Source organism: Silene latifolia, chromosome 2, assembly GCF_048544455.1.
Source record: "Silene latifolia isolate original U9 population chromosome 2, ASM4854445v1, whole genome shotgun sequence".
NCBI classification, from domain to species: domain Eukaryota; kingdom Viridiplantae; phylum Streptophyta; class Magnoliopsida; order Caryophyllales; family Caryophyllaceae; genus Silene; species Silene latifolia.
This window is the reverse complement of record NC_133527.1, coordinates 195,193,774-195,265,862: the sequence shown is the minus strand read 5'-3', so window position 1 is coordinate 195,265,862 and position 72,089 is coordinate 195,193,774. Positions and strand designations below refer to the sequence as shown.

Below are 72,089 nucleotides of genomic sequence, written 5' to 3'. Positions count from 1 at the left end.
ATGAACAATGGAGGAATACAGGTATATAATATACTGTGAGGATGGGTTATCAGTGGCTAGAACAGCCAGGAGTTGATGTGCCCTGGTATCCTTGGGTTAGTAATAGGATCATGGCTCCTAAGCATGAATTTTTCATTTGGCTAGCTGTACAGCAGCGTCTTCTTACTCAGGACAGGATGGTGAAGATGGGTTTCCTTCAAAGCAACGTATCTTTGGTTATGTGGGCAAGAGGAGGAATGTCATAAACACTTGTTCTTCTCCTGTACTTATAGCAGGAAATGTCTAACAGAGGTTGAAAACTGGTTGCAGATACATATTCCAGTTCAAGATGTGATGGAGTGGTGGCTTAAATATAGAACTAGATCTCTGTTGGTTAGGCAAGTGATTGCTTTGCGAGTATAGCTTACCTAATGTATGAGATCGGCATGCCGAAATAGAAGTCGAGTAGAGAGTTGTTTGGTTCGCCTTTGTGCTAGTCGGTGCACAGAGGGGGGGATAGTTTTGAGATTAAAAGTGCGGAATGTAATAGGAAGAAATAGGAGAGTTCAATTATGGTTAGAACGAATTTGTAATGGTGTAAATTAACTAAGGGCTATCTCCCTAGTTAATCAATTGTTCGGGTTATGCTTAATATAATACTTACACTTTCCCAAAAAAAAAAAAAAAAAAGTAAAAGCTGACACAGCAAAATTGAAATCCTTCCAAATCCAATGCATCCCCAGGTCTGAGAACAACCGAGCCGACGCTCTCTCAAAACTTGTCAGTTCAAGCATCAAGAACGTCAGCCGAACCGTGCTGGTGGATATCAGGAATGCAAAGAGCATCACTGAGACCGTCGACATGGTAGGCGACGTGGAGGCCGAGACGACGTGGATGACTCCGATAACGAAATACAAGCTGACAAATGAGTTACCGGAGGACCGCAGTCTCTCGCAGAAGATGAAGAGGATCGCAGCAAGGTACGTGATATTTGAAGGAGAATTATACAGGAGGTCTGTGATAAGACCACTCTTGAAGTGTGTCGGTCCAGCCGACGCGGAGCTAATACTGACAGAGATTCACGAAGGCATCTGTGGACACCACATGGGGGCAAGAACACTAGCCCACAAAGCTCTCCGAGCCGGCTACTTCTGGCCCACCATGCTTGAAGATTCCAGAGCAAAGACCAAGAAGTGCACAAACTGTCAGATGCATGCTCCGGTGATACATGCTCCTTCCCGAGACCTGCAACCGGTGCTTAGTCCCCTTCCTTTTGCACAGTGGGGGATGGACCTACTAGGGCCATTTCCAACGGCCTCCGGAGGAAGAAAGTTCTTAATTGTCGTCGTTGACTATTTCACCAAATGGGTTGAAGCTGTAGCGGTACCTGCGAAGACGACGGCGACCGTAAGAAAGGTAATCTGGGAAAATGCCATAACTCGTTTTGGGCTACCCCAAGTCATGGTGTTTGACCACGGCCGAGAATTTTGGAGTGACACAATAATGAACTGGTTGGACGAGTTTGGTATCAAATTTGCATACTCCTCCGTCTGCCACCCTCAGAGCAACGGACAGGCGGAGGCAGCCAATAAAACAATACTCAACGGTTTGAAAAAGAAAGTGGAAGACCTAAAGGGAAGGTGGGCCGATGAACTACCCGGCGTCCTGTGGTCCCTTCGGACCACGGAGAAAGAAGCAACGGGGTACAGTCCGTTTCACTTAGTCTATGGGTCTGAAGCAATCCTACCAATTGAAGCAGCGGTGCCAACATTCAGAACGGCTACCTTTAACCCGGACGAAAACGAGGAAGGCCTGAGAGCCTCCCTGGACCTGGTCGAATAAAGCCGAGATACGGCACGCCTCAACTTGGCAGTATACCAAAACCGAATGAGAAGGGCCTACAACCGAAGAGTCCACAAAAGGTATTTAAAAGTAGGGGATCTAGTCCTAAGAAAGTCGGCCGCCACCAACAAGGGAAATATCCATGGGAAGATGACGGCCAACTGGGAGGGTCCCTACAAAGTGGTTGAGGAGATGAGGCCGGGTACATACCGGCTGACTGACATGGAGGGTATGCCTTTGATGAGCCATTGAAACACTGACAACCTAAGGAAATACTTTGTATAGCGGCGGAGGTGTCCAAAACTATTGTGGGCACCCCAACGCGTGATTATATCCAATGAAGAATCATTTCAAGCTTTCCATCAAAGTGTTTGTCTTCTCCATAGTCATAATCGAGGTAGACGCCACGGCCCAAGCCGGGCAGTCACCCCAAGAAGTAGACGCCACGGCAGTCACTACCAGTGCAGTTGAGACGCACTTTTAGCCGCCTCGGCCAACCGAAGGCCTGGCAGAGGAAGCGACCAACATGCTTAGGAACGTATAAGTACGGTTGAGAAACGCAAATCGGACGCCTCGGCCAGACCGAGCGTGAAAGAGGAAGCGATCAACACGTCTACAGATACGAACGCTGTCGAGCCGTAACCTCGATTGCCTCGGCCAAACCGAGAGTGACGGGGACACAACGGCCGATACGCTAACATGTTCACAATGGCGGTTGGGAAGCGCAAATCGGACGCCTCGGCACGACCGAGAGTGAAGAGGAAGCGACCAACATGCCAACATGTTTAAAAAAAACGTTAAGTACAGTTGAGATACGCATTCTAACCGCCTCAGCCAAGCCGAAGGTAAAAACAAAAAAAGAAGCGCTCAATTAACAACGTAAGAAGACAAGTGGAGGATCAAAGCCTCGGCCAAGCCGGGGACAAATTAGATAAAACTTCATTGGAACTTTTACAAGTAAGGAAGTTACAGACGACGGCCGTCCCCATAGGGATGAGCCAAAACACTACCTACCAAAGTTTTACAAAAAACAAGGAAAAGGAGAACAAAAGGTTACAGACATATCATTTGAAGCGCCAAAAGATGGCAGGGAGGAAAGGCTTAGTAATTGGCCCCCGAACAGCTGAAGCTATCCGAGATGACCGGTGAACTTGGTGACGACCGCCCGTCTCCCTATGCCTGTTGCTGCTCGCCACCGGCGACATCAGCAGCATCATCTTTGATGGGCGACTCAGAAGCCGACTTGGCAGCTTCAGCCTCATATGCCTTTAACTTCTCAGCTTCCTCCTTGGCCGCCCTCACCTCTTCAGCATGGGCCGCCTTCTCCGCGGCCTCCTCTTTCTCCTTCTTCACCCTTGCCTCCTCCGCAGCCTTCTCCTCCGCGGCTTGCGCCTTAGCATCAAGCTTGTCATCAAACAGCTCGTCAAATTTTTGCCACGGAAAGGAGCCATCTGCATAGAGCTCCCCAATCACTTCCCTGGCGGCTTCTTCGGCCAGGTCCCGGTATTGGGCGCACATGTTAGGAAGAATGACACTTTGAAGCTTCTCAATGTCCAACTCCCTCTGGGCGATGATAGCCTGCATATTCCGAACTATCTTCCCCTGGGCCTTAAACATAGACTTCCATTCGTCCCTCTTCTTACCAACGAAGTCGGCGACGGCCTGAAGCTTGTCACGCTCCTCCAGCACCTTAGCGGCTTCAGCCCCCGCCGCCTCAGCCTTGGCTCTCTCAGCAAGGGCTGCCTTTTCAGCATCCTCCCTAAGTTTTTGCTCGGCAAGGACCGCCTTTTCAGCCTCAGCCTTGGCCCCCTCAGCTTCCTTCTTCGCAGCAGCGAGCTCAAGCTGTGGGGCAACTTCAGCCATGACCTTTTCCTGCTCCATGATATGAGCACCGGCCACGTCAACCCACTTCGCCAATATCCTGGACAAACTTATGCCCTCCGACCTAATCTGGGCGGGCGTAGGCTTCGGGAAGGAGGAAACAACGGTGGCATCTTTGCCACCCGTCTGCGCAGGTCGCTTCTCAGCACGCCGGTCAGTAGGACCGGTAGACGGCGGCGGTTGATCTACAAAAAATGCGGACAAAGCATCCACGTCAATGTTGTCAACATTCATTGACATGCCGGAGAGCCTGTCATCAGGAACGCCTAATGAACCAGCTAAATCTGAACCACAAGTTAGATCCGTACCAGTCCTGGGCTTCTTAGGCAGAGGGCCGGATGGCCCCATTTCTTCGCCGGCCTCAGTAGCAGTAGCAGCGGCAACATCGGCGGAAGCAGTCTCTTTCCTCTTACGAAAAAGAGGAGATTCCTCTGCATCGGTGGTCTCATCACCGGTGATATCGACGACCACCACCGTCTCCTTTTGGATTGAAGGGATTGGAGGCTGAATTGAAGTTGACGCCGTCGCCTTCGAAGACTTTGCTTTTCGCGTTCGGCCCGGAATTTTACTGGCAACCTTCGCCTGGGCTGCCGTCTCATCCAATGCCTTCAGCTGCAGATCCATGAGATCATTCGGCGCCGGTCTACGATCACGCGTCTCAGCCTTAGGATGCAAGTTGACAACGTTCTTGTCCTTATCAAGTCCCATTTTCTCGAGGAGATCCTCAGACAGATTCGGGCCAAAATGGTCCGTAAGAGAAACAAAGCAAGGAATTAGCCAAAAGAAGATAAACCAAGGCCAAGATACAGAAACATAAAAAGCAAAAACGGGCCTCACACCGGCCCCACTCACCTTGGCTAAGGGCCGGTATGAGGCCGACGTGGCAGAGCGGCTCGTCCTGAAGAATGATCTGCGTCGGGGGCAACCATCCCTTCGGCGTACCGTCCTTTTCAGCAACAAACAGCCCCATTGCCCGCCTCTCGTCCTCTTTGAGATAGACCTTCACGGCGTCCATCTTAAGCTTACTCCGGGAGACATATTTTTCATACTCTCCCCGGCTCTCGCATCGCAAGTGAACCTCGCTCTGGAACGACCGAGGCAAGGGGTAGTCCTTCGGCACCTTGACATACACCCACCGCCTCTTCCAGTCCTTACAAGAAGTAATCTTGGACACAGAAACGTAGCCCGACTCCGTCTGCACGCTGTACCACCCCACTTTACCGGGGGTTGACGGCCGAAGATGGTGAAGCCGGCGGAACAAGTTAACTGTCGGAGCCTCCCCCTTAAACTTGCATAGCCACACAAAGCCAACAATCGTCCTAATGGCCAACGGATGCAGCTGCGCCACAACGACGTTCATTGCTTTAATTATGGCACAAACGTATGCATTCAGAGGAAACTGGAGCCCATACTCCAGGTGTCTGAGGTATACGCCGATGCAACCCGGGGGAGGGCAACAGATGGCCTGACCCTCCTCAGGGATTACAATTTTATATCCCCTGCCGAAGAAGAAATGGCCCTCGAAAAGTGTTTAGCCGGAACAACTGGCGAACTTATTTATCCAAGCACGATCAGGACCAGTCATACAGGCCTCGCCGTGATGCAGGAGATGCGGCCTCCCCTCACCAGGGTGAGTCCTTTCCTCATCACCAAAATCATCCCCAAGATCATCATCACCAACATCGACATCATCAAAATCCTCCAAAACACGCTCGTCAAATTGTGGAGAGAGCGGCCTGGGACCTCCAACGTTCAACGGAGTGACAACCAATACCTCCTCCTCATCAGGACGCGACGAGGAACCCCCCGGCGCAGAAGTACTAGGCCCGGCGTCAGCAGCAGACATGGTAGCAACAGTTACTTAACAAAATAAGAGATTGAGAAAAATTTGTTTGTTTACCTTGAAGAAAAGCACTAGCCGAAGTAACGATTCTGAGGATCAGAAGAGAAAGAAGCCCTTGAAAAATTTAGAGAGAAGAAAATTTTAGAGAAAATGAAATTGGTGGCCAAAATCAGGGGCTAACTGCCCTATTTATAGAGGAAAGCCCACGAAGAAGGACCAATCAGGGCACAGCCCATGAAACGTCAGCCAATCAGCGAATAGACACGTGTCAGACATGCAGCCACGGAATGTCAATCGTCGCAACAGTTGAACGTCAATCAACGCAACAGTGACCAAACGTCTTCAACACGCCCCTTCATATCTCTTTGCCTATCCATCTTCCTCAACGAACTCCTAAGTATCCGTTCTCCGCCGGCCACATGATCAACCAAGATAGGTAGCACCGGCCGGGGGCAATCAAAAACAACCGGCACTCTCAACCTTGGTCTCGGCCAGCGCCATTTTCTTTTCCACACCGGATGTCCGTTACACAACCGTGTGGAGGGGGGGATATGGTACGGCCTTAACAAGATCAAGCCGAGGAATCAGTTCGCCGACGAAGAAATTCAACATGCGCAGAATACGTTCAACGCTCATCGAAGGTCCATACCACGGCATAGACTACGCTGGGGGCAAATTCTGCACCCGCTGACCGGTCAACGTCTTGACCAAGGTCAAAGACAAAGGACAGCAAGTCAACACCTTGGACGGCCTAGCCGACGGAGCCTATCGGCCTGTCCCTTGGGTCTCGGTCTCGGTAACTAGCCAGTCGGGACACATATCTGCGTACTCATATCCAAGACCCCTCGGCCGGCCTGCTATAGGTCCATCGGCCGAGGGTAGAACGGTCTTTCCACCTGCTAGCCACTTGGCCACTTGGCTACTACGTGACAAAAGGTGAAAGTCTATAAATACTCCTCAACCCTCATTGAGGAAATGATCCAAAATATAAACAAAACACCTCATAATCTGGTAATATCTTCCTTATCTCTCTACAATATATACTTCGCCAAGTAACACACAACTTACCCTTTAAGTTTACTGACTTGAGCGTCGGAGTGAGTACGCTCGGCCCAAGCCGAGCCCTCAGTTTGTTCATTGTTTCAGGAGAGGCCGAAAGGAGGATTCAATCAAAAGACATCATTCTACAAGCCACGAGTGGTAACAATAACTGCTCCGTAATCACACCCGGAACAATTTGTTTACATGATTAATTGATAGAAATAAAGTTTATTTTAGCTTTTTTTTACGTATGGGTCTTTCCTATATAAAGCGATCTTATAAATGGGTTATTTTATACTTGTAGTTACTAATGTTGATTTGGACTTCCATTAGTCGGGTTTTATTGTTTGTTAAAACGGGTTGAATAAGACCGGTAAAGCTCACTACAGTTATGTGATCCATTGGGCCTAGGTCTTGTCTCAATCAATATTATTAAATACAGATGTGATGTTACTGTTGAGTGTATGGCCTATCTATTATATAGTGGGCAACCTGATGGGACCCAAGAATAGTCTTATTATGGCTAGGTCTCTCCTCCCGTCTAGAATAATTCTAACCTATATAATTAGGTTATTAGGATGATATACCCATCGATTGTCATCATAAAAGAAACCTAGAAGAGGAGGAGAAGATCCTAGCATACTAATCACACTAATGGAAAAAACCCCTATTGCGTCAGTTGTAAAGGGCCTTTTGCGTCGATTTTCGACTGACGTATATCAAGGGGTCGTATTTGATATGCGTCAGTTGTAAAACTGACGCAACAAGTTCAACATTTGCGTCAGTTTTGTCTTAAAAACCGACGCAAAAAAGCACCATTTGCGTCAGTTTTATGGATAGAACTGACGCAATAAATATGTACAACCGATGCAAATAGTTATTATTTGCGTCAGTTCTTTATAGAACCGATGCATTTTCTTTTTTTGTTTTGCATCATTTGTTATAAGAACTGATGCCTTTGATAATTTATTTTAGCGAAAATTCATTTTCCCCATTTGTTTCACTTCATTCAAGTTCCGACCAATTTAATAATGCATTTTTTTATATCGAAAAATTTGCTACTAAAATTTTGGCACCACCTCTCCACAATCCGAATACCAAAACTTAAAAACATGCAACAAAAAATCAACCAACCACTAATAACATCACATGTAAAACATTACATTTCATTGAACCAAACCACGAGGTTCCGAATACAATCCAATGTATAAATAATCTACAAACGTTTTTGTTACTAAGCTAATCTATACTAAATGTTCTATAAACACTTAGTTAACTTACATAAAATTATATATCAATCCAAACTCGATGCCACAAATCTAACTCAACTCAACGTCTCAACCGAACATACTCAATTAGTCAATAGTGCTCGATCAGAATAGTAGAAGAATATATAGATCACCTGCAATCTCCCGGAGAAAAGTCAATTAGATATCAATATAACTATATGTTTAAGCACCTACCTTTAATCACACTAAGACATCATAACAAAAAATTAAGACTAACAAATTACATTATCAAATAAGGTATTCTCAAAGAAAAAACCTCGCGGGTAAAAAATACCATCCTGAAGTAAAAGCATACGAATGGTCAATTGTGGTTGAAAAAAGTGAAAAATCAAATTAATGGGAACCTTGTAATAGTGAAATGTGACAAATGAAAAGTATTATTCAGCCATGAAATATAAAGAAAGAAGATGAAGAGCAAGCACGAGACTTACAAGTGACAAAGACTTCCGTAAAAGACTCTCTTATTCAATTTGACAGCCACTTTTGCAGCCCGGTTTATATAAGCTTTACCAGCTGCTCCAAATTCCTTAACCTTCTACCCATATTCATTGTCAATGTAGCAAAACATGTCATCCAAGTGAGAACTAATTCCCAAAATTCCGTAAAAAATACATAAGTGACGAACCAGTACATCGACATTATATTTATACAATAATTGGATCAAGTTCAACAAGATTTGTTAGGAGTATAGTGGAGAGATGAGCCTTATTTAGTCCAAAGCAAATTACAACCACTGAAAATGAAGAGTGAAAGATGAGAACGGAAGATTGATGCGATGAAAGCCATTGATGAAGAAATTGGGCATCAATAGCGAGCAATGATAAAAGTTAAATTCAACAGAAGCTGTGCAATACAAATCAACAATTTGATAGAATACTTGACCAAGAATGAATCAGTAAATGCGTTGTTTATTCTAAATCTAAAAGGCCTTACAAGCACTTAAATTTATTTTTAAATAACAAATTTACTTAGTATCATTCTTCTGCTAAAAGAATACTACTAAGGTCAGAACTCGCTTTACATTAATGAGCTTTTATATAGATCATAGAACACAAACCTTTACTGTATAAAAAAAGGTGTTCTTTTCTGTATTCATGCACAATCACTGGGACGCTTGTAAGTGGCACCTACATGCAGCATTAGTCAAAATATTAGAGCAGGCAGCTATCCATAAACTGGTAAAAGCCGGATATAATAGACTCACAAACTGGCAATGGCAAGAAATGCAATAGTTGTGCTAGAAATTCCCCAGCACAACTTTGATGCCACATTAGAACCATAAATTAGTTCAGATATCTAAAAGTGTATGTGTATGAGACTATAAGAGAATGACAATAAAAAAATCCACAGCCCAGAAGGAAGTTCGGAGATGGTGCTTGATCAGAACTTTAGAAGGCAGTTACTAGTTTAGACTTTACAGGTTTCTTTAGGGCAGACTAAATATTCTAGACAACAACTTTATGAAGGAAACTCAGTGGTTACTTTGTAACGTACATTCAGAATATCCACATGCCTGAAACTTTGAAACTTAAAACTGTAAGTTTCAAGTAAAAATGATACTTCCTCTTTCCATGAATAACTTTCTCATTTCTTTTTTGGGGCATCCACAGAAAACTCACTTCAAATTTTTTTTCCTTTTTGTGTGTTAGTTGTGATTATTACGATTCACATCTTAGGCCTTTACTCAGCCTAAATATTCATCCACATTTTAATGTGCTCCTTAGTTCTCGTGCAAAATGAACTGAGAAGTTGATTCATGGATGATGTATCTAGTTCAACAGCTTAGAGGAATCCAGGGTAGAATTTTACAAACACAAAGAATCGGCAACCACAAATGATACTTACCATTCCATAGTCGGTGATAATCATTGATATGTAATCTGAGGGAGTAACATCATATCTGCAAATGGCAAGACGTTCTAGAATTATTTTCTGGAGAAAATTTTGTGTCCTCATTTTATCCCGTCATAAGGTTAATGAGAGTGTACGTACAACTAAGCCCTTAGCTGACCAGCCTACGCAGCAATCCTTGACAAAGAAATTGGAAATTCATCAAAGTTAGGGCTTGCTTTTCCACAAATATTCAACAATTTCATCAAATCAAAATCAATTAAGCACAAGGTAACATTAGTTTAACAATAAATTACATTTGGAATGAAATGGATAAAGAAATTGGAAAAAACAAAAAGTAAAGAAGACAAAAACCCTTTGAAAATAACGAGGACCGACGCCTTGAGGTAGAAAGAGTGAACATGGGAGATTAGTGTTGACGCTGGTGGCGTTGGTGAGTTTGCGACTAGGATCTTTGACGAGTACACTGGTGGCGTTGATCGAGAAGTAGGAATAATCTCAACTACCCATCATCAAAAATCACAAACCCAGAAAAAATTAACAACAATAACAAACATATACACCATTATACAGAAATTTGAAACCCCTAATGAATGCATTTCTCAATTCTCAACTCTACATTTAAATTATAATTAGAAAAGTACTAGTATTAGAAGTTATACCTACTACATACTGCTGGTCACCGATGGTGGTGAAGAAGGCAAAACTAGTGCGACGGCGAGGACGAATCATTCACCAATGTGGCGATCATTGCTTCCTGCTGGATGCTTGCTTATGACGGACAACTGATACAATCAATTTGGTGAAGCTTTTGAAAGAAATTGATAATATTGTGAAACTAGAGCAGAACGAAGCAAAATAAGAGCAGAAATGATAACAATTCAACAGAATTGAATGAAAAGTAGGGCAATTTACAGAAGAAATTGATATCTCATCGCCATTCTAGAATAAATAAGCATGATTATGAAGCGGAATAACATGATAAAATCAATCAAAGTAAGAAAATAGGGTTTATAATTTTGGGGAAATCCGAAACCTTTATTGTGAAACTATAGAGTTAACACCGGTGAATGACATGTATTTTCACACAAAAACACCCAAATTCATCAAAATTCAGGTGAGCTCTCATATTTTCATAGTCCCAAAATCAAATCAAGCAAGGCAAATAATCGAAAAAGGTAAATAGAAGGTTCACCCAAATTCATCAAAATTAGGGTTTCACTTTCCCCCAAAATACAGTAATTTCCTCAAATCACAATCAAATAATAAAGCACAAGATAACATTAATGCTCTAACAAACAAAATCAGAACTAAAATCAACAAAGAAATTGAAAAAATGAGATGGAGAAGAAACGAACCTAGTGAAAATCGAGAGTGACAAGTTTGGGACTAACGGCGATGGTGACGACTTTGCGACAATCAGCATTACAGTGTAAGCATTTGGCGGCGTTGGATCGGTGGAGTAAGGCGTCGCAAGCGAGGAGTTATGGAGTGATGGTCGAGAGTAACCAAGGTTAGAGGAGGATAAACTGAATATGTGAATAGTGTGATAGGGTGTGAAACTGTGAATATGTGAGTAGTGATACGAGTGTTTAATCATTTTTTTTTTAATTAAACATCAGTTTCAGGTATAACTGATGCAAAAACATAATATCAAATAAGTCGGTTTAGTAATATAACTGATGTATTTGATCAAATACATCAGTTTTTCTGAGAACTGACGCATTATATACGTCAGTTTCTTCCAAGAACCGACGCAAAAAGCTTGACTATAGGGCGAAATTTCATTCCCGCCAAAATTAAGTACTTTTTGCGTCGGTTTTTGTAGAACCGACGTAAATCGATTGACGCAATAGGTGTTTTTTCTACTAGTGTCACTATCTTTATAGTATTCATCTATCACTTCCGCTAACGATCTCATGGAAAAGTAACCGCCCAGTAAAGATCCCTCCCAAGTCCCAACAAAATTTTAGGTTTTGTAAAGTTATACTAATATACGTCTACTACCAATAGAGGAAGCAGCCGTGGTTTCAGTATTCCACATTGTTTTGTTCTAGTTGTTGAAGTTGGATATCCCGCTTTACATAAAAGTGAAACATTGTTTTGTTCTGACTTTTGATGGCTTTGAGATGTACAACTGTACAAGGCACTGCTCTACGGGTGGTGCTTATGGTTGGGCTGATCTACCTTGTGACATTATATTATCCATCTTCGAGCATCTAGACGAATACCTTGTTGATATACAAAGTGTTTTTCATAACAAAGTATGTTGCCTTTTCGGTTACTGCCAAAGAACTAGGATGGAGTCAAGGTAGTTTCATATACTATATGTGTAAGGATTTTTATAATGGCCCGGATTTTGGTAAGGCTCTTATCGTCTATAAAGTCGAAGGGAACATGTGTCGGAAACAAGAGAATTTGCATTCCGATATAACGGTGGATCTTGGTCCTCCTCCAAGCTGGGTTTGCCCTATGCCACATTCGAGAAAGCAATAGAAATAAAGGCCAGAAAGGTAAGTCGTTAAGCGTACAACCAACTACATTTAAGTTTTTTTTTATAGAAACAATATGTAATTATTCCCTCCGTCCCAATAATTTGTTTGAGACGGACACGACACGGACACATGACACGGCATCCCATGAAATTTAGGACACGGGACATGACATTTAAATTTAATAATATATATATTTTATAGTTATATATGTGTGATTTTATTTTTGAAAAAGTATTGAATATTAAATTTAAATAAGTGAAAGTAAAGCTTACGTTGATTATAACTCATTCTCATTTCCAAAGCCAAAACCAACTCATAATCAATCTATTTCGACATCTCATTACTAGTCTAAATAATATCCTTTGTCTCCAATTCAACTTATTTCCCCATCAAATTTAACCATATAACAATTCTCGCCATTTAATTTAAATTCAACTTGATTCCGTTTGGAGGCCAGGTGTGTCCAAATACCATGGACACGACTCAAAATACCATGGACACGTGTCGGACACGTGCCGAAATAAAAGATGAAAGTTAGACACGGCTTTACAAGTGTCCGACACGTTTTGACGTGTGTCCGACGAGTGTCGTGTTCAACACAGGTGTCCGACACGGGAACGCCGATTAAGAGGAGTGTCCGTGCAACCTAGCTTACACGTAAACTATTAGAATTACTCAAAAATTTATATAGTATTTATATACGGTGTAATTAAAAACACAATGATGCTAATTAAGAAGGAACGCCGACCAATTTACGAGCACAACGAAGCTAATGAACAAATAGGGTTGACGAGTATCTATGGCTTCTTCTAATCTGCTTCTTCTCAACTTGTTCAAAAGATGACTCCTGCTAAACGATCATACCCATTACCGGTCCGGTTTGAGTTTGCTGCTTCCAGAGATATTTCACTTACCACAGAGCCACAGAGGGACCTATTGTGGATCGTTACTACGCTACAGGTTGCAAAGGTCATGCTCTTGCCACTTCTTTTTGCAGGTACACCCCCCACTACTGTCACCGTAATGAGGATGAAGCGGAAAAATGGATGAAGCAGAAAGATGTCCACTTTATTGAGTTTGACGCCCATTACCATCCACCATTCAAGAAAAGTCGTCGTGTTGTTTCTTCGTTTGGAACTACATGTACCATTTCTTCTGTTATTTGGGTATCTAGTAGTTTTGGGGTTGCTAATGCCCCTGTGTTTGCAACCTATGCACTCCGTACTAGTTTTTATTTATAAAAGTTCATCGTTGTCAAAAAAAATGGCATCCTTAAAGTACAAAGGTAAGGTTGCGTGTTATTTCCTTCGTTTCAATAAGTTGTTTACATTGATTAATTGATTGAAACGGAGTACATTTTATCTTTTTACTTGTGGATCTTACGGCGTATTGTATTTGTATATAAGACGATTTTATATATAATCATACTTGTTTGAACTGTCTTATCCCCTAAAAGAATAAGTCTATCTTAATTTTCAATTAGTATTGCTGAAGACAGGTCGGAGCAAGTGACGGATAATGTCACTCACAAAACGGATAGGGGAGACAAGGTGGGGGCACCCTCATGTGCTTCCCTCTCTCCTCTATTTGGGTCATTTGTGAGGAAAAATGGTATCCGACACTCCAAAGTGACGGATACGTACCGTCACAAATGAGATTTTGTGCTTAATTTTTACCTGTCAATTTGCTTCAGCAAGGTAATGGGCCTACATTAAATATGTTTCTATTGAAATGTTCAATATAAAGTGGGCCTATCATGTGCTAATGCAATCTTCACGACAATACTAAATAATTAACGTAGTTAACAGAAACTAGTGTATATCCCGCGCAAATGCGCGGTAAATATATGCCTTTTAATTTTTAGTGTATTTGTTTCTTTTATATTTATATCTTGTGAATTTTTATAAAAAATAACTAATATTAAAATTAATCAAAAGAATTAAATAATTATATTAATTCTGTTTTTTATGAAAATATTTTAACTACATCAATTTTTTTTAAAAAGTCCTTTTTTCATCACGAAGTTAATAATAGGAGAATACAGGTTTTATGTATAGATTATTTTAAATGGAAAATTAGTTTAATAAATGAAAATCTAATTTGTTTCCATATATAAGTTTGAGCACTTTGGAGGGAAATCTTTAGAGAAGTTGTATTCTCTTAGTATATAGGAGGATTTACACTTTTAAAATTTGCACCTCATTAATATTTATCAGTTCACTCCATTGTATTTTGATATGAAACAAAAAAACTGAAATGAAAAACTAATAAAAAATTTTATTTAAGTTGTGAATTTTTTTATTGAATGTTTTTTTGTCACGAATCTAATAGTAAGCATGTATCAAGTTACTCTCTACAGTAATAATTATTGCATTACTGAAAAATTTAGCAACTTATACTTTATAATTTAATATCAATTTTATTTTATTTTAATGAAAAAAAAACATAATTATGAATTTATTTAAAAAATTAGAGTTTATTTATAAGAATATATTTATTGAAAAGATAATAATGTAATGAAAGAAAATTTTATTTATTACCTTATTTAGCTAGATGCTTTTTGGAGGGAAAACTAAGAGAATTTTTATTCTCTTAGTAGTAGGGGGATATTATTCTTCCAAAAAAAAGGGCATGTACGGATTTTACTAATTTATGGACGTTAATGACCGTAATATCCTTTTATTTTAATGATTTCATTTTAATACCCTTCTTTCATCAATCTCCCTCTTTTTCAATTACACTTTTCTCACTCTAACTAACGCCGCTCGTCAACCACCATTCACCACCCTCACCGTCGCCTCCCTTACACCAGTGGTTGGTCTTGACTCTTGACGATCTCAAGATTCCAAGTTCTAAAATATTAAAAAAAAATAAAAAGGATAAAATTAAAAAAAATAAAAAGGAAAATAAAAAAATAAAAAACGAAAAAGTGAAACCTGCATAGAAGCAGTAACTTATTCATGTTCATGTACTACGGCCACCACTACCATTAACTCCCCGACACCATTTCTGGTGGGTCACACACCACCCTACAATCCAACGCCGGCTGTCGCCTCTCTTCACCCCAACGCTGATGACGGTTTAAATAAACCTTGATTTAATTAGTGTAAATCAATCCTTAATTTGATACAATATAGTTAATTTAATTAAAAATTACAATTATTACTTGATCGATACGAGAATTGGTATCCATAATTGTGTGGTTTGACGGATTTGATTAATTTTGTTGATTCGATTAATTATTATTAGGATATTAGGCCCATTAAAATTTGCATAATTAGGGTTAGGTTTAATTAAGATGTGAGCTATTATAAATAGCTCACACCATATCCCAATTTAAAAAAAAAAAAATGTTTTACTGCAGTGAGCCAGTGATAGCTTTTCTTGTTTTGCTATTGCCTATCATCGTTGATCCCACCAATTGTTACACAAATAACATTATACCTCCAGTCGTACAATAGCATCATACAACCAAGTTATATTTTATCTAGTTTATGTGTAATTTTTATGAGCTTTCTTAAAGTTAACTTTTTTATGTTTAAGTGAGTGAGTTCAAAAATTTTATGGTATAGCTCGACTTCTTTGAAACAAAACTCAAAAACTTGATTATATATCTCGGGTTCTAGAGAATATAACTAGGTATAACTAGTTGTAGGATCTATTAACTGCAATTGTTATAACAGATCCAAAAACAAAGAAATATTTTCTTTCTTTTTCTTTGAAATTTGATTAATCATCTTCATTTTCGTTTAAGGTGGCACAAAACTTGACTGGCGAGTTACGCAACCATAATCACCATCATGGTGGTCCAAATTTGTTTATTTGGAGTTCGAAAAACTTAGCGTTCTCCAAATCTTGAAATTAACGGATAATTTTCCATTCTAATGATATTTGTCAGGTTCGATTAGGGTTCCTGCCAATTAACTCATACTTTCGACAAGTCCGAAAAAATTAACGTTCTTGTTCGAAATAATTTTACCAACCTTGCGAAGACGGAGATGGATAATGAAGACGAAGGAGTCGATGGAGATTGATTTTTCTTATTTTGATTTTTATTGTAATTCTCCAATCGTAAAGTTCGTACTACGTACTGCCTTTACGATTGCGGGAGGGTATTAGGATATTAGACTTATTAGGGTTTGCATAATTAGGGTTAGGTTTAATTAAGATGTGAGCTATTATAAATAGGTCTCACCATATCTTTATGTAAGACAACCTGTTGGGGATAAAATTTACAATTTTATCGAGTAACACGTGGCACGACCCAACTGGATAAAACCAAGACGTAAGGATCGATGACGTGGCAGGAGGTCCACAAGATTAAAATAAAGAAACACATGTGAAGATGAACGCATAAGATAATATGAGGAGAAAGTCAAAGTAACTGCCTCCTACTTTTTAGGTAATGGCTCCTGGATGTCAGGGGGCTGACTCGGAGGAGCCTGCTGAAATCAAAATCCTAGAAGAATAATTATAAAAGGGGAGAGAGGATCAGTCGGTGGGGGGAAGAAAAATTACGCGGCAATACTGACACTCTTCCTTCATCTGTGAGATAAATTTCGTCAATTATTTACAAAGTACCATTGTATTTCCTTACTTGCTACAAGAACGTTCCGATCATAGTAAAATTCTTGGCGGGATTCCGACGCCCCCCGCAGTTGTTCCCACAACGGGTTTTCCGCGTCACCAAAACTTCCTTGTGTCACCCTTTCTTTCGTTATCTTTCGTTTATTTCTTCGTATGTTGACTTCTTAATTCACCTGTGACAAAAGTCGATCACTTTGACCCGTCAAACTAACATTAACTAGGTAAATTTTTACCAAAACACAACCTACAATCAATAATAGTTATTTGTTTAAGAAACTTTTTGTGTACGACTCTTTACAACAAAAAAGACTGTCATGATTGGTGTCGTATTTTAGTTTTGAGCTGAAAAATCAGTTTATTCCTCACTAAAAGATGATTCCATACAATTTCAAAAGTAACAATGTATAAGAGTTTGTTTGGTTGACATAAGGGAACTAAAGTTCCTGGGAACTTTAAGTTCACATGAATATCCAATTCATGTGAATTTCCAAAAAGTGTTTGTTTTGCATGTGGGAAGTTAATTCATGTGGGAAGTTCCAATGACCAAGGGGGGGCTTGGTGAGTGACTTCCCACATAATGGAGGAAGTAGATTAATGTGGGAAGTTCTACTTCCCATGATTATGGCAACCAAACAACATCATGGTTTTACACTTCTTAGGAAGTTTAAGATCCCATGATTTTAATGGGCAACCAAACAAGCCCTAATTTGTATTATAAAATTGCGTCATATAAATTGTTGTTAAATGGGTAATCAACAACACTATATATAGCGGACTCTGAATAATAGTATAATCCTCTTAATACGAAAATTTTAAAATAGTAGATTTATTAAATTAAAAAACGAGTTAAATCTAGCGATTTAATCACAAAGTTTTCTAACACACCCTTCTAAAAATACCGTGCAATAACACATGATCTGTACTAGTTTAAATTATGGACAAATCTCATGGAAAAGTAAAGCCCATTAAAGATCTCGTTCAAACAAATTTATTCTAGGTTTTGTAAAGTTATACAACTACTATATAGGAAGCCGTGGTTTCTTTCTCAGTATTCTACATTGTTGTGTTCCAGTTTTCGACGCTGGATACCCGGATTTACACACCATAAAAAAAAACATTGTTGTGTTTGGATGGCTTTGAGAGATAAGAAGAATTTCTCTAAGGGCAGTGCTTATAATTGGGCTTATCTGCCTTGTGACATTATAGTTTCTATCTTTGAGCATCTAGACGAATACCTTGTTGATATACGTCGAGCTTCTTCGGTTTGCGTAGCCTGGCGTCGTACCCGGTTTGTGTCGAGACCGCAACAATAACGAGACTACTTCTTGCGGTGGAGTGTCCTCCTAAAATTGACGAGCCAAAGAATGTCGGAGTTTTGATGTTATGTTCGACAGACAAACCCGTGCGTGGGTAAGAGTTGAAAACTTAGGTAACAAAGTGTTTTTCATAACTAAGTATGGTAGCTTTTGTGTTACTGCCAAACAACTAGGATTGAGTCGAGGGAGTTTCATTTGCTTTATGTGTAACGATTTTGGTTATGTCCCGGATTTTGGTAAGGTTCCTATTATCTACAAAGTCAAAGGTAACGTCTGTCGGAAACAAGAGGACTTTCATTCTTATATAACGGTTGATTTTGGTCGTACTCCGAAATGGATTCGCCTTATGGTACATTCGAGTAAAAGGAGAAAATCGCGAAAAAGCTAAAGAAAGAAGGGCCGGAAAGGTAAGTAGATAACCGTACAACTTCATTCGAGTTTTTTGTCTATACGAACAATATGTAATTACTCCTTCGTCCCAGTCCTTTACTCCTTCGTCCCAGTCCTTTAATCCGGGACAAAGATGGCATTGCTCAAATCGGTTGCATAGGGACTGATATAAACACGATCACGGGGACGTTCCCCCACCACTCGGAGAACCAGTGACTCTATAACATTTCTTAAAGTTATGACCAGGGCGCTTACAAGCAATACAAAAAGGTCGGTTCGGTAAAACAGGGGCAGTCTGAGTATCATGTTTAGAATTAAAATCGCGCCCCCCCCTCCCCCTGAATGGTTAGACCCATGGTTAACTCGGGCTGCAAATGCCACGGCATCAGGAACTGTATCAGGTTTTGGGTAGGATAATTTCTGTACTCTTTCGTCTTGCAATAAGCGGTTATAAACAATATCTAAATTCGGAAGAGGAGTAATAGCAATAATTTGAGAACAAGAATTAGAGAAACGGTCATCAAGACCCATCAAAAAATCGCGTACCCGTTTCTTGTCGCGCCTGGAATTAATGATATTCATCCAGTCACAGGAACAAGTCTTGCAAGAACATGACGGTAAAGTGTCGTGCTCCAAAATTTCGTCCCAAATCGCCATCATCCTGCCATAGTAATCCATCAGACTCTCGGTATACCCTTGGCGACAGGCCATTAATTCGGCTTGCAATTGATATATCCTGGCTTCATTGCTCTGAGCAAATCGGTTTTTTATATCAATCCACATCTGTTTCGCTTCAGGGCGGAGCGATATTTGCTTTCGGAGGCCTGGTGCGGTGGTGTTATAAATCCACATCGTCACCAAGGCATTGGTGGATGTCCATGATTCTAATTTATCGGATGTAGAAGACCGCTTGACTATTGTGCCATCAATATATCCGACTTTACCTTTGGCAATCAAGGCCATATGAAATGAGCGAGACCATTCATCGTAGTTTTTTCCGTTGAATACAACCGGAGTAATACTGTGACACCCTCATTCATTGCGGAAAACTAAACACATAACTCTAGATAAAAACTGCATGGATATGTTTGTAATAGGTTCATTAGGGTAAAAACCTGTAATTTTTGAAACCGAAAACGAAATCTGAACCTGTTATAAAAATATCCAAATGGGAAGGTGTCAAACATGCAAGGTCCAAAATAAATCTCATAAATAAAATATCGCTAAAGTGGCGAAACAAAGTTATACAACCCAAATATGAAAAAGGAGACACTACAAAAAAAAACGTCTCGATGCGACGGACACGCCGCGACGGAATAATAATCCGTAGCAAATTTAAACCTGCGACGGACACTGCGACGGGCCTCATAATCTGCGACGGACTTGCGACGGACTTTCCGTTGCAGCCTATTTTCCCATACCGCCAAATTTTCTGACATGGCGGAAAGGCCTGCGACGGAAATTCCGTCGCAAAATTAAAATAATATTAAAGTCTGCGACGGAAATTCCGTCGCTGCATTAAAATAATATTTTTGCTGCGACGGAATTTCCGTCGCAGACGTTCTAAAGTGTCCAGCTGTACACCTCTAAACACGCTGGAAAAATAATATTTTTTTATTCCTGCGACGGAATGTTCGTCGCAGAAATTATTATTATTTTAATCTTGCGACGGAAAATCCGTCGCAGAAATTCTTTATACGGGCTTCAGCGTAATCCTTCTTCTTACTCTTCAATTATTTCGACTCCCTCAAAAACTCCGTCTCCCAAACTCCGTCTCCCTCAAAAACTCCCACCACCACCACCACTCCTACCACCACCCTACTTCCCAAATCACTCATATTTCTCCTTTCCCTTTTCCCCTTTCTTCTTCTTTCCCCTTTCTTCTCCTTTCCCCTTTCTCTTTTTTTTCTGCCGCCGCCGCTGTTCCGCCGCCGCCGCCGCCGCCGCCGCTCCCTTCCTTTGTCTCCTTCTCTTAATTAATATAAGGTTTGTTTAATTAATTTTACTTTTGATTAATTAGGGTTTATGGTTATTGTTTTGATTAATTATGATTAGTTTAGGATGCTTAGTATTATTAGGATTGTTTAGTTTAGATGAAAGCCAATTTAGGATATTTAGTATTGTTTAGTTTAGTTGAAAGCCAATTTAGAATGTTTAGGATTGTTAAGTTTAGTGAAATTTAGTTAAAAGCCAATTTAGGATGTTTAAATCAATTTTATAATGCTTAATTATGTTTTAGGGAATTATATTTTTGGTTTGCATGAAGTGAGCTAAGTATTTCAAAGCTCTTTTAAATCGATTATAGTTGATGGTAGTGAAATTTTGATGTAAATAATTAAATAAAATGAGGCTACTCGACATTGAAGCAATTTTGAATTCATCTATTGCTCATAATAATAATAGAGAAAAAATTTCATAAAAATGTTAGAGTAGTTAATTTAGTTTAGTTAAAAGCCAATTTATGATATTTAAACCAATTTTAGGATGCTTACTCTACTTTTGCTTAGTTTTATAAGGTTTATTAGTAATTATTAAGTTTGTTTTGATAAGTTGTGTTTTTTTGTGTCATGTTTATTTTTTTTACAAATATTAATTCATCTTATGCTTGTGTTGTGATTGTTAATATATTTATGACCTAGTACCCGTTCAGGGATTACACATTAGGTGTAATTCTTGAATAGTCCCCGTTTTGGGACTGTCTTTGAATCTTTTATGCCATTTAGGTGGTAAATACTCAATTTTTTTCTTGATTGTTATGAGACAAAATTTGGTTGACATTTCCTTTAATGTTCTCCGAATACATATGTAGAGTGAGAATTCATTCTAAATAATGTATTTGGAGAACTGTAAGGAAGTGCTGCCGAATTTTTGTCTCATTACACTCAAGAAAAAAAATTGGGTATTTCCTAATGGTATGAAAGATTCAAAGATGGGTTTAGGTTGGAGAGATAAGGACCCCAATACTGAAAGTATTTTTTTGCAGGGAAACGAGAATGAAGAAATACCAGCAGTTGACAAAATTCATCTCGATTCTCTTGAGCAAGATGGCGGCGTTTGGTTAGTATGTTATTTTTTCGTAATTAATTATTTTTATAACGATTTATATATATATATTTATTATCTTCTCATTCTTTTTTTTCAGGTTCAGTAATGATAAAGTTGTGAACTTGATATCGGATAATATTGGATGCAACTACAAAGAACATGCTCCTAATTGGAAATCGGCATCATCTACTCTAAAGAAGGATTGGTGGAATTGGTTTGAGGTATTAGCAATTGTCATTTAATTTAATACTAGGTATTTTATTCATTTATTTTATATTCATTTACAATAAAGTTTATTTTCTAACTTTATTTTTTATTGAACAGTGGCGTGTTAGTTACGATCCCCGTGACAAGGCAAGGGTTAAGAAGATGCCATGAAGACCCGTTTACGGCAAATGATTTATCGAGCTTATCATAAGGAAGAGCATGAAAAGCCGGATTGGATTAGTGCTGAGTTGCACCGTCAATTGAAGAATAGACCACTTGAAGATCCTAGTTTCACGGGAAGATCGGAGTAGAATTCGGTCAACCGTAGGTCGGGAAGTGACGAGAAAGGGAAGGTGTTGGCTACTCACGTAATGGGTCGAAAAAGCACTTTGCAATATATGGACTCAATGGTAATTTCTTCACTTCCTTTTTTAATTTATTACCTTTTTTTTCTTTAACTTTATTTAAAGTTAGTAATTATATTTAACAAGTATCAAAATTGTAGATTGATAAAGATGGGAAAGGAGATATTCCGTCCGGTTTGCAAATGTTGGAGAAGACAAGGAAGCATAGCACAAAAGGATGGTTATCCAAAAAAACTGGTCAACTCTTCATAAGTTACTATAATTATTTAATTTTTAACTCATTTTTTCAATCATAATTATTTAGTAGATGGTATCTAATCTTTCGTTTTTTATTGATATAGGGTAAAATCATCTCAAAGAAAACTGAGCTTCAGAGACAAAGGGTCGAGAACATTGATGATAATGAAATTTATATTGAAGAACATGGAGGGTTTGATAAGAAAGGTAGAGTACTTGGCGCGGGAAATGCAGCACCACAAATTTGGGAGCACCACCGCCGCTCGACTGGTAACCTCTTTTCTACTCCTCATACTCCGGGTTTTGTTGGTAGAGTCGCAAAAGAGAATGCGCGACTAAAGCAAGTCGAGGCCGAACAATCTCAAAGGCTTGCGGCAATAGAGGAGTTCTTGAGACAACAAGGTTTTACCACTCAAACTTGTAACCCCGGAGGTCCATCTCAAACTAGAAATGACTTTGATGATGATGGTGGCGACAATGCTAGGCCTACTCCTACTCCCACTCCCGTGTATTGATGTAGTTGTTTGTTGATTAGTAGTTATCATTCCTACCCCGTAGTTTATGGACTTATTTGGCTTTCTTTGTTGAACAATTATCGTACTAAACGGTTGTAAACCTTTTATTTTAAGTTAATGCGAAGACGTTGTTTGGGAATCTCGTCTTGAACGAGTTGTGAATTTGTCAATTGCTGTATTTTCTGTATGTTTGTAGGACACCGGGAGTAATATAATTGCTTTTAAAGCAATTTGGGCGCTGGAAAAGCGCTGTAAACCCACTGGGCATTTAATCCCTGCGACGGAATTAGCGACGGAAAATCCGTCGCAAGGTTTGACTTTCATGTTGACTTTTGGGGACACGTGTCCCATATGAACAGTAATATGCGACGGATTTTCCGTCGCAGATTTTGACTTCCTATTTGACTTTAGTGACCACGTGGCCTTCAATGAACAGGGATATGCGACGGATATTCCGTCGCAAGTCACTATTTTGCGACGGGTATTTGCGACGCACTGATCCGTCGCAGGTATTTAGCAGCGACGGATATACCGTCGCAAAACCAAAATTTGCGACGAAATAGAGCGACGGATTAAATCCGTCGCAATTCCGTCGCAAGATCTATTTTTGCGACGGGATTGACATATTTGCGACGGAGTTTTCCGTCGCTATGGAACCTTTTTTTTGTAGTGAGACATATGTCCCTAAAAGTATATGACATACAAAGTGTTTAAGGGTCATAATAAAATAAAGCCAATTTAGGTCCCAAGGTTACTTTGCTCGCTAGCTCGTCCATGTACCCCATATATGCATCACCTACCCGTCAATCACATTTTATACAAATACGAAAGCGACAGTCAGTGGAGAGTAACTCCGAGTTCTCCCAGCCACGAAATGTCATAGTTAATATAAAATGTAAACATAAGAATATGAATATGAACAACACATAGCCTTAACATACAAATGCAAGACAATCATGCTTATGATGTGAACAAGAATATAAACAACACATAGTCCTAGCATGTGAATACTAGACTGATTCATACTACACTATCATGTGAATCACATAACATCCAGGAATCCAAACTCTATCCACCATAGCCCGCTTGCATCTCACCTTCTATGATTCTTAGAATCATCAAACAAGAAAGGACAATATATCTAGAGACAGACATAAGTTCTTAGGACAGTCAATAGTCACTCTGTAACTCGAGTCTATACCACGAGGTAAGGTAATCACCCTAGTTCTAAACCTGCGCAGACCTAGCGACATGCGGAAAGCTACCGCATCCAAGACCCATGATAACAAGACATGAGTACCCCTAAGGAGTCCACCAAAGGGTTGACTAGTACTTAAGCTAATTACATACTTCTAAGAGTACGTCAGGAAGTCATACCCTAACTTGGATATAGGTCCACCAAGCTAAGACACAAAGGCTATTAAGCGGTGAACATACACTCGTCAAAGACTATAAGGGCCTATCTATGACAAAGGCCGAAATACTCACTTAGGACCTAGTCCCAGCTTGAATACTTTAGCCCACGCCACACAAGACAAGTAGGACACCCAATTAACCATAAGAGGGGCAAAGAGTCCAAACTTACACACACAAATGATCATACACACCCTAGCATATGAAAGGCTACGCAAGAGTATATTCAGCTGACAATCCAACAATATCTCCAATATCAATAATAATCCAAATTCCAGCTAACCAACAGTACCATAATCCATGAGAACAAGCTAAAATGGCAAAGAGGCAATAAGACTCAAGTATAAGGCAACCAATTCATCCAACAACCAACATATGAAAAGACAATCATACTCAAAGACAAATCCTCGACCCTAGTCCCACGACGGGTCATCGGTCAAATCGAGGCTGACCGGTTTAAACCTAGTTTGACCAAACTCATTTGGTCAAATTGGCCCAGCTCAGGGTCTTGGCCCATTTTGGCCCAAATCACAACATTCATTATAATATCATTCTCATGCAATATTCCAATTTCTATCATGTGAACACTATCAACATAAAGAAAACATTCCAACTTACAAAATAACTAATTCCACAAAATTCTCGCATAATAAAATAACATAAATAACCGTCTCACACAAGGGTAAACTTTTCTATAAATTTTAATCGATAAAACGACGCCATTTACTCATACGGACTCCGAATTGAGTGATTCAAGTGGCTAAATCACCTAATTTTTCGATGCCGTTCAATCTGTCATAATTTTGGAAACATTGGAAACCGTCTCGGTCCGGTACTGATGCGTTCCAGCCAAAACACGGACTTGTCACAACACATAATTCCTCGTCCAAATTTGTTCCAAAAAATAATATACAAATGGATAACATAAATTAAACATAAGCATACTCATCTTACTCCATTCATTCATTTATCAACAAGATCGTCTCAAACAACAACAAACAACGACAAACGACAACAAACAACAACAAACAACAAATACAACTACTAATGTGACATTAATTCGTCGAGTGACTCGGAATAGTTACCCCAAGCTAGAAAAAGAGAACAATAACACTTGAGAAAGAGCCCTAGAAACCGAAATCACTCATCATCTTCTACAATATATGAGTCACCTAACTCATCTTCAAATTCTTCACCTATAAGAACAACAAAAACACAATTATTAAGCTTAAATTCGAAAATCCTAAAAGATGAGCCTTAAAACAAAATTGGGGAAAATGAAAATAAAGCTTACTAGTAGATGAGGATTGAAGAGAGGATTCCAAATATATAATTTTTATGAGATTTGTTGGAGAAATGAAGAAGTTATGGTGAATTTAGGGTTTGGTAAGGATGATTTTTTAGATGAATTTGGTGTTTGGAAGAAGGAAGTGATAGAATGAGAGTTGAGGAAATGAAAGATGAAGAGGAGACCTATGGAGGATGTGCATGGTTTAGGGTAGGGTGTTTGGGTGAGTTTCAATTGTTTACGTTTTGGTTCGTTTCGACGGAAATTAGAAATATTCGTCGAACGCGATTTCCGAGAATATTAAAGTTCTTAAACACGATTTTACTAAAAGATTAATTACTGATATGCCCAATATCCAAACTCGTTTACCCAACGACCGTAAGAAATGGGAAAATCCCAATTTTACGACTTTTATCCGAAATCTATTTTATCAAAGGAAAAGGTTTAAATATAGTTTAAATCACTTTTAAACATTTCTAAACTATCAAAAATAATTACATTTTTTCAAAATAAAATAAGATTATATTTTATCAAATAAATTTTATTCCAAATAAATTATTATAAAATTAAAATAGATTAAAATATTACTTTTTAAATATAATAAAGGTCTTCAAATTTACGGGGTGTTACAAATACTGTGACCAGTGTGCTCCATATGAACAACCGAATAATTTGGTTGTGGTGGTGGAGTTTCGAGATGAGAATGATCAGATTTTGTCATTTGTTTTGTTAAGTATTTGAAGAAGGGAAGAGATTGAAGAAAAAAAAAAATTGATCGGAATTGATCAGGATCAATTAGGCTTCGGATACCATGTTGAAAGATAGGAGGGTTGACTTCATTGAATTAATATAAAGTAGTTGAATACAATTGCGTGTTTGCTTCTGTATCTTGATCTCCTATTTATACAAAGAATAAACATATCTTTATGTACAGCAAAGAATAATTATAACGGCTAAATATAAACTATTTGCGGAAGCTTTGTGTAGATTGCTCAAATTAGGAGATATGCAAATAAGGTGCAACGGCTTGATCACTTAGATGTGATTTTGCTATGATTCCAGCGTGATCTTTGCTAACAACGACTGACGTGCTTGAATACCAGGAACTTTATCGGAGTAACCCTCGATAATGTCATGTTTTTCGGCTTTCTGCATTTCGAATATTTTTTGGGCTGAACAATTCAGCTCAATTTTCTCCTCAATTTTGTGCATTTTAGCCATTTTGCCTAAATTTTCACTTGTAATAATAATTTACTTGTTTATTTAATTGAATTTGGTAAAGGTTCAGTTTTCAGCCCAGTAATTTATAGGAGAAGATAATGGGCCAGACCACCACTTCAGGACCCACTTGTTTTGGGAATATATGCCCTAAATTATTGGGCTTATTTTCTACGCTTGGTGTACTGACCATTTATAGGAAGGTGATAGTTGTCGATCGAATGACTTAAAATAGTTTTGAGTCGTGTGAAGAGTCGGGTCATATCGGGGCATGGGATATACAGTGTAATGTATTGGGTCCATATACTTCTTTTGTCAATTCAAGTTTAATTCGGTTCATTACTTCATTATTAGATTTATTCAATACCTTTGGCAGGTCATGACTTTCGAGTTCGATCAATAATATAACCAAATGGCTTATTGTGAGTCATGTTAGTTATTGACATAAATCTTCTCATTTTTAGGTTCAAAGTGATAAATTTGGCCTTTTTTAACTTTCAATACAAATATTTGAATAAGACGATGTTACACTATAGGCTACAATTAGCTCGGTTTATTCTCATAAAAAAACGTGGTCTAAAAATGGATAATGTTTAGGGGTGATGCTTCCTTGACAATATGATGGATGGATGTAAAAGTCAACCTTTTGTTATAGTCATTTCCTTGTAATCTTAGGGAATGTGCATTGTATAATATGAAACTTGTACTTGTGAAAAAAGGGTAGTTGAGTTTTGATCCTTATTTTGTTCCATGACTTTCAAGGAGGACTTAAGTTTATATTACTTTAATTAATGGGTATGAGACATAAAAGTCTACTAATTTTTTTTGGTAGACGAATAATGATTTAATTACAACAACTTGTATTCAAAGTCCTGCATAAAAAGCTTGAATGATTCAGAATTAAGCAAAATGGGACAAGCATTCGGGTGTTTGGTTGTTACACAGTCGAATGTAGGAATTACAGAGAAGTTTGGCAAATTTGAGGAGATTTTGGAGCCAGGATGTCACTTTGTTCCTTGGTTTTTAGGCAAGACAGCAGTCGGAACTCTTTCTTTGCGCGTTCAGCAACTTGATGTTCGCTGTCAGACCAAAACTAAGGTTCTTACTATCTATACTCGATGAATACTTGTACTTTTGTTAAATATCTTGTTCTCATACATTGAAATTTTACGTCTGTCTGGTCTTGTATTCAGGATAATGTTTTTGCGACTGTCGTGGTATCAATTCAGTATCAGGCACTGAGAGAGCGAGCAAAGAATGCATTTTATTCCATTGGCGGCTGTAAATATCTGATTAAGAACCATGTTTCCGATGGTACAAATAATTTTCATTATCGCATCCAGTACTGTTACGTGTTTGTCGTCCCTTTATATCTTTGTTATGGTTGTTTGGGCAGTCGTTCGATCAACTCTCCCTAGGTACGAGCTTGATGCTGCATTCGAGCACAAGGATAAAATCGCCAAAGCTATAGAACTCAAGGCCGGAAAGGTAGGTGTTGCTTAACTAACTACTTCATTTGAGTTTTTGCCAATTTGAAATCGATTCAATGCTTCAACTGTAAAATATATAGGCTACATCAGCTTACGGATATCATATTGTCAAAGCGCTTATAGTCGACGTTGAACCTGATGCCAGTGTCAAGAAAGCCATGAATGAAATAAATTCACGTAAATCAGAAATTATGTTTTAAGTTTTATTTACTCTAATGCAGGGGTGTAGCCAAAAACGAAATTTACAATATTAGAACTTTCGTGAAACCGATGCTATAACTGATTCTGAAATTCAGCCACAAGAATGAGGGCAGCAGCAAACGACAAGGCAGAAGCAGAGAAGATAGTACAAATAAAGAAAGCAGAGGGAGAGGCAGAGGCCAAGTACCTACATGGGCTCGGAATAGCTAGGCAACGCCAAGCGATAGTGGACGGGCTGAGGGACAGTGTGCTCAACTTCTCGGATCATGTCCCGGGGATGACTTCTAAGGATATCATGGACATGGTCTTGATAACTCAGTACTTTGATACCATGAAAGACATTGGTGCATCAACCAAGTCAACCTCTATTTTCATCACTTAATTCGTCTAAGTTTATTTTTTTTTTTCAAAAACTACCTTGTATTTATGGGTATTTGTAAAAAGAATATTTTATATTATTTTTCTTGTTTTTAACTACCTTTGTTTTCTTTAATCTTGCTTAGGCCTGATTTTGGAAAGTCATAATGTACTTATGCTAACTTTAGTACATGTTCATAGCTATTATTGAAATGTGAAAACATAAATTTTGCTTACATGAAATTAAATTGTGGTTTGGACGCAGTTGATTATTGTTGGTAGACGTAGACAGAGTTATGTGGGATAGGTTAATGTCGCTAATTCAACCAAATCTCGCCATTGTTTCAGTATAGCTAGTTTTTGACCAAAAAAAGGAGAAACAAAGGTAGTGTAAAACAAGAAAAATAATATAAGACAGTTTTTTTAAAAATAACCCTAAACTAAATTAGACGATGTTACATTTTTAGCTTTTTTTTCTAATGGATTTTAAGTATTATAGAGTACAAAGCCCATTAACGAGTCCAAAATAAAAGATCTCCGTCAGAGAAATTTATTCTAGGTTTTGTAAAGTTATACAACTAACTATAGAAAAAGTCGTCGATGGTGAATATTCCGGTCTACACAAAAAGGAAACATTGTTATCTTTCAATGGCTTTGAGAACTACAGAGTACGGCTGTAGGGGTGGTGCTTATGATTGGGCTGAACTGCCTTGTGACATTATAGTATCTATCTTCGAGCATCTAGACGAATACCTTGTTGATATACGTCGGGCTGCTTCGGTTTGCGTAGCCTGGCATCGTGCCGGGTCTTTTCTTAATTCCAAGGAGCCTTCCATCATCAATATTCCTAACTGTGTGTGTCGAGACCTCAAGTGTAATGATTGAATTGAGGCCAAATTTGCTTTATTTTTTCATCTCCCCGGCAGCCTCAAATCGGCCCAAAACTCGGGCTTGGCTGATTCGTGTGGAGGAGAATGGAACGAATAAATGGTTACTTCATCCACGCTCGTATTTGGATTATAATTTTAATCTTCTCGACGAATATAAGATATTGGGTGTGGCTACACTCCATATCCTCGACATCGGAAACAAATCTTATATCCGTATTAGTAAAGTTATTTCAGTTTCAGATTTGGGAATGTTCTTAATATTGTTTGGTAATAGAAAACTAGGTTTTTGGTCAAAAGATAGTCAATGGAGTTATATAAAGAGCCGTAATTACAGGTTTGAAGATATTATATATCTTCAGAATGAATTGTACGCAATCGACACAAATGGTAAGCTTGTGATAATTAATCCGACTACACTCGATGTTGTTGAAGTCGCTTCTCCTCCCAAGGGAATCGAATATGATGTTAAAACCATGTTTTTGTATCTAGTGTGCTCGGTCGGGTTCTTGTATTTAGTACATACAAATTTCTATAGAAGTCACCTAAGTACGGAGCCAAACGATGTCGGAGTTTTGATGTTCGACAAGCAAAGCCGTGCGTGGGTAAGAGTCGAAAACTTAGGGAACAAACTGTTTTTCATAACCGAGTATGCTACCTTTTCTGTTACTGCCAAACAACTAGGATGGAGTCGAGGGAGTTTGATTTGCTTTATGTGTGATGATTTTGTTAAAGCTCATATCTTCAAAGTCGAAGGTAACGTCTGTCGGGAAGAAAAGGACTTGCAGTCGGAAATCAAGGTTGATTTTGGTCGTCCACCAAAATGGATTCGCCGTATGCTGTTACCTTCGAGCGAAAAGAGAAAATCTCGAAAAAGCAAACGAAATTCCGCATCTTTTATCTAAGAAAGACTCGAGTCAATGAAATAGAAGCAAAATGGTTCATTAAATACCTACGAGTATTATTCTTCACTAAAAACTCTACGAGTATTATTCTTCACTAAAAACTTTGGAGAGACGATATCTCATTGCTTATTGAGACTATTTGAGAGACACTTGTTTTCGTATTGCTTTTTGTACTTTTTCGTACCATTTTATTATTAGTCGTGATTAAAATATTTCTTTTATTTAGTACAGATTTTCATAACAATTGTACCTATTTTATTTGTAGCCATTTTTATTAGTACCTTATTTTATGATATACGCATCTATTTTATTACTTTTTGTCCCATTTTTCAATTAGTTTTTTTTCTTTTTTTTGGGGGGGGGGGGAGGGTAAGCTTTTATTGATGCACGAAACAAGCTATTACAAGCTAAAAAACAGTTTTGAAACATAAGAAAAAATACAAGCAAATTGAGAGCTAGACTATTGCTTGAATCCAATCTTTATCAACTTGGGACATACAGACAAGAGGGAGAGATTTGATCTTTATCATCACTTGTCCTTTAATATCTTGCACAACCTTTTCAGGTCTAAGAATCAGGTTATAGATTCTAGACCTATTCTTTTGCATCCAAATGCTATAATGAGCATTCATGAATGCACACAAAGCAACATTTTTTTTGCCCATTTCAGGATGTTACGAGAAGGAACCTGCAGCTAGGGGTGAGCAAAACCGGGTACCTGATACGGTTTCGATACGGTTTTCGGGTATACGGTTTTTTGAACACCAATTTTTCGCTTCCGGATACGAAACGGTTTTTAGCGTGTATACGGTTTTCGGGTACCCGATTAAACCGTGTACGAAATCCGGGTACCCGAATACGGTTTTCTGAATTCCAAAAAAAAAAAAAGGAACACAAACTGAGGTACACTACTGCAAGCCTTCAAGGCCAAACAAAGACGATAATTGCACACGTTGACCATGGCAAGTCTACCCTTGCTGACCGTCTTTTGGAGCTTACTGGTACTATCAAGAAAGGCCTTGGACAACCCCAGTTCCTTGATATACTCCAGGCCCATCACGATTTATTTACAAAAGTAAGGAGTACTTGACATGCTGAATTTATTGTTCTATCGATAATTTACATAACAGACCAAGTAAAGTGTTCATAAACATAACCAATTTACTCCAATTCCTCCCTGATTCACCAAAAATGACGTGCAATTGTTCTGAAGATGACCGGATATAGCTATTGTGTACAACTTTAATCAAAAGTTAATAGTACCAGAAAAGCACAAGCACCTACCTTAGAATTTCGCTACTGTAAGTTTGTAGCAGCCAAAATAGTACCAGAAAAGTAAGGAGTACTTGACCATGACGACATAATGAAAAAAACAAAAAATCAAATTAATCGAAAACATGAACATGAACAACCAAAACACAAAAATTGATAGTGACTATTTGTGATTTTGTGCAACAGATCCGTTGTTTGAGAGGAGGAATTCGATATTGTGGATCGAATTTAGGGATCGAAAGGTCTTTGTGAGACTGAGGAGGCGTGAGGCGTGAGGCGACTAGTAAGGAGGCAGAGGTTTGGGGATAGAAAATTAGAAATTAGGGTTATGAATTATGAGGGTGAGGGTGAACTGGTGAGGTCATTTATATATATATATATATATATAATTGTTTTTTTTTTTTTTTAATATTACTCAAAACCGTGTCAAAACCGGGTATCCGGTTTTCATTTTTCCTGACCCGGATACGGAACGGTTTATAGAAAACCGTATCGGGTATACGAAAAAAAAAATCGTATATATGGAAAACCGTATAATGAGAACCGTATACCGTATCGTATCCGTATTAAAAAACCGTTTCGGAAATTTTTGCTCACCCCTACCTGCAGCTGAAGGAACTGAGCAACACCTGCAACAATCCTCTTACTGTATTGGCATTTCTGAATAAGATGAGAGTGAGTCTCGGAATGTAATCCACACAGCATGCACAAATCATCTGAACTAATGCCAAGCTCAAATAATCGTTGTTTAACCATTAAGGCATTCCTGACCACCATCCAGGCAATGAACCTATGTTTAGGAATACAGAACTGATTCCATACATAATTATGCTATGGCACAATTGAATATTTCTTCCTCAACCAATTATAGCCATCCTTAACCTTGTAACCCTTACCAATCCAATCCTCATCTCTAAAACCAACCTGCATTTTGTCCCTAACAGTGCAGAGTTTTTTCCAATACCAGCTAACTGTGGTAGGAGGTGTGTAAACAGACCAGGGAAAAAGCTGTAAGTATACCTGACTCCTAACTTCACAATGGCCTCAGCATTCCAGGCATTGCTATCTCTTATACCCAACCCCCCTTCACTCTTAGGACAACAAACCTTCTCCTAAGCAACAGGTGGGGCTCTCAGGCATTTAGGATTGCCATTCCATAAGAAATTCCTGCAAATACTGTCCACAATTTTGAGTACTCTTTGGGAATTAAGAAGATATTGGTCCAATAAGTATACAAAGAGGTGAGCACGGATTGGATTAGGACCAATCTTCCACTATAAGACTGCTTCCTATTACCAAACCTATGATTCTCTCAACAACTTTATCAATAAGAGCTTGGGAATCCTTTTTATTCAGTCTGCCAGCAGTGATAGGAACCCCAAGGTATTTGAAGGGGAGTGTACCCTTAGTGAAGCCAGAGATGCGCAGGATATCCTTTTTAACACTGTTTTTCACCCCATTAAAATAAATGTTTGACTTGGTGGAATTCATCTGCAACCCAGTGCCCTAGTGGCTTTAGAAAATGTGGCAATAAATTTTTCAATTAATTTGTATTTATGTCTCAATAAGTTTATTAAGATTCCGGAGGAGACCTATTAATTCTTAATCCCAATTTCATTATGGTGGCCATCTGATGAGAAGAGAGCTTTTCATGAGTCACTTGTGTTAGTTGAGTAATTACAAGAAATGTGGTTAAACTCTCTTAAAATGGATATAATCATCACAAGATTTAAACGGGTTCAATAATACTCTATTTAGATTAGTAAATACAAAGTATTTAGATTAAACAAGCTTTTTTTTTAAAATGGCTCAAATCCGTATGACTATGAGAATGGTTTTCTCATGTCCTTTTGAAAGAAGCACTATAACTCTAAGACATTAGATTTAGATCAGTAAATACAAAGTATTCATTCTTCCGCTCTTTTCGGAAGAGGGGAAATTAAATACAAACTTTTTAAACTCGTTGAAATTTTCTTGGCAGGATCGAACGTCGTAGTTTTTCGAACGGAAAAACATCGGTCAAATTTTTTGCTTAATATTTTTAATATCACACCGTTATACGAACGGGTCGATATGGGTTTTGGGTCTGGTTTAGGTAAAAAACCGGGTCGATCAACATCTCTTTTCTATCATTTTTTAAAAACTTCTTTTATATCGTAATTCATACCATTTATATGTTTTTTCTCCTCTTGCTTGTCTTAACCAACTTAATTTTCACCATTCTCGCCATCACCACCTCGTCATCATCATCATCATCATTACTCTCACTAACTCGCTAAGTACGACAGTAAGACTCAAATAAAAGGACAATGATGATTTGACATTTGATCTGAGGTGATGAGGTGGCGCTGAAGTGGAGTGCGTTTACACATAATACGATGAAAGTGATAGTGTGGGACACACTTCGAAGTGATGTCGTAGCACGTAATCGAGGTGATGTTGTGGCAATGCTAACATGGAATGCGGTTCGATATAACACGGTGAAAGCAATTGTGTGGCACACACTTCAAGGTGATGACATGACATGTCGCCTGAATTGATGACATAATAATGTTGACGTAGAATACACATCAACGTAATATGGTGAAAGTAACGGTGTGACACACAATTTGATGTGATGACGTGTTATATGGTTCAAGGTGATGAGCATTCTCTATATATACATATCTTTCCTTAAAATTTTATAAGTCAATATTTATTTGACATTATCAATTTTAAGGAAGATATATATGGCCTTGACCCAACGGTCAACCCCTTGCGGGTCGGGTTTCGATCCGCTATTTACGGGTCAAAATGGGATCGAGTATTTTGGGTTCGGGTTGAAAAAACCGGGTTATTTACGGGTCCGGTTACGGTCGATTTTCGGATCGGGTCAGATTTTGACAGGTCTACTTACCATTGATTGATTACCGATGGGAGCTCTGAATTTGATGGATAAAGGTTACGGTTTTTAGAGAGAGGAGAGGGAGAGTGAATAATAGGTATTTAGTAAACAATTTTGCTTCTATTTCACGGACTCGAGTCTTTTCTTAGCTAAACTTGATATATAATTAATAATATTCGATATATAATTAATAATTTCATGAATTTTTGGACTCTAGACTGGGATGGAGGAAATAATTACATATTGTCCCTATACACAAAAACTCAAATGAAGTTGTACGATTACCTACTTAGCTTTAATTTCCGAGTTTCCGGCCTCCTTTCTACTGCTTTTTCACGATATTATCGTTCTGGTCAGTGGCAGAGCCAGGATTTTAACGCAGCAGGGCGAAAATTTTCAGCGGCGACAAAAAGGAAATATTATAAAGGGGTCGCGAAAAAATTCGAAAATATTACCTAAAAAATTCGAAATTTTCAAACTTCAACGGAGGGGACTGCCCCTACTAGCTCTCCCTCGCTCCACCACTAGTTCTGGTTGAATGTAGCATAGGGCAAATCCAATTTGGAGGAGGACCAAATTCAACCATGATATCGGAATGCAATAAGTCCTCTTGTTTCCAACAGACGTTACCTTCGACTTTATAGACGATAGGAGCCTTACCGAAATCCGGGCCATTATGAAAATCTTTACACATAAAGCAAATGAAACTCCCTTCACTCCATCCTAGTTGTTTTGCAGTAACAGAAAACGTAGCATACTTTGTTACGAAAAACAGTTTGTTCCCTAAGTTTTCGACTCTTACCCACGCACGGTTTTGCTTGTCGAACATCAAAACTCCGACATCCTTTGGCTCGCCAATTATTTTAGGACTACATTCCCTCTCAAGTATTGGTCTAAACTCAATCCAGGATTGGCTTCTCTTCCCGAGTGTATATCTTCCCCACCATGCTTCGCCACCCACAAAACCTCTATATACTAAATACAAGAACCCGTCCGAGCACACTAGATACATGATTTTAACATCATATTCGATTCCCTTGGGTGGAGAAGCGACTTCAACAAGATCGAGTGTTGTAGAATTAATCATCACAAGCCTACCAATTGTATCGATTGCATACAATTGACCTCCAAGATTTAAAATATCATCAAACTCGTAATTACGGGTGTCTATATAACTCCACTGATGACTATCTACGGACGACATAGCTAGTTTTCCTTTTTCACCAAACAATACCAAGAACCGTTTTCCCAAATCGGACATTGGAATAACTTTACGCACATAACTTAGGTTGAAATAAGAGAAACCTCTCATATAACGGTTTTCGATGTCGGTGACATAATGTAGGGTATGGAGCTTAGCCACACCCAAGATCTTAAATTCGTCTAGAAGATTAAAATTATATTCCATACGCGAAGGTATGACTAGTTGATAATTCTCCGAGAAGGGTGGACGAAGTAACCATCTATTTGTTCCAATCTCTTGGACACGAATCATCCAAACCCGAGTTTGGGTCGTATTTGAGACCGGTGAGATGAAAAAATAGTACGAACTTTGGGTCAAGACAGGATCATAATAGAAGGAAGTTTAATTAAGGTATGCTTCTTGGAGTTAAGGAGAGACCCGGCACGACGCCAGGCTACGCAAACCGAAGAAGCTCGACGTATATCAACAAGGTAATCATCTAGATGCTCGAAGATAGATACTATAATGTCACAAGGTAGATCAGCCCAATTCAAAGCCATCAGAACAAAACAATGTTTCACTTTTGTGTAAACCGGGATATCCAACCTCGACAACTAGAACAAAACAACGTGGAATACTGAAACCACGGCTGCTTCCTCTATTGGTAATAGACGTATTAGTATAACTTTACAAAACCTAAAATTTTGTTGGGAGGCATCTTTACTTTTGGATCCTTTAATGGGCTTACTTTTCTATGAGATTTGTATGACTATTAGTTGCTACAAGTAACCCATTTATAAGATCGCCTTGTATAGAAAAGACCCGTACGTAAAAAAAGTTAAAATAAACTTTATTTCTATCAATCATGTAAGCAAATGACTGGGACGGTCTAATTAAGTAATTACTTTATAATATTTATCTATTAATGTATACTATTTTTTTGACAATCTAATATTTTATATCAATTTTTTTTTAGACGCTCGAGAAATCTATCAAAAAATTTGAAAATCTCATCCGCTGGGGACAAGCGCCCCGTTACACCAAAAAAATTGAGTTTTTTTATTACTCCGTATATAAATTTTTGTGTAATTCTAATAATTTACGTGTAAACGGTTATTTTCCTAAAAAGAAACAGAACATTATGTGTCCACAATTGCTTTCATCATATCACGTCGATGGAGTATTATATCAGGAGCTGCAAGAAGTACCAAGATTAAGAATTTCATCAATAAAGTTTACTTCGAAAATCAACCACATGTACCGTTTCTTCTGTTACTTGGGTTTCTGATACCATGTTAAGACGATTGAAAGGGAATAGTGTGTGTTGTTATTGAGCAAATGATAGCCTATTTATACAAGATGTCTATGCCTGATACATTGAACCTTCTAATCTAAGGGGTTGTTTGGTTACCCACTAAACAATGCAGGAATTTAAATTTATGTGAATTGCAAAATGGGTATGTTGTTTGGTTACCCCAATTCACATGAATTGGAAGTTCCCATGAATTCCAATTCCTCCGCAATGGAGGAAGTTAGAATGCCTACATGAATTGCACTTCCTCCATGGCAACCAAACATTTTTTTGCAATTCACATGAATTCCAAATTCACGTGTTTTATGACTTCCTAGCCAATACAAATTCCTATATGCAACCAAACGAGCCCTAAATACAATGAATAATAGCATAGTAATCAGAATAGCATAGTAATCATCGTCTCGGAAATTGGCCAAAGACCAACCAAAGACTCTCAGATATCCGTTAATCCCAACAAAAACTCTATAAATACCGTGCATACATTGCACGGGATCTATACTAGTTTTGTTACTAATAGAGTACTAAGCCCATTAACAGGTCCAAAATAAAAGATCTCCTTCACAGATACTGTATTTAACCTATGTTTTGTAAAGTTATACATCTAACGACCATAGAAGAAGCCGTTGTCGACGGTGAATATCCCGGTCTACACAAAAAGGAAACATTGTTATCTTTCAATGGCTTTGAGAACTACGGAGTACGGCTCTAGGGGTGATACTTATGATTGGGCTGAACTGCCTTGTGACATTATAGTATCTATCTTCGAACATCTAGACGAATACCTTGTCGATCTACATCGGGCTGCTTCGGTTTGCGTAGCGTGGCGTCGTGCCGGGTCTCTTCTTAATTCCAAGGAGCCTTCCATCACCAAAATTCCTTTTATATGCGGCTGCGGTGCATATAACGATATCATTAACTGTGTGTGTCGAGACCTCAACTATAATAATTCTGAATTGAGACCAAATTTGTTTTATTTTTTCATCTCCCTGGCATCCTCAAATCGGCCCAAAACTCGGGCTTGGCTGATTCGTGTGGAGGAGAATGGAACTAATAGATGGTTACTTGATCCATCCTCGAATTTGGAGTATAATTTTAATCTTCTCGACGAATATAAGATATTGGGTGTGGCTACACTCCATATCGTCAACATCGAAAACAAATATTATATCCGTATTCGTAAAGTTATTTCAGTTTCAGATTTGGGAATGTTCTTAATATTGTTAGGTGATGGAAAACTAGGTTTGTGGTCAGAAGATAGTCAATGGAGTTATATAAAGACCCGTAATTACAAGTTTGAAGATATTATATATCTTCGAGATGAATTGTACGGAATCGACACAATTCGTAGGCTTGTGATAATTAATCCGACTACACTCGATCTTGTTGAAGTCGCTTCTCCTCCAAAGGGAATCAACTATTATTTTAAAACCGTGTATCTAGTGTGCTCGGACGGGTTCTTGTATTTAGTATATACGAATTTCTATATAACTCAGCTAAGTAGGGAGCCAAAGGATGTCGGAGTTTTGATGTTCGACAAGCAAAGCCGTGCGTGGGTAAGAGTCGAAAAGTTAGGGAACAAACTGTTTTTCATAACTAAGTATGCTACCTTTTCTGTTACTGCCAAACAACTAGGATGGAGTCGAAGGAGCTTTATTTGCTTTATGTGTGATGATTTTGTTAAGGCTTGTATCTACAAAGTCGAAGGTAACGTCTGTCGGGAAGAAAAAGACTTGCAGTCGGAAATCACGGTTGATTTTGGCCGTCCACCAAAATGGATTCGCCGTATGCTACCTTTGAGCGAAGAGACAAAATCTCGAAAAAGCAAAATTAAAGAAAGAATGGTCAGAAAGGTAAGTAGGTAGTAACCGTACAACTTCATTTGAGTTTTTGTCGATACGGACCATATGGAATTACTCCCTCGTCCCAGTCATTCGTCTACTCTGAAATTCCGCATCTATTATCTAAGAAAGACTCGAGTCAATGAAATAGAAGCAAAATGGTTCACTAAATACCTACGAGTATTATTCTTCACTAAAAACTTTGGAGGGACGGTATCTCATTACTTATTGAGAGATAGTTGTTTTAATACTGCATCTATTATTAGTCCTGATTAAAATATTTCTTTTATTTAATACAGTTTTCATAACAATTGTACCTATTTTATTTGTAGCCATGTTTATTATACCTTATTTTATGATATACACATCTATTTTATTAGTTTTTGTCCCATTTTCAATTAATTTGTATTGATCTCTCAATAAATTTATTAAAGTTCTGTCTCTTGAGGAGACCTACTAATTCTTAATCCCAATTTCACTATGGTGGCCATCTGATAAGAAGAGAGCTTTTCATGAGTCACTTGTGTTAGTTGAATAATTACAAGAAAGGTGGTTAAATTCTCTTAAAACGGATATAATCCTCTCAAGATTTAATAAGGTTCAATAATACTCTATTTAGTTATACTCCCTCCTATTCTATATATTCTTCCCTATTTCCTAAAACGGATTATTCAGGTTTTCTTCCCCTTTCTTATTTTGGAAACTTTTACTTTTATTTTATTCATTTCTCTCTCCTATCACCAAACCCCACCCAACTCTTTTCCTCATATTTTATTATTTTCCTTAATGTTTTGGCCCCACCATTTCTTATTTAACTCATAATTATTCATCCATCTCTCCAATTACCAAACCCCACCCAACTTTTTACTCTTATTTTATTCTTCTTCTTAATTTCCGTGCCCACAAACAAAGGGAAGAATACATAGAATTGGAGGGAGTATGTAACAAGCTTAAAATGGCTCAAATCCGTATGACTATGAGAATGGTCTTGGCCTTTGGAAAGAAGCACTATAACTCTATAAGACATTATTAATACATTAGATTTAGATCATTAAATACAAAGTATTCATTCTTCCGCTCTTTTCGGACGGGGAAAATTTAATCTGAACTTTTCAAACTTGTTGAAATTTTCTTGTCAGGATCGAACGTCGTAGTTTTTCGAACCTAATAACTAATAATATTAGGAAGGAAATAAGAGATATGGTATAATATGAGAATATACCATATATCTTATCGTATAAGTTATAGAAGTATTATATTACTATCTTGCATAATAAGTTAGTACGGACAATATTCTAGATTTAGGGTTAAGGTTTGAGCTAGTATTATAAATACGGTCTTATGTATTTATATCATAATACAATATTATCAATAATACAAAGTACGTTTATGAAATACTCTCCCTTATAAAATCTATCATGGTAATATACCATATCTCTTATTTCCTTCCTAATAAATAAGTTTCGTCGAACGGAAAATTGTCGGTCAAATTAAGTATTCGAAGAATGTAATCTTCCTATACCCGAAACAACTCAATTAAAACACATAATCGCATTTGGTGTTCTTATCAAAATTTTCAAATTTGTTATCAGAATGCAAGTCACGTGGCATCGTACAACATTTTTTATTCACGGTTCAATATTAAGGATTCCAAACCATTGGTCCGTGGCGTCAATTTCTTTTTTCAAAAAAATGAAAATAAACGTTAAATTGTATTAAATCCCGTCGAAGGGAACCACGATTGATTAGCCCCTCCGGCAGGGCAGTGGAATATTGTTTTTATTAGGCATCAAGAGCGCAAGGCTCTGATACCATATTAAATTCTAGAAATAAGAGTTTCATAAACGTAGTTTCTCTAACACTTACCATTGATTGATTACCGATAGAAGCTCCGGATTTGATGGATGAAGGTTAAAGTTTTTAGAGAGAGGAGAGGGAGAGTGAATAATAGGTATTTAGTGAACAATTTTGCTTCTATTTCACGGACTCGAGTCTTTTCTTAGACATCACTCGATATATAATTAATAATTTCATGTATTTTTGGTCTCTGGACGACTGACTGGGATGGAGGAAGTAATTACATATTGTCCCTATACACAAAAACTCAAATGAAGTTGTACGTACGGTTACCTACTTAGCTTTAATTTCCGAGTTTCCGGCCTCCTTTCTATTGCTTTTTCACGATATTATCGATCTGGTCAGTTGAAAAGCCAGGATTTTAAGGCAGCAGGGGCGAAAATTTTCAGCACGGACGAAAGGGAAATATTATAAGGGGATTTCGAACAAATTCGAAAATTTTACCTTAAAAATTTCGAAATTTTCAAACTTCAGCGGAGGGGACCGCCCCTACTAGCCCCCCTCGCTCCACCACTAGTTCTGGTTGAATGTAGCATAGGGCAAATCCAATTTGGAGGAGGACCAAATTCAACCATGATATCGGAATGCAAGTTCTCTTGTTTCCGACACATGTTCCCTTCGACTTTATAGACAATAGGAGCCTTATCAAAATCCGGGCCATTATGAAAATCTTTACACATATAGTAAATCAAACTCCCTTGACTCCATCCTAGTTCTTTGGCAGTAACCGAAAAGGCAACATACTTTGTTATGAAAAACACTTTGTTCCCTAAGTTTTCGACTCTTACCCACGCACGGTTTTGCTTGTCGAACTTGAAAACTCCGACATCCTTTGGCTCGCCAATTATTTTAGGATGACTGATCCTCTCAAGTATTGGTCTAAACTCATACATGGATTGGCTTCTATTCCAATTTGCATATTCCCCCCACCATGCTTCGCCACCCACAAACCTCTATATACTAAATACAAGAACCCGTCCGAGCACACTAGATACATGATTTTAACATCATATTCGATTCCTTTAGGAGGAGACGCGACTTCAACAAGATCGAGTGTAGTCGGATTAATCATCACAAGCCTACCAATTGTGTCGATTGCATACAATTGACCTCCAAGATTTATAATATCATCAAACTCGTAATTACGGGTATCTATATAACTCCATTGACTATCAACGGACGACATAGCTAGTTTTCCTTTTTCACCAAACAATACTAAGAACCGTTTTCCCAAATCGGACATTGGAATAACCTTACGCACAATAGGCAGGTCCAAAAAGGAGAAACCTCTCTTAAAACCGTTTTCGATGTTGGTGTTATAATGTAGGGTATGGAGCGCAGCCACACCCAAGATCTTAAATTCGTCGAGAAGATTAAAATTATATTCCATACACGAAGGTACTACTAGATGATCATTCTCCGAAGAGGGTGAACGAAGTAACCATCTATTTGTTCCAATCTCTTGGACACGAATCATCCAAAACCGAGTTTGGGTCGTATTTGAGGCCGGTGAGATGAAAAAATAGTACGAACTTTGGGTCAAGACAGGATCATATTTAATTTTAGGACACCATGACAAACATCCATTGATTTTATTTTCCAGGCAGGTGCAAATAGAAGGAAGTTTGATTAAGGTATGCTTCTTGGAGTTAAGAAGAGACCCGGCACGACGCCAGGCTACGCAAACCGAAGAAGCTCGACGTATATCAACAAGGTATTCGTCTAGATGCTCAAAGATAGATACTATAATGTCACAAGGTAGATCAGCCCAACTCAAAGCCATCAGAACAAAACAATGTTTCACTTTTGTGTAAATCGGGATATCCAACGTCAACAACTAGAACAAAACATTGTAGAATACTGAAACCACGGCTGCTTCCTCTATTGGTAATAGACGTATATTAGTATAACTTTACAAAACCTAAAATTTTGTTGGGAGGGATCTTTAGTTTTGGATCCTTTAATGGGCTTACTTTTCTATGAGATTTGTATGACTATTAGTAGCTACAAGTAACCCATTTATAAGATCGCCTTGTATAGAAAAGACCCGTACGTAAAAAAAGTTAAAATAAACTTTATTTCTATCAATCATGTAAGCAAATGACTGGGACGGTCTAATTAAGTAATTACTTTATAATATTTATCTATTAATGTATACTATTTTTTTGACAATCTAATATTTTATATCAATTTTTTTTTAGACGCTCGAGAAATCTATCAAAAAATTTGAAAATCTCATCCGCTGGGGACAAGCGCCCCGTTACACCAAAAAAATTGAGTTTTTTTTATTACTCCGTATATAAATTTTTGTGTAATTCTAATAATTTACGTGTAAACGGTTATTTTCCTAAAAAGAAACAGAACATTATGTGTCCACAATTGCTTTCATCATATCACGTCGATGGAGTATTATATCAGGAGCTGCAAGAAGTACCAAGATTAAGAATTTCATCAATAAAGTTTACTTCGAAAATCAACCACATGTACCGTTTCTTCTGTTACTTGGGTTTCTGATACCATGTTAAGACGATTGAAAGGGAATAGTGTGTGTTGTTATTGAGCAAATGATAGCCTATTTATACAAGATGTCTATGCCTGATACATTGAACCTTCTAATCTAAATACAATGAATAATAGCATAGTAATCAGAATAGCATAGTAATACCGTGCATACATTGCACGTGATCTATACTAGTTTTGTTACTAATAGAGTACTAAGCCCATTAACAGGTCCAAAATAAAAGATCTCCTTCATAGATATTTATTCTAGGTTCTGTAAAGTTATACAACTAACGACCATAGAAGAAGCCGTTTTCGACGGTGAATATCCCGGTCTACACAAAAAGAAAACATTGTTATCTTTCAATGTCTTTGAGAAGTACGGAGTACGGCTGTAGGGGAGGTGCTTATGATTGGGCTGAACTGCCTTGTGACATTATAGTATCTATCTTCGAGCATCTAAACGAATACCTTATCTTTCAACATGGCTTTGAGAAGTACGGAGTACGGCTCTAGCGATGGTGCTTATGATTGGGCTGAACTGCCTTGTGACATTATAGTATCTATCTTCGAGCATCTAGACGAATACCTTATCGATCTACGTCGGGCTGCTTCGGTTTGTGTAGCCTGGCGTCGTGCCGGGTCTCTTCTTAATTCCAAGGAGCCTTCCATTATCAAAATTCCTTTTATATGCGCCTGCGGTGCGTATAACGACATCGTTAACTGTGACTGTCGAGACCATAACTATAATAATTCTGAATTGAGGCCAAATTTGTTTTATTTTTTCATCTCCCCGGCAGCGTCAAATCGGCCCAAAACTCGGGCTTGGCTGATTCGTGTGGAGGAGAATGGAACGAATAAATGGTTACTTGATCCACCCTCGAATTTCGAGTATAATTTTAATCTTCTCGACGAACATAAGATATTGGGTGTGGCTAATCTCCATATCCCAAATCGGTTGGTGCCATGTATTCGTAAAGTTATTTCAATGTCAGATTTGGGAATGTTCTTAATATTGTTTGGTGATGGAAAACTAGGTTTGTGGTCAGAAGATAGTCAATGGAGCTATATAAAGACCCGTAATTACAAGTTTGAAGATATTATATATCTTCAAAATGAATTGTACGCAATCGACACAATTGGTAAGCTTATGATAATTAATCCGACTACACTCGATGTTGTTGAAGTCGCTTCTCCTCCCAAGGGAATCGAATATTATCTTAAAACCATGTATTTGTATCTAGTGTGCTCGGACGGGTTCTTGTATTTAGTATATACAAATTTCTATAGAAGTCACCTAAGTACGGAGCCAAAGGATGTCGGAGTTTTGATGTTCGACAAGCAAAGCCGTGCGTGGGTAAGAGTCGAAAACTTAGGGAACAAACTGTTTTTCATAACGGAGTATGCTACGTTTTCTGTTACTGCCAAACAACTAGGATGGAGTCGAGGGAGTTTGATTTGCTTTATGTGTGATGATTTTGTTAAGGCTTCTATCTACAAAGTCGAAGGTAACGTCTGTCGGGAAGAAAAGGACTTGCAGTCGGAAATCAGGGTTGATTTTGGTCCTCCACCAAAATGGATTCGCCGTATGCTGTTACCTTCGAGCGAAAAGAGAAAATCTCGAAAAATCAAAAGAAATTCCGCATCTATTATCTAAGAAAGATTCGAGGCAATGAAATAGAAGCAAAATGGTTCACTAATAAATACCTACGAGTATTATTCTTCACTCAAAACTTTGGAGAGACGATATCTCATTACTTATTGAGAGATAGTTGTTTTCGTATTGCTTTTTGTACTTTTTCGTACCCTTTTATTATTAGTCGTGATCAAAATATTTCTTTTATTTAGTACATGTTTTCATAACAATTGTACCTATTTTATTTGTAGCCATTTTTATTAGTACCTTATTTTATGATATACGCATCTATTTTATTACTTTTTATCGCATTTTTCAATTAATTTGTATTGATATCTCAATAAGTTTATTAAGGTTACCTACTAATACTTAATCCCAATTTCACTATAGTGGCCATCTGATAAGAAGAGAGCTTTTCATGAGTTACTTTTGTTATTTGAGTAATTACAAGAAAGGTGATTAAACTCTCTTAGAACGGATATAATCATCTCAAGTTTTAAACGGGTTCAATAAATGATATAATCATTTAGTTATATGTAACAAGCTTTTTTTTTTTTTTTTTTTTTTAAATGGCTTAAATCCGTATGACTGAGAATGGTCTTCTCATGGCCTTTGGAAAGAAGCACTATAACTCTATAAGACATTAGATTTAGATTAGTAAATGCAAAGTATTCATTCTTCCGATCCGCTCTTTTCGGAAGGGGAAATTAAACCCAAACTTTTCAAACTCGGTGAAATTTTTTTGTCAGGATCGAAAGTCGTCGTTTTCCAAACGGAAAATTATCAGTCAAATTTAGTATTCGAAGAATGTAATCTTCGAATACTCGAAACAACCTAATCAAAACACATAATCGCATTTGATGTTCTTATCAAATTGTCAAATTTGTTATGCAAGAATGCAAATCAGGTGGCATCGTACCACATTTTTGATTCACAGTTCAATACTAAGGATTCCAAATCATTGGTATCCCTTCGATTCAGGTGGCGTCAATTTTTTTTTTTCAAAAAAATGAAAATAAACTTTAAATTGTATTAAATCTTGTCGGAGGGAACCGTGATTGTTTGACCCCTCTGGCAGGGCAGCAGAATATTGTTTTTAGGCCTCAAGAGCGCGAGACTCTGATACCATATTAAATTCTAGAAGGAAGAGTTTCATAAACGTAGTTTCTCTAACACTTACCATTGATTGATTACCGATGGGAGCTTCGGATTTGATGGATGAAGGTTAAGGTTTTTAGAGAGAGGAGAGGGAGGTTTTCAGAGAGAGGAGAGGGAGAGTGAATAATAGGTATTTAGTGAACAATATTGCTTCTATTTCACGGATTCGAGTCTTTTCTTAGATAAAACCGATAAATCAATGTATATATATAAAAGAGGCTTTTTTCGGAGCACGTGGTAGTCTCCAACTTCTTTAAAACACTTAAATTGAATAAATCTAAATAAAAATCAATATAACTAAGAGATAAATATTGCCTTAATAAAAAATACTTTATAGTTTAGGAGTCCAAATCTTATTTGTTATAAACTTTTACACAAATTCTCATTTAATTTGTGACGGGCATATCCGTCGCAAACTTACGACGGGTCAAGTATTACTCATGTGAGTAGATAAGACAAAAGCAAAATCCCTAGGGAGTAGCAATCTATTTTTTCTTATTTATCCACATGAATATTACTTGACCCGTTGCAAGCTTGTGACGGATATGTCCGTCACAAGAGAGACTTGCTGAAACTTTTATACGTAATCATATAGAGAATTTGGTTAGCAATAGAATTCTACTTATGGTTATATATATAAGGAGCTTATTGTTCATGGCCATTGTATTAGTAGTGCTTTTAATTGATTCACGTCCTCTTATACCTTCTGACCTTCATAATTTTTTTATATGTTTTTGCAAATTCTTTATATTTTAATTGTGTGATAACTATTTTGTTTATTTTGATGTCTTTTTATTTCAGGTGTGGTACATGGATTTTTAGTCAAATTATCACAATTGAAGTTGGTGGACGAAGGCATGCTTATATAAAGCAATCTACGTTAAAATTAAACCAAAACTATTTGATATTGCTATGCATGGTGTGTTAAAAACTACAACTTTCTCTAATTTTTCGTAGCTTTTGTTGTAGCGATGTATTTATTAAATTCTATTTTGTTTGTTAATGTGTATTTGTTGGCAACATTTTTTTTCTTTGTAATGATCACGATTTCTGTCAGGTCGCCATGTATTGTAGGTGTTATCATTGGATTGTAGCCGAATCTTATCGTCCTATACTACTCATGTTCTAATTCATTAACAAGGTAATAAGAGGTTTCCCGACTATTTAATCAGATTTGCATTAGAGTATACCTCATATTAAATATATATCTCGAGTTAAATTCTTATTTCGAACTTACATTTAACTTTTATTTGATTTCTTCGATTGTAATCGATCACTATTACGTACCCAATCCTAATTATAATACGGACTATATTTTAGATGGTGTTATTAAGGGATTATTTAAGGTACATATTTAGTTGGATGATGAGTTCTCTAGCGATTGTTAAGGGTTAGGTAATTAATTGTAAAGGGGGCAGATTAAGTGGAGTTGAAACATGTCATGACGGTCACAACTTCAAGTCATTATTTGCTATCAAGGTAGTATTAGATTTAGTCTCAAATTGGTTCCTATCAATCTTCATATTTACATTCGTATGAAATACAATGTAGTATAAATTGGGTGGTATCAATCTTCATAATTTAAGTTATTATATGTATTAGTGCATGGATGTTTTTTATTATGTTAATCTCACCTTATATGATACTCCCTCCGTCCCGGTCAATTGTTGTCCTTTTGTTTTGGCACAAAGACCAAGGAATGAGGAAAAGGCCAATAACTAAATGACAAGTGGAACAAATTGAATGAGAATGATCAAATTACTCATCAAGTTCATTCTTAAAATAGAAAAGACAACAAATGACTGAGACACCCCAAAATGGAAAAGGACAACAAATGACCGGGACAGAGGGAGTAATATAGACGGTTCCACGAGAGACTAAGTGGCATGGAAAGATTAACTATATACATAACTTTGATTTTTATTTGAGATATATATGATAACTATGGGCGTATTTACCACGTCCAAAAATTCACATATGCTACAAATGTTTAAGACATCCCCCATCTACGCATCCCTTTATTAATCAATGATGATGGTAATTGGTACACATGTAACAAGCCACTGATGGTAGTTTAACAATAACCTTTTTTTTTTATGATGAGGAAACCCGCAACAAAGAATTATAAACACCCGAGTATATATATGATAACCTGCAAACTATTAACCATATTAGATGAACCAAGAGTCGCAAAAATAGGCAATGTACGTAGCAAATGGATTGTTAAAGAATTTTTTTTCTATTTATTTACAGAAGTCTTATCTCCAACTATAAATAGAACACAAATTCCTACGCTCCTACCTCTACTATGGACTATGGAACCAATAAACTTTTGGCAAGGTGAGATGAGATTATAAATTATACGTAATTTTTAGTTATGATCTTATTTTGTTTCGGAGAAATACCTGCAACAAGACACAAAAATGTGTCTCGGTGATTCATCACCTTGGCTTTGATAAACAACATCAGTAGACCATCGGGACCCGTGAACCATCGAGAGCGAGCAAAGTGCACTTACGCCCATAGGACGTAGAAAGAAAACGCGGAATGTAGACCAAGACCTACCTCCAAAGGAAAGAAAACTCCTACACTTTGGTAAACAATCCCTGTGGGCACGAAACTCGTAGCCTAGAAAAGCGAGTACGTAGATAGCTAGCGATAAAGAAAAAAACCTGAACAGCCCCCTAACCAAAACCATCTCACAAGGCCAGATAGAGATGGACACAACACCAACCGGATGTAAAGTTACGAATGTCATTCTTGATCGCTTAAAAAACCAATGAACAACCATCCCAATGGGTAAGAGACATGACACCCTTAGCCAATAAGATGTAATTATTATTAAAAACTGGACAAGACGAGGAACCCCAATGATTATGAGACAGGGCACCCATAACCAGAAAAGGGTTATTATTGATAAAAACAGAGGAGAAAGCACAGCAACATGAATGTTAAAAATTAGACCACCGAAGCCATCCAAACCAAACACCTCGTCCACCCCAACACAGACCACCCCGATCACACCACAAAGACACAACACCAACACTGACCCACTCCGTTCAAAGACCATGGCAAACCCACCACACCAACCAAAGCAAAAAAGAAAACAGCCCGCCATCACCAACGAACGCGACCACCACCGACAACCACTGACAACACCCCGACGAATTCCCAACAACCACAAACGGTCATAAACATGCAACCACACTAATCAACGAAAACCCAAGCTAAAACCTTTCAAAATGCAAAATGGAGCCGATAAGTGGGGGAAGGGGCGAGGAGGAGGGGAACACCACATCACTCCAAATGCAACACCAGACGATGACAGAAAGATGGATTATGTCCATCCCAAGGACGTGATAGGTGGGGGAAGGGGCGAGGGGAAGGGGAACACCATATCGACCCAGAGAAAACAAACATAACCACCAAGACACAAACCAAATGGGTTAAACCCATCCCATAAACCGACGAACATTAAGCTAGACCGGGCCAAAACACCATACTGGGGTCGGGGGAAGAGGTCAGGAGCCGGGGAACACACCCGGAACACACATGCAAGACCGAAAGAAGAGGGGGAACCAGGAGAGCGTCCGGGACAGATGGGGCACTCCGATCCGACAGCCACAAAACACCGAGCATACTACCACAGAACACCACCGGAGAAAGGAACATCATGTGAGCAGCCAAAAGGTCCCAGGAACGAGCATAATCAGATATTAGAAAATTGATCAAAGGGTGAAACGATCTGTCGCCGTAGATGGGCTAAGGGATGAGCCCATCTCCGGTGGTGGGATCTCAGAAAGTGGGGGGACAGAGGGTGGAAGGAGGCGGCGGTGGAAGCAAAGGAAATTAGGTTTTTAGGTTGTGGTTGTTAGTGAGAAGGGAGAGAATTATTTTAGAGAGAGAGAATTTGGGGGTCGTTTTTAAAATAAAGGTAGGTTAAATTAATCTTTACACCCTTACAAAATCAACTTTTCTAAACTTACATCCTTATAAAAAGATTTAATATTTTACACCCTTATAAAATACTTTTATCAAATTTTGCCCCCTAAGTCTTAGTTTGATGAGAAGAAATGCAATATTTCGACAAATTTTAAAATTTCCATCTAAAACCCATAATTTGTGACGAAAATGCCCATGCTCTATTTTCTTTCTTCTACCTTCTTTATCTTTCATTCTATCTTCTACCGGATGTCATAAATGATCTTTAACCAAATCACTTTCCGTCAAATGACTCAAATTAATGGTTGAAGGCTAGCAAAAATCAGAGGGCTAAACACATGTATACAACCACTAAAATTAACATCAGTTTCCCAAGATTCTTCCAAGCTTACCGGTAAAGAACCAATGCCTCTTCTTTTGCCGAGTTATATCGATACTTAAGTTCTGTTATATATTCTTTTGCTGAGTTGCATCGATACTTAATTTTTTGAGAAATTAGTGAGGAAAATTTAGGGAAGAGGAAAAATGAAGAGTTGAGACTCACTTGAGAGTATAGTGTAGGTAAGTAGGAGAAGGAAGTCGACAAAAGACAAATGGGAATAAGATATGAGCTAATAAGTGGAGGTAATATAGTAAATTCATCATGTTTTATCCCGGAATCAGATTAAAGGGGCAAGATTAGATAAAAGTGTTTTATAAGGGTGTAAAATATTTAAAAATATTTATAAGGGTGTAAGTTATTCTAGTGGGTTTTTTGGTCTACGAATTAAAGTGTATTTAATTGGACATATTGTTCATAATTCTTCTTTTAACCACTAGTTTAAGACATCTTCAGTATTCTAGTGGGGTTATTTAAATAAAATATCAAATGATATTGTATAACACTTATATAAAACGTTTTTATACAAAAATTATTTTCATTCAAGTGTAAATAACCTTTGTGAAAAGTGTAGTAAATCTCCGATTATGTTTAATTAATCACCGTATTAGTGGTCCATCCACAAATAATTAGGGTCACTTATACATGCAAATGACTAAGTACATACACAAATTACACCATCAAGTAATGGTATGAAGAGATCAGAATAGTGTGTGGAAAACAATTATAGTTTTCTATTTATTACATTATTAATTGAAATTCTTATATCTCATCAAGTAGTGGTATGAAGAGATCAAATAGTGTGGGGAAAACAATTATAGTTTTCTATTTTTTACATTATTAATTGAAATTCTTATATCTCATATTCTCATCTATAAATATTTATGAATCATTCACGAAAAATAGGCTAATGAAATTCTTATATCTCTTATTCTCATCTATAAATACGAGTAGTTACAATTTATAAGCATCACCTCTTATTACAAGACTACCTAAGTAAGTTGACATCTGCAATAGATTTAATACTTGTGAAATTCATAAAATGAATTTGTGTTTGTCATACCGACTGATGGTTTAGTGGATTTTTCTTCTTTTAATTTAGAGTTGTCGATTGAATCGCTTCCTGGTTTATTTTTCTGTCTCCTATTTATCGTTCCACTAAACATTAAGTGCTGGTTCATGAATAGTTTTACAGTTTGACATGTACGTATGGAGTAGATCATTAACATCACTCGTAGACAGTATTTTAATTATAGGCAAACAAGCATTTATTGATTATATTCATAGTCATCGTACGATATTATATAGATACACAAATTAGTAAATATGTAGTTACTCTGTCCTAATCAATATATAGTTTACATTATTGACTAGAACGGAGGAAGTAGATAGTATGTAGTTTGATTGATTTGGCATGGTGACGAGCTTGGTGTCCACACTCGCTAGTTAACCGAAGAGAGTTGATCGCCCAACTTCTTGAATACATTATGTACAAAGTTGAAAAACTCAGTCGGGTCGGGTGCATCTTCATCCATCTTCTCATATTCCAAACTAAACATCATAACACAAGACTTGCCATTTCCCTTTGAAATTGGTTGGAGTTGCATCTTCAACGATTTGTAATGGGTCATTATTTCCCCATCAATGATACTTCGAATTATTTTCATATTTTCCACATCAATTGCATCATTCCTCCCTATCACATATGTTTGCTTACCACCTATTACCATTGAACAAGTCTAAAAAATCATTATCTCGAAATGATTAGGGATTAACTAACGTCAAGACTGTAACAATGTAATCTAAACGTGGTAAGATTCAGAAGATATTTTCATATTTTGTAAGTGTCATCAGGGCACACGTTAGAAAACTGTTGTAATAAAACAAGAAGGTAAATCGGTAAATACATTACCCATGTTCAAGTCCCATTTGGTGGTACTACCCACACTGTGCAAGTCACCGTGGTGTACGCTAATTCCAGGAATTGCGCCGGAGCAAAGTTGAGGAACATGAGGTAGTTTAGCTCCTAATGTTTCAAATATTTTCTCAGCTGAACAATTCAACTCAACTTTCCCGTCCATCTTGTGCATTTTAGCCATTTTGCCTATATACTTTTAACTTATATCACTGTTTATGTAATTGAGCGAGGTGCGGGTTCAATATTCGGCCCTGTAATTTATAGGAGAAAATCATGGGAAACTCCGCTATAGGAAAATGACCTCGTCCGCTATTATTCGGCTTGTTTTTTACGCTTGGTATACTGACCATAGGTGATTAATCATACGAAGCACAAGATACTACGTATATTTCTCTGTCACCTTTTAGCATTTTGTGGGAAGGGAATCGGATACAAAGTTGCTAGTGATTGTTTATACTCTTGAGAGAGTTTCTTAATCGATTGATATTTGTAAATGCATAAGATGAGTCTAGCTTATCTATCGTGTCGTTGTTATCATGGCGGTTCTAATAGAAAACGACGTAAAAAGAAAAAAATAATTGGCGGGAATGAATTTGTTATGTTATAGGAGGTCTATTGTGGCGGTTTTAATTAAGAACCGACGCAATAAAATGCACTATTCAATTATTCATGGCGGTTTTAAGTACAAACCGCCATCATAGGTCATTTGCGGCGATTATTTTTTTTTATTTTTTATTTTTTTGACAGCAACGGCGATTATTTGTACAACTGACATTAATAATGACACTATTAGTAGTGATAAATAGCAACACTTCTTTGTCAAAAACCACCACCATAGAAATTTTGTGGTGGTTTATGAGCGCAAAATAGGTTTCAGTTTGAAAGCCGACGATGAAAGTGTCTAACTTATAAATGTAAACGATTGGGTCATAAGGACAAATTAGACATAATATTAGCTAGCTTAGCTGATAAAGTTATGATTTATGAAAAGTGATTCAAATCAGGATTTGATTCTCAATAGCATTATTTTTGCCCTTGTTGTTCGGACTTGATCGAGAAAAAAAGGTGTTTGGGTAGAAAGGCTTAAGCATTTCGCATTACAAGGGTTTGTATTTTCTAGTCAGTTTGCCTTAAGAGGGAGGTATCCGTTTTATTGTTTTTTTTGGTGCAAAGGTATCCTTTTTATTATTAAAATGGGTCAAATACTATACTTCGTACTATTTAGGTAAAAATGAGACAAAGTTTTGTTATTCTTCTTTTGTCTTCATCTGTGTAACTATGTAAGTAGGTAATACTTTACCAGTTGTTGGTTGTTCACATTAATTCGCCAATTAATTAACATGAAATATTCATGTACTTGTATACTCGTAGACCAGTGAAAATCCTCTGTCCCATTTGGTGTCTCATTGTGTGTGTCACACTACTTAGCTTCCAACACCTCAACAAATTAATATATACGTATATTGTAATATTTTATTTTGCCACAAGTGATGTGTCGAAATGTATGTGGTGTGACACACACAATGGAACACAAAAATGGGATAGAGGATCCCCACTGCTCGTAGACGTTATGAAATTGAGTCACACACGTTTGTTTATTTATATTGTCATCATACATGCAACATGCGGTATATGATGTTATACAACAAGGGAAATAACAAAAACAACGCGTATTGCTTCTTATCGTGATCCCTTAGAACACATGTTGAAAAAAAACGAAAAGAAAATATGTAATAGATAGTTTGATTGATTTGGAATGGTGACGAGCTCAGTTAAGCGGAAGAGAGGTGATGACTCAAGTCCTTAAGAACACCAACTCCAAAATCGAGGAGGTAATTGGGTTCGGGTGCATCTTCATCGATCTTTTCATATTCCAAACTAAATACCATTACGCAAGACTTGTTGTCATTCCCTTTCGGAATTGCTTGGCCATGGACTTTCAGTGACTTGTAATGTTTCATCATTTCCCCGTCAATCACACTGCGAGTGATTACCATATTCTCCTCATCAACCGCGTCGAGCCTATCAATAAAATATGTTGGCTGATTCTCCCCTGTATCAATATAAATCATTTTAGATTAATAAAAATCGACAAAAATCATAATTTCAATACGGTGACATTAAAAAGACGTAAAATGGTTAAGTACGTATAACGTACCCATGTTCAAGTCCCATTTGCGGGTACTACCCACACTGAGCCAGTCACCTTGGTGTACTTTAATACCAGGAATTTTGTCGGAGCAAAGCTCGGGGATATCGGGTTGTTTAGCTCTCAGCATTTCAAATATTTTCTCAGCTGAACATTTCAACTCAATTTTCTCCTCCATTTTATGCATTTTAGCCATCTTGCCTAAATTTTTACTTGTAATAATAATTTACTGTTTTGCTGTCAAAAAAAAAAAAAAAAAATAATTTACTGTTTATTTGATTGAATTTGGTAAGGGTTCAGTATTCGGGCCAGTAATTTATAGGAGAAGATAATGGGCCAGACCACCACTTCAGGAAATTGATCTGACCCACTTGTTTTGGGAATATATGCCTTATTGGGCTTATTTTGTACGCTTACTATACACTAGCTATTAATACCTCTCTCACTTTGTCACCTTTATGACTTTATGGCTACCGAGTTCGATATCCGTCTTAAAATTAAAATGGGTCAAATAACATTGTCCCACTTGTACAAATAGGACAAGTTCGTTGTTGAGATATAAACATTCTGATTTTGTCTTATTTATTTTAATTGACTCGTTTTAAATTTAAGATGGATGCTCTTGTTTTAAATCAGAATTTGTGTTGTCAAAATGTATAAGATCGGATGAGTCTAGGACTCTCTAGGTTATATCCTAACTGCAAAAGGGTCTTAACTTATAAGCATAGAGTGATAGAGCGGGTTTCATTCGGATTTGAATCCTCTCCATTTCTTTTAGGAAATAGAGAGGCCGTTTCCTCTCTTAAATCCTTTAAATAATATTTTTCCACTAAATCCCATTTTCTTTTATTTTTACCCATAAATTTAGAACCGTTCGATAATCCCAAGATGCAATCTGAGTCACCAAAAGGAAATGGCCTTTCCATTTCTTTTTAGGAAATGGAGAGGATCTCTAACAAGAATATTATCTGTAAAAGATAAATAAATAATTGAAACGAAGAGATACAACAAATTAACAAGGTATTACCAAAGTAATGTTTATCATGAGAAGTGAGAATAGTGTATGAAAAACATTTTACAGTATAATTTCTTTTTAATGCAATAATGCATTGATATTGAAATTATTTTATCTCATCTATAAGTATTTATAAATCGTTCACGAAAGATCGGCCATCGATCATTTACTTTTTACAATAATCGTAGATCCTACCGAAGATGTCTTAGTCTAGTGGTTAAGACGGAGGTATTCTGGACAATAGGTCTCAGGTTCGATTCCCCCTCCCCCTATTGTAATGCGACTAAGTACGCGCTTCGTTGAACCAAAAAAAAAAAAAAAAAAAAATCGTAGATCCTTATTTTTATATAGTCCGTAATTAAAACACACATTTAAATATTTAATTATTTCATAATTTATTTTCATCATACACAAGGGTTTGTCTTACAATAAGAGAGATAACAGGAACAACAATTTTTTAAAAAAAAAAGACGGAATATATTACACAACATTCGTTTGATAGGTTCGTAAACGTACATATAGTAAAAGATGCATGAACAATAGTACGATTAAAATCAGGATGACCGACGATGATACGTCCCTCATTCTTAAACAGAAGAGAGGTGATTACCCAATTCTTTGAACACACCAACACCAAAATTGAAAAACTCCTTAGGTTCGGGTGCATTTTCATTGATCTTCTCATATTCCATGACGAATTTCAAAACACAACACTTGTCATCGTTCCCCTTAGGAATTACTTGTGCATGCATAATTACGGTTTTACAATAACTCATCATTTCCCCTTCGATCACACTACGAGTCAACTTTAAATTCTTCTCATCAAGTGCCTCAAGCCTGTCGATAAGGTAGGTTGACTTTTCACCTGTTTCATTGCACAAGTTTTAAATTGACCAGGATAAAACCTTAGTTCAAAAATAATTATATTGTCGTATTATAAAAAGAGAAGTGAGAGTTTCGAAAATAAAAAGGTAAAAAAATGTAAAATGCAATACCTATGATAAAGTCCCATTTACGGGTACTACCCACAGTGCACCAGTCGCCTTGACGTGCTTGAATATTAGGAACTTTGTGAGATAAAACCTCGGTCACGTCATGTTTTTCGACCTTTAGCATGTCAAATATTTTTTGAGCTGAACAATTCATCTCAATTTTCTCTTCAAACTTGTAGATTTTAGACATTTTTCCGGAATACTAATACTAGTATGAGACGATATACTATTTATATGTGATTGATGAAGTACTTAAGAACTCAATTTTCTGCCTGCAATTTATAAGAGATTAGCATGCACTATTATACAATAAAGATAAATGACCTAACCTAACCCGAGCCACTAATTTGTGAAATATGCCCAACATAAATAAATTATTTGGCTTGTTTCGTACGCTTCATATAAAACCATTTTCTCTTCTTCTTTTCTCCTAATAGAATCAGATACAATGTTATTATTGTCCAATGTTTGTTTATCTTTCTATTTCTTATGGAATAGTGGGTTTTGCGCCTTTTAATTTAGAGTTGTCAATCGAATCACTTGAAATAGTTTTGAGTTACGTCAAGAGTCGGGGTCATATCGGAGCATGGGATATATAATATATTAGGGTAAAAATAGAGTATGTTATGATAAGAATTTGCGGTTAAAAATAGAGTATATTATTAGTAAAAAAATAAAATAATTACTTTCATGTCTTCTTACAATTTTAATTTTATTATCAGAATACAATGAAATGAAACATGAAAAATAAATGAATTATCAATTTAAAATATTAAAATAATATATTAAAAAAAAGTAAAAAACTATTTATACCGTGCATATTTACACGGGATCTATTCTAGTTGTACAATAATCACACAACTTGGTAGTGATTAGTGAATGTTTCTAAACGGGTTGATATATCTCAAAATGCATAATAGGAGTCCGGGAGACTAGGACTCTAGTTTATATACTTTACGTATATAAGCATAAAGAGGGTTTCATTCTATAAGCGAGGATGAAAAAGTTAAAATTTATTCCCTTCACATAAGCGATGAAAAAGTTAAAATTTACTCCCTTTATCTTGGTCATTTGTTCATAAAAAATAAGATGACGTCATCCGATGGTACTCAATTTCAGTACCACATAGAGTATTTTTGTAAATTAAACAATATTTTTAACATTTTCAAAGATTTAGTCAAATCATTTGATGAAGGGCAAAATTGGAAGACTACTTTCATATCTTAATGATGTAGGTTTGTTTAACGAAGTCTCGCTTGACGCCACCCGCTGCCAAGTTCATCTCCAGTGTACCGATGGCTTCTGCGGTTGTCTAACACCCGTTTTGGTTCCATCATTTATCGACAATGGTGTAAATTGTATAATACTCTTAGTTTATACGGAGTACGACAATGGTGTAAATTGTATAATACTCTTAGTTTATACGGAGTACTCCTAGTAGATTTTTTTTAGGAAATTATTTGCTTGTGATTTACCATGTATCACGGCTAGTGTATCAATTAGGGTAGATTTATGATATATTCTCTATAGAAACATGCAAAACATACCCAGCTATGTAAACATGCTCATCTTGCTAATGGAGAAAGAAATTTGACTTTTATGCCCTTCACTATTCGTGCGCATAAAATCTACTTTTTTATTTTTTGTATTATTTTAATATTTTAATTAGAGTGGCACCGAGATTGTATACCATCTGATGACGCCCTATCACAATCCTTTTTTTTAATCTAAATGATTATCTGACCCTAACAAATAATTACCCTTTAATATTAAACAGTTTCAAATGCGTGAGACTCGTGGCCTAATGTTGAATTAGTGTAACACTGTAACACAATTATATAAGCGACTTACAAGTATATAAAAAGGATTGAGTAAAGAAAAATTACTACGTATGCGGTAAAAATTGATTAACTATGGGGATCAATGTTGCTCTTCTCAATATTATCATCTTCTTACCATTTATCTTTGTTTCTCCATCTGTAAGTCATATTTTAACTTCTTTATTTAATTTTTGCTTTGTGATCTCTTTTTCAAGGCCATCCACCATTCATTGTTCCTAAGATACCTAAAAAGAATTGTAAGATGAATTATTTTCATGTTTTGATTTTAACCCTATTCAAAGTTTGGAATAATTAATGATTTTATTTGGATTATCGAGTTAAATATTTTGTGCAATGTTGGTTCACTATTAGATAAGTCCGATTATAATCAATTTTATGGAACTCCGAATCTGTGATATATGAGGTGAGTCGTTACTCTAAGTCTCTAAACATGAAAAAGTAATAGGTAAAATTCTGTCTCCACCCCTATATAATAAGGTGGGAGCATGTACAATATGACTATGTAGTATTATAACCGTATGACGTAAAATATGACTATAATAGTAGGTCATAAACAAGACAGTTTACATGCGATACTGATTCAAATTTTATAGATTACTAGTATAGATCTCGCGCAAATGCGCGTTATTTTAGATTGAAACATTAAAGAAAATAATAATAAAACTGATATTTATGCCAATTTGAAATTTAATTGTAAATTTATTATTATTAATATTTTGTATTTGTATTTACGGTGGGGAAAGGGAAAGTTCAGTATAATCCAGATGTAAATATAATATAATGAAAGCCCAATTACAGATATAATATAATAAAAGCCAAATTATAATCAAATTTATTTAGGCGGGAAATTTTTGGAAAAGTCTTATTCTTTTAGTATAAGGGGAATGATCTATCATACATTTACTTAGTTAGATCACACCAATTTTTACCACTAAATCTGTAACAAAATGTATATTCGATTTGATTTATTTGATTTAATAAATTTGGATGTAAATAAAGGTGGCTAGAGAAGAGTACAACTGTGTGTACAACATATACGTGAAAACCGGATCAATCATGAAAGCAGGAACAGACTCAAAAATTACACTAGAACTCTTTTCTAAAGATAGCAACGGTGTACGGATCAGTGACATTGAGAGTTGGGGTGGGCTTATGGGCCTTAACTACGACTACTTCGAGCGAGACAACTTGGACATCTTTAGCGGTCGAGGCCCATGCCTTGATGATCCCGTCTGCGCCATTAAGCTTATTTCTGATGGGTCCGGCCCACACCATGGCTGGTACTGTGACTATGTCGAAATCGCCACCACTGGTTCCCACTTGGGTTGTGCCATGGAGAAGTTTGAGGTTCAGCAATGGCTCGCGTCTGACGCCCCGCCATACGAGCTTACGGCAGTTAGGAATAATTGTCCTTATGACGACCTTCATAGTAAAGATATTATTCAAGTTGTGTCCCAAGCTTGAAACTTGCTAGGTTACATTCGAATTACTTCGTATTTGATATGACTATGAAGTCTTGGTTACGAGTTAAGACTGAATAATGAGTGCACACGTTATTTACGTTGTGCTTTGTAACTTATGTATTTGTGGAGTAATAATTTGTAGTTTAATTAATAAGGGTTTTAGTTAATGAAATATTACATGACTCATAATGTCAGTTAGCTCGACTGAAAATGCTACTCCCTCCTATTCACCACTTTCTTCCCTATTTCCTTATTCAGATTATTCGGGTTTTCTTCCCTATTTCCTTTTTTGGGTTGATTTGTGTGGTCCAAATTAAATTACATGTGGGATAGTGTGTTTTATGTGGTCCAAAATCGGTTCCTTATTCCTTGTGCAAAAAGGAAAGAGGAAGAATATAGTGAATAGGAGGGAGTATGTTTTATAAACACAGTTTGGAGGCGGTTTTAAATCATTGGATTATTGATAGATCAAATGGAATCGATTTCAATTTAGCATCAAACTCAATCGATTATGCATTTTATTGGCTTGTAGATGAAGAACTCAATAGATGATAAACGAGGTAGATGAAGAACACAGTACGATAATAAAGAAATGTAATCATGGATGAAGATAATTCAATGTAAATTAATTTACTATTAAATCGATTATTTTGTTGTAAAATATCATTATAGATAAATTTTAGTTTAGTCATCATAGTTTTATTTTAATTACATGAATAGATGTTAACTTAAAAAGATATATAATTACATACCTATTCCTCAAACTTGGCGCAAAAACGAAAATAAATATTTTATTTTTTCATTTTTCATTTCTTTAATTATGGTGGGCCGAGATTCAATGTATGTCATCGGTTGACGCCCTACCGCCATCCTTTTATTTTATTTTTAGGTGTTTGTTCATTTATTTATCTCTATATATATTAAGAATATTTTTCAAGGGTAATTGAATCATCAACATAAACTATAGTTTATTTTTCACTCAGTAATAATACCCACACATAATTGAGACGGAGAGATGACAAAGTATTACCAAATAATGTACGTAGTATTATCATGAGAAATGAGAATAGTGTATAATTTTCCTTAAATTCAATTATGCATGGATTAAAAAAAATCGTCCATCGATCATATACTTTTACGAAATAAAATCGTCCATCGATCATTTGTAATTTGTATCTTTTACTTCTAGACCAGTAACATTACATGCATATAAGTTTTATCTACTCTGTAATTAAAACACACGATAATTTATTTCATATTTTTTTTTCCATCTACACGCGATTTGTATTACAATAAGAGCGATAACAAGAACGACAATAAAAATATACGGATTATACAACATTCGTTCACAAGGTCCGTTAACATACACATACTCGATCCGTGTATAGTAAAAGAAGTATGAACAAGAACAAGTTCGATATCATTCTTAAACAGAAGAAAGGTGATTACCCAACTCTTTGAACACACTAACCCCAAAATTGAAAAACTCTTTAGGTTCAGGTGCATCTTCATCGATCTTCTCATATTCCATACTAAATTTCAAAACGCAAGATTTGCCATCGTTCCCCTTAGGAATTACGTGTACATGCATGAGTACGATCTTACAGTAATCCATCATTTCCCCTTCGAGTTAACGTCAAATTCTTCTCATCAAGTGCGTCAAGCTTGTCGATGAGGTAGGTTGACCTCTCACCTGTTACATTGCATGATTTTTAATTGACCGCGATAAAACCTTAGTACCAAAATATAATTATATATATACTCGACAACTTCGAAAAAAAAGAAGTAAAATGCAATACCTATGATAAAGTCCCATTTACGGGTACTACCCACAGTGCACCAGTTACCCTGACGTGCTTGAATACCAGGAACTTTATCGGAGCAAACCTTGATAATGTCATGTTTTTCAACTTTCTGCATATCGAATATTTTTTGAGCTGAACAATTCAGCTCTATTTTCTCCTCAATTTTGTGCATTTTAGCCATTTTGCCTAAATTTTCGCTTGTAATATATAATACTCCCTCCAATTCGCTATAATGTTCCCTATTTCCCAAAACGGATTATTCAAGTAATGTTCCCCTTTCCTTTTTTGGTAACTTTTTCTCTTATTTTATTCATTTCTCTCTCCTATAATTAAACCCCACACAACTCTTTTACTCCTATTTTATTACTTTTCTTAATGTTTTGGCCCCACAACTCCTTATTTAACTCCTATTAATTCATCTCTCTCTCCTAACACCAACCCCACATTTGTCCTTTATTATTTTATAATCAACTTTCTTAAGTATTGTGCCATTCCCAAATGGGAACATTATGATGAATTGGAGGGAGTATTACTAATTCAGAGTAATAATAATAATAATAATAATAATAATAATAATAATAATAATAATTTATAATTATAATAAATCTACTGTTTATTTGATTGAATTATGTGAGGGTTCAGTCTTGGGCCCAGTAATTTATAGGAGAATGAACTGACCCACTTGTTTTGGGAATATATGCCCTAAATTATTGGGCTTATTTTGTACGCTTGGTTACCACGAAAAATGTGAATTGGTGATGACTCCTTGACAATATGATGAATTTAAAGTCAACCTTTTTGTTTTAGTCATTTCCTTGTAATCATACGGAATGTGCATTGTATGTTTCTTCCATGACTTTGAAACAAGCCTTGGGTTTATATTAATTTAATGTACGGTTTTTTTGGTAGACGAAAGTTAGCGCGATTAAATGATTAATTATATCAACTTGTAATTTAAAATCTTGCATAAAAAACTTGAATGATTCTTGACTTTGGAGCATTATTTATAATTTGGTGATAAATTATGAACAATCGATTCAGGATTAAGCATAATGGGACAAGCATTCGGGTGTTTCGTTGTTAGTTACACAGTAGAATGTAGGAATTACAGAGCAGTTTGGCAAATTTGAGGAGATTCTGGAGCCAGGATGTCACTTTGTTCCTTGGTTTCTAGGCAGGTCAGCAGTCGGAACTCTTTCTTTGCGCGTCCAGCAACTTGATGTTCGCTGCCAGACCAAAACTAAGGTTCTTACTATCTATACTCGATGAATACTTGTACTTTTGTTAAATATCTTGTTCTCATACATTGAAATTTTACGTCTGTCTGGTCTTGTATTCAGGATAATGTTTTTGCGACTGTCGTGGTATCAATTCAGTATCAGGCACTGAGAGAGCGAGCAAAGAATGCATTTTATTCCATTGGCGGCTGTAAATATCTGATTAAGAACCATGTTTCCGATGGTACAAATAATTTTCATTATCGCATCCAGTACTGTTATGTGTTTCTCGTCCCTTTATATCTTTGTTATGGTTGTTTGGGCAGTCGTTCGATCAACTCTCCCTAGGTACGAGCTTGATGCTGCATTCGAGCACAAGGATAAAATCGCCAAAGCTATAGAATGCAAGGCCGGAAAGGTAGGTGTCGCTTAACTAACTACTTCATTTGAGTTTTTGCTAATTTGAAATCGATTCAGTGATTCAACTGTAAAATATATAGGCTACATCAGCTTACGGATATTAAATTGTCAAAGCGCTTATAGTCGACGTTGAACCTGATGCCAGTGTCAAGAAAGCCATGAATGAAATAAATGCAGGTAAATAAATCAGAAATTATGTTTAGTTTTATTTACTCTAATGCAGGGGCGTAGCCAGAAACGAAATTTACAATATTAGAATTTTAGTGAAACTGATGCTATAACTGATTCTGAAATTCAGCCACAAGAATGAGGGCAGCAGCAAACGACAAGGCAGAAGCAGAGAAGATAGTAAAAATAAAGAAAGCAGAGGGAGAGGCAGAGGCCAAGTACCTAAATGGGCTCGGAATAGCTAGGCAACGCCAAGCGATAGTGGACGGGCTGAGGGACAGTGTGCTCAACTTCTCCGATCATGTCCCGGGGACGACTTCTAAGGATATCATGGACATGGTCTTGATAACTCAGTACTTTGATACCATGAAAGACATTGGTGCATCAACCAAGTCAACCTCTATTTTCATCACTTAATTCGTCTAATTTTTTTTATTTTTTTTGAAAAACTACCTTGTATTTATGGGTATTTGTAAAAAGAATATTTTATATTATTTTCTTGTTTTCAACTACCTTTGTTTTCTTTAATCTTGCTTAGGCCCGATTTTGGGAAGTCATAATGTACTTATGCTTAACTTTAGTAGATTTTCCTAACTATTATTGAAATGTGAAAACATAAATTTTTCTTACATGAAGTTAAATTGTGGCTTGGACGCAGTTGATTCATATTGTTAGACGTAGACAGAGTCATGTGGGATAGGTTAATGTCGCTAATTCGACCAAATCTCGCCATTATTTCAGCATAACTAGTTTTTGACCAAAAAAGGAGAAACAAAAGCAGTATGTATAAAACAAGAAAAATAATACTCCGTACAAGGTAGTGTTTTTACAAATACCCTTAAGCTAAATAAGACATCTTACATTTTTACCTTCTTTCTTATGGATCTTTTAAGTATTATTTCCAATATAAGACGATCTTACATATCTTATGAATGGGTCACAACCCCTTATACTAAAAGAATAAAAAACTCTACTATTTTCTCGCCTAAAAGAAAACTACTCTATAAATGGGGCTTCATTATGCATGTCATATCTAAAATTGGGCCATATTGTTTAATTTTATATACGGAGTAATAAATATATAATTCTAGCCTATTTAAAAGGGATAATTATATTTTTCAATTTGATTAGACGTGTTAATAGAATATTCTTATTCTGTTACATAAATAAAATTGTACTGATTATAATATGATGTGAAAGCAATATTTTACTATTATTATCAATCAATACTATATATTAATTTCAGAAACCAAGGGACTTCAATGTAATTAAAGAAATCTATACAAATTAATTATACTATATAGTTTTAAATCGATAGCACCGTGTGATGAACCTGATAAAGGGACCTCAATGTAAATATTATATAGTTTTGGTTAAAAGTATAATATAAAGATGCCTTGATGAAGAATATTTATGGAAATTACATTAAATTAAAGTAATTAAATTTAGAAAACACAAGAATATAGTGATTTTCCTTAAAATTAACATGCCCCACTTATAGAATTAATTAGTATCATCATATAATTATACATTATATTAAATGTAGTAAAAGTAATAGTAGCAGCAACGAGATTAATAAAATTAACGGTATTAATGTGGGAGTAGTGACAGTTATAATAATGATAGTGGGAGTAGTGAAAGTAACTACGAATGTAGTGAAAGTAACAGTGGTAACAATGAGAAAAAGTATGAACAATTAAATAATCAATCAACTCAAGAAAATATTTTATTTATTTAAATATAGGCCGGATAAAATTACTGGGAATAATGAATTTAACAGAAAAAAAATAGAGGAATTAGTAAAAGAAACAATAGTAACAACGGGAGTAGTGAACGTAATGATATTAAGAAAGAATGTTGTGAAAGTAATAATATTAATAGCGGGGTAGTGAATGTGTCTCCTAATTTGAAAATAAATTTTACATTTCTTCATAATTACAAGATATGCCGTAGAAAAATATATTACAAATAGTAAACGTGTGAGTTAGACAACTCCAACATAGTTTATTTCATTGAAAATAAAATTTAATGGTAAATAGAGGTAGCCCGGGCGAAGCCGGACACCAAACCTAGTTTTTAAAACTAAACTTGATGACTACAATAATTACTTAACGGTTATATTACGCTTTTAGTGGATATAATAATATTTTTTCTACCTTTTAATACAAAACTAAACTTCATGACTACAATATTTTTTTAAAACAAAATTAACAAAATAGTTCGATTAAAACTGACAATCTTATACAGACTAAAAGTGTTGAAACTACTTTTTCTACCTTTTAATACAAAATATTACTATACTAATTTAAATGTTATAATTGAATGTCAACTAGAGTTAAATACTACTCTCTCTGTCCCGGTGATATAATTACACTTTTTTTATTTTGTGAGAGAGAAATAAAGAAAGTGACATTACAGGAACGGAGGGAATATTAACATAATTATTATTTTCTCTAATTTGCCCAACAACAAAAACCGCGCATGCGTGCGGGATCTATTCTAGTTTTGTTACTAATAGAGCACTAAGCCCATTAACGGGTCCAAAAAGAAAGATCTCCTTCGTATAAATTTATTCTAGGTTTTGTAAATTTATACAACTAACTATAGATGAAGCCGTTATCGACGGTGAATATCCGATCTACACAAAAAGGAAACATTGTTATCTTTCAATGGCTTTGAGAAGTACGGAGTACGGCTCTAGGGGTGATACTTATGATTGGGCTGAACTGCCTTGTGACATTATAGTATCTATCTTCGAACATCTAGACGAATACCTTGTCGATCTACGTCGGGCTGCTTCGGTTTGCGTATCCTGGCGTCGTGCCGGGTCTCTTCTTAATTCCAAGGAGCCTTCCATTATTAAAGTCCCTCTTATTTGCACCTGCCATGCATATAACGACATCACTAACTGTGTGTGTCGACACCGCTACTATAATAATTCTGAATTGAGGCCAAATTTGTTTTATTTTTTCATCTCCCCGGCAGCCTCAAATCGGCCCAAAACCCGGGCTTGGCTGATTCGTGTGGAGGAGAATGGAACAAATAAATGGTTACTTCATCCACGCTCGTATTTGGAATATAATTTTAATCTTCTTGACGAACATAAGATATTGGGTGTGGCTACACTCCATATCCTCATCGGAAACGAATATTATATCCGTATTCATAAAGTTATTTCAGTTTCAGATTTGGGAATGTTCTTAATATTGTTTGGTGATGGAAAACTAGCTTTGTGGTCAGAAGATGGTCAATGGAGTTATATAGAGACCGGTAATTACAAGTTTGAAGATATTATATATCTTCGAGATGAATTGTACGCAATCGACACAATTCGTAGGCTTGTGATAATTAATCCGACTACACTCGATCTTGTTGAAGTCGCTTCTCCTCCCAAGGGAATCGAATATTATCTTGAAACCATGTATTTGTATCTAGTGTGCTCGGACGGGTTCTTGTATTTAGTATATACAAATTTCTATATAAGTTACCTAAGTAAGGAGCCAAAGGATGTCGGAGTTTTTATGTTCGACAAGCAAAGCCGTGCGTGGGTAAGAGTCGAAAACTTAGGGAACAAACTGTTTTTCATAACGGAGTATGCTACGTTTTCTGTTACTGCCAAACAACTAGGATGGAGTCGAGGGAGTTTGATTTGCTTTATGTGTGATGATTTTGTTAAGGCTCTTATCTACAAAGTCGAAGGTAACGTCTGTCGGGAAGAAAAGGACTTGCAGTCGGAAATCACGGTTGATTTTGGTCCTCCACCAAAATGGATTCGCCGTATGCTGCTACCTTCGAGCGAAAAGAGAAAATCTCGAAAATATAAAACAAATTCCGCATCTATTATCTAAGAAAGACTCAGAGTCAATGAAATAGAAGCAAAATGGTTCACTAAAATACCTACCAGTATTATTCTTCACTAAAACTTTGGAGAGACGTATCTCATTACTTATTGAGGCTATTTAAGAGACAGTTGTTTTCGTATTGCTTTTTGTACTTTTTCTTACCTTTTATTATTAGTTGTGATTAAAATATTTCTTTTATTTAGTACATGTTTTCATAACAATTGTACCTATTTTATTTGTAGCCATTATTATTAGTACCTTATTTTATGATATACGCATCTATTTTATTACTTTTTGTCCCATTTTTCAACTAGTTTTTTTTTCCTTTTTCTTTTTTTTTTTTTGGGGGATGTAAGCTTTTATTGATGCACGAAACAAGCTATTACAAGCTAAAAAACAGTTTTGAAACATAAGAAAAAATACAAGCAAATTGAGAGATAGACTATTGCTTGAATCCAATCTTTATCAACTTGGGACATACAGACAAGAGGGAGAGATTTGATCCTTATCATCACTTGTCCTTTAATATCTTGCACAACCTTTTCAGGTCTAAGAATCAGGTTATAGATTCTAGACCTATTCTTTTGCATCCAAATGCTATAATGAGCATTTATGAATACACACAAAACAACATTTTTTTGATGGCAGTCCACTGCCTCTGCTGCACCCATTTCAGGATGTTACGAGTAGGAACCTGCAGCTGAAGAAACTGAGCAACACCTGCAACAATCCTCTTACTGTACTGACATTTCTGAATAAGATGAGAGTGAGTCTCAGAATGTAATCCACACAGCATGCACAAATCATCTGAACTACTGCCAAGCTCAAATAATCGTTGTTTAACCATTAAGGCATTCCTGGCCACCATCCAGGCAATGAACCTATGTTTAGGAATACAGAACTGATTCCATACATAATTATGCCATGGCACAGTTGAATATTTCTTCCTCAACCAATTATAGCCATCCTTAACCTTGTAACCCTTACCAATCCAATCCAGAGTTTTTTTCAATACCAGCTAACTGTGGTAGGAGGTGTGTAAACAGACCAGGGGAAAAGCTGTAAGTATACCTGACTCACCCACTTAACCCATAAGGTATCAGGCTTAGTGTAGATCCATCACACTAACTTCCCAATGGCCTCAGCATTCCAGGCATTGCTATCTCTTATACCCAGCCCCCCTTCACTCTTAGGACAACAAACCTTCTCCTAAGCAACAGGTGGGGCTCTCAGGCATTCAGGATTGCCATCCCATAAGAAATTCCTGCAAATATTGTCCACAGTTTTGAGTACTCTTTGGGAATTAAGAAGATATTGGCCCAATAAGTATACAAAGAGGTGAGCACAGATTTGATTAGGACCAATCTTCCAGTATAGGACTGTTTCCTAATACCAAACCTATTATTCTCTCAACAACTTTATCAATAAGAGCTTGGGAATCCTTTTTATTCAGTCTGCCAGCAGTGATAGGAACCCCAAGGTATTTGAAGGGGAGTGTACCCTCAGTGAAGCCAGAGATGCGCAAGATATCCTCTTTAACACTGTTTTTCACCCCATTAAAATAAACGTTTGACTTGGTGGAATTCATTTTCAACCCAGTGCCCCAGTGGCTTTAGAAAATGTGGCAATAAATTTTTCAATTAATTTGTATTTATGTCTCAATAAGTTTACTTTAAAGGGGAGTGTACCCTCAGTGAAGCCAGAGATGCGCAAGATATCCTCTTTAACACTGTTTTTCACCCCATTAAAATAAACGTTTGACTTGGTGGAATTCATTTGCAACCCAGTGGCTTTAGAAAATGTGGCAATAAATTTTTCAATTAATTTGTATTTATGTCTCAATAAGTTTATTAAGGTTCCGTCTCTTGAGGAGACCTATTAATTCTTAATCCCAATTTCATTATGGTGGCCATCTGATAAGAAGAGAGCTTTTCATGAGTCACTTGTGTTAGTTGAGTAATTACAAGAAATGTGGTTAAACTCTCTTAAAATGGATAACTCTCTTAAAATGGATATAATCATCACAAGATTTAAACGGGTTCAATAATACTCTATTTAGATTAGTAAATACAAAGTATTTAGATTAAACAAGCTTTTGTTTTTTAAATGGCTCAAATCCGTATGACTATGAGAATGGTTTTCTCATGGTCTTTTGAAAGAAACACTATAACTCTAAGACATTAGATTTAGATTAGTAAATACAAAGTATTCATTCTTCCGCTCTTTTCGGAAGGGAGGAAATTAAATACAAACTTTTTAAACTCGTTGAAATTTTCTTGGCAGGATCGAACGTCGTAGTTTTTCGAACGAAAAAACATCGGTCAAATTTTTTGCTTAATATTTTTAATATCACACCGTTATACGAACGGGTTGATATGGGTTTTGGGTCTGGTTCAGGTAAAAAACCGGGTCGATCAACATCTCTTTTCTATCATTTTTTAAAAACTTCTTTTATATCGTAATTCATACCATTTATATGTTTTTTCTCCTTTGCTTGTCTTAGTCAACTTAATTTTCACCATTCTCGCCATCACCACCTCGTCATCATCATCATCATCATTACTCTCACTAACTCGCTAAGTACGACAGTAAGACTCAAATAAAAGGACAATGATGATTTGACATTTGATCCGAGGTGATGAGGTGGCGCTGAAGTGGAGTGCATTTACACGTAATACGATGAAAGTGATAGTGTGGGACACACTTCGAAGTGATGACGTAGCACGTAATTGAGGTGATGTTGTGGCAATGCTAACATGGAATGCGGTTCGATATAACACGGTGAAAGCAATTGTGTGGCACACACTTCAAGGTGATGACATGACATGTCGCCTGAATTGATGACATAATAGTGTTGAGGTAGAATACAGATCGACGTAATATGGTGAAAGTAACGGTGTGACACACAATTTGATGTGATGACGTGTTATATGGTTCAAGGTGATGAGCATTCTCTATATATACATATCTTTCCTTAAAATTTTATAAGTCAATATTTATTTGACATTATCAATTTTAAGGAAGATATATATGGCCTTGACCCAACGGTCAACCCCTTGCGGGTCGGGTTTCGATCCGCTATTTACGGGTCAAAACGGGATCGAGTATTTTTTGGGTTCGGGTTGAAAAAACCGGGTTATTTACGGGTCCGGTTACGGTCGATTTTCGGATCGGGTCAGATTTTGACAGGTCTACTTACCATTGATTGATTACCGATGGGAGCTCTGAATTTGATGGATAAAGGTTACGGTTTTTAGAGAGAGGAGAGGGAGAGTGAATAATAGGTATTTAGTAAACAATTTTGCTTCTATTTCACGGACTCGAGTCTTTTCTTAGCTAAACTCGATATATAATTAATAATATTCGATATATAATTAATAATTTCATGTATTTTTGGACTCTAGACTGGGATGGAGGAAATAATTACATATTGTCCCTATACACAAAAACTCAAATGAAGTTGTACGATTACCTACTTAGCTTTAATTTCCGAGTTTCCGGCCTCCTTTCTACTGCTTTTTCACGATATTATCGTTCTGGTCAGTGGCAGAGCCAGGATTTTAAGGCAGCAGGGGCGAAAATTTTCAGCGGGGACAAAAAGGAAATATTATAAAGGGGTCGCGAAAAAATTCGAAAATATTACCTAAAAAATTCGAAAATTTCAAACTTCAACGGAGGGGACTGCCCCTACTAGCTCTCCCTCGCTCCACCACTAGTTCTGGTTGAATGTAGCATAGGGCAAATCCAATTTGGAGGAGGACCAAATTCAACCATGATATCGGAATGCAATAAGTCCTCTTGTTTCCAACAGACGTTACCTTCGACTTTATAGACGATAGGAGCCTTACCGAAATCCGGGCCATTATGAAAATCTTTACACATAAAGCAAATGAAACTCCCTTCACTCCATCCTAGTTGTTTTGCAGTAACAGAAAACGTAGCATACTTTGTTACGAAAAACAGTTTGTTCCCTAAGTTTTCGACTCTTACCCACGCACGGTTTTGCTTGTCGAACATCAAAACTCCGACATCCTTTGGCTCGCCAATTATTTTAGGACTACATGTCCTCTCAAGTATTGGTCTAAACTCAATCCAGGATTGGCTTCTCTTCCCACGTGTATATCTTCCCCACCATGCTTCGGCACCCACAAAACCTCTATATACTAAATACAAGAACCCGTCCGAGCACACTAGATACATGATTTTAACATCATATTCGATTCCCTTGGGAGGAGAAGCGACTTCAACAAGATCGAGTGTTGTAGGATTAATCATCACAAGCCTACCAATTGTATCGATTGCATACAATTGACCTCAAAGATTTATAATATCATCAAACTCGTAATTACGGGTGTCTATATAACTCCACTGACTATCTACGGACGACATAGCTAGTTTTCCTTTTTCACCAAACAATACTAAGAACCGTTTTCCCAAATCGGACATTGGAATAACTTTACGCACATAACTTAGGTTGAAATAAGAGAAACCTCTCATATAACGGTTTTCGATGTCGGTGACATAATGTAGGGTATGGAGCTTAGCCACACCCAAGATCTTAAATTCGTCTAGAAGATTAAAATTATATTCCATACGCGAAGGTATGACTAGTTGATCATTCTCCAAAGAGGGTGGACGAAGTAACCATCTATTT

At 36.8% G+C, this 72,089-nt stretch overlaps 5 protein-coding genes, 2 long non-coding RNA genes and 1 pseudogene across 11 annotated transcripts; 4 read left to right on the top strand and 4 right to left on the bottom strand.

The window, feature by feature from the left end:
* Window positions 1-7,738: 7,738 nt before the first annotated feature.
* Window positions 7,739-11,349, bottom strand: LOC141644190 (uncharacterized). 5 transcript variants are annotated; one of them, XR_012543942.1, is made up of 8 exons: window positions 11,085-11,347; window positions 10,389-10,511; window positions 10,081-10,228; window positions 9,868-9,903; window positions 9,721-9,775; window positions 8,933-9,002; window positions 8,307-8,410; window positions 7,739-7,988 (listed from the first exon to the last, which is right to left on the bottom strand). It is a non-coding gene; the product is annotated as an uncharacterized LOC141644190 (long non-coding RNA). The 5 variants fall into 5 exon arrangements; XR_012543940.1 differs by having other exon boundaries at window positions 9,868-10,228; window positions 11,085-11,349; XR_012543941.1 differs by having other exon boundaries at window positions 8,307-8,407; window positions 9,868-10,228; window positions 11,085-11,349.
* Window positions 11,350-27,711: 16,362 nt separating this feature from the next.
* LOC141641909 (hypersensitive-induced response protein-like protein 2) lies at window positions 27,712-28,875 on the top strand. Its single transcript, XM_074450552.1, has 5 exons — window positions 27,712-27,900; window positions 27,996-28,116; window positions 28,199-28,290; window positions 28,373-28,469; window positions 28,589-28,875. Exons 1-5 carry the CDS (start codon window positions 27,712-27,714, stop codon window positions 28,873-28,875), a joined length of 786 nt encoding a protein of 261 aa, XP_074306653.1.
* Window positions 28,876-35,300: 6,425 nt separating this feature from the next.
* Window positions 35,301-36,206, bottom strand: LOC141641908 (F-box protein SKIP23-like). The gene has a single exon (XM_074450551.1). It carries the CDS (start codon window positions 36,204-36,206, stop codon window positions 35,301-35,303), a length of 906 nt encoding a protein of 301 aa, XP_074306652.1.
* A 7,768-nt stretch (window positions 36,207-43,974) lies between these two features.
* On the top strand, window positions 43,975-45,147 carry LOC141641907 (F-box protein At2g26160-like). Its single transcript, XM_074450550.1, has one exon. The coding sequence runs from the start codon at window positions 43,975-43,977 to the stop codon at window positions 45,145-45,147; it is 1,173 nt and encodes a 390-aa protein (XP_074306651.1).
* A 6,702-nt stretch (window positions 45,148-51,849) lies between these two features.
* LOC141644189 (uncharacterized) lies at window positions 51,850-52,756 on the bottom strand. Its single transcript, XR_012543939.1, has 2 exons — window positions 52,518-52,756; window positions 51,850-52,325 (listed from the first exon to the last, which is right to left on the bottom strand). It is a non-coding gene; the product is annotated as an uncharacterized LOC141644189 (long non-coding RNA).
* Window positions 52,757-54,099: 1,343 nt separating this feature from the next.
* Window positions 54,100-54,941, bottom strand: LOC141632461 (MLP-like protein 43). The gene is made up of 2 exons (XM_074445012.1): window positions 54,682-54,941; window positions 54,100-54,576 (listed from the first exon to the last, which is right to left on the bottom strand). Exons 1-2 carry the CDS (start codon window positions 54,866-54,868, stop codon window positions 54,296-54,298), a joined length of 468 nt encoding a protein of 155 aa, XP_074301113.1. The 5' UTR covers window positions 54,869-54,941; the 3' UTR covers window positions 54,100-54,295.
* Window positions 54,942-58,519: 3,578 nt separating this feature from the next.
* LOC141644188 (PLAT domain-containing protein 3-like) lies at window positions 58,520-60,185 on the top strand. Its single transcript, XM_074453661.1, has 2 exons — window positions 58,520-58,658; window positions 59,520-60,185. The coding sequence occupies exons 1-2, from the start codon at window positions 58,593-58,595 to the stop codon at window positions 59,982-59,984; spliced, it is 531 nt and encodes a 176-aa protein (XP_074309762.1). The 5' UTR covers window positions 58,520-58,592; the 3' UTR covers window positions 59,985-60,185.
* A 2,655-nt stretch (window positions 60,186-62,840) lies between these two features.
* On the top strand, window positions 62,841-64,010 carry LOC141641906 (hypersensitive-induced response protein-like protein 2; annotated as a pseudogene).
* The last annotated feature ends 8,079 nt before the right edge of the window (window positions 64,011-72,089 follow it).

Excerpts from the sequence above, each read along its gene's own strand:
- LOC141641909 (XM_074450552.1), top strand. The coding sequence starts at position 27,712 with ATGGGACAAGCATTCGGGTGTTTGGTTGTTACACAGTCGAATGTAGGA. Across the intron at positions 27,901-27,995 it reads GCTGTCAGACCAAAACTAAG|GATAATGTTTTTGCGACTGT; the intron begins GTTCTTACTATC and ends TCTTGTATTCAG. Across the intron at positions 28,470-28,588 it reads CATGAATGAAATAAATTCAC|CCACAAGAATGAGGGCAGCA; the intron begins GTAAATCAGAAA and ends TCTGAAATTCAG.
- LOC141641908 (XM_074450551.1), bottom strand. The coding sequence starts at position 36,206 with ATGGAATATAATTTTAATCTTCTAGACGAATTTAAGATCTTGGGTGTG.
- LOC141641907 (XM_074450550.1), top strand. The coding sequence starts at position 43,975 with ATGGCTTTGAGAAGTACGGAGTACGGCTCTAGCGATGGTGCTTATGAT.
- LOC141632461 (XM_074445012.1), bottom strand. The coding sequence starts at position 54,868 with ATGGCTAAAATGCATAAAATGGAGGAGAAAATTGAGTTGAAATGTTCA. Across the intron at positions 54,577-54,681 it reads CAAATGGGACTTGAACATGG|GGGAGAATCAGCCAACATAT; the intron begins GTACGTTATACG and ends ATATTGATACAG.
- LOC141644188 (XM_074453661.1), top strand. The coding sequence starts at position 58,593 with ATGGGGATCAATGTTGCTCTTCTCAATATTATCATCTTCTTACCATTT. Across the intron at positions 58,659-59,519 it reads TTATCTTTGTTTCTCCATCT|GTGGCTAGAGAAGAGTACAA; the intron begins GTAAGTCATATT and ends ATGTAAATAAAG.